Below are 72,089 nucleotides of genomic sequence, written 5' to 3' on the forward strand. Positions count from 1 at the left end.
ACAAAATTAGCTGGGTGTGGTGGTGGGAGCCTGTGATCTCAGCTACTTGGGAGGCTGAGGCAGGAGAATCGCCTGAACCCGTGAGGAGGACACACCTTTGCAATCCAGCCTGGGCAACAAGAGTGAAACTCCGTATCAAAGAAAAAAAAAAAAAGTCTTGATCACAGGAGTATTGAATGAAATAATGTCTGTGAAAATTAGACAGTAGAATTCAAATGTAAGGCATTGTTATAATTCAACTGAAGACAGTTTTGTAGGATAAAAGCTAAACTAGTGGATCCAGTGCGGTGGCTCACACCTCTAATCCTAGTACTTTAGGAGACCGAGCCCAGCAGATCACTTGAGCCCGGGAGTTTGAGACCAGCCTGGGCAACGTGGTGAAACCCTGGCTCCACAAAAAATACATACAAAAAAAAAACATACAAAAAAAAAATTAGCGGCCGGGCGCGGTGGCTCAAGCCTGTAATCCCAGCACTTTGGGAGGCCGAGATGGGTGGATCACGAGGTCAGGGGATCGAGACCATCCTGGCTAACACGGTGAAACCCCGTCTTTACTAAAAAATACAAAAAAAAAAACTAGCCGGGGGAGGTGGCGGGCGCCTGTAGTCCCAGCTACTCGGGAGGCTGAGGCAGGAGAATGGTGTAAACCCGGGAGGCGGAGCTTGCAGTGAGCTGAGATCCGGCCACTGCACTCCAGCCTGGGCCACAGAACGAGACTCCGTCTCAAAAAAAAAAAAAAAAAAAAAAAAAATTAGCCGGGCATGGTGGCACATGCCTGTAGTCCCAGCTACTCCGGAGGGTGAGGTGGGAGGATCACCTGAGACAGGGAGTTCAAGGCTGCAGTGAGCCAGGATTGTGCCACTGCACTCCAGCCTGGGTGACAGAGTGAGACCCTGTTTCAGGAAACAAACAACAACAACAACAAAACTAAACTAATTAATAGTGTTATATGTTGAAAGAGGCAAAACAGAAAATCCTTGCAAATATTTCTCAACTAAGAAGAGAACTTCGAATCATTTTCTTCTAAATAGTACCTTATGCCATGAAAAGAGCCTGCCAATGCCTTCCAAACAATCCTATTTATCACTTGAAAACTCAGGCGATGTGGCTGGAATTGATGAGCCTCTTTACTCTATGATTTCCATCCCTACCTTCCCTCCCTAATACTGTACACAGAAGTGGGTGAGTGTAACTCCTGGCAAATGAACAGACAGGAGTGTCAAATCCCAGGACCGGCTACTATCCCCTCACCTCCATTCCCCTGTCCCAGAATCATAGAGACTTTGAAACTTATGTGTTTTCCTATAATCTTTACCATGTGCACTCATTTCTACCCGTCCTTTCATAATTGAGTAGTGAAGAAGATAATTTATAAACACTCATGCCTCCATGGCTCCAAAAAAAAAATTCAAAGTTCCAAAGAGACATGGAGGCAGAAAGTATTTAAGCATAACCAGGGGGTGGGAGTAGAAAGCTGCAGGCCTCAGAAGGAATTTACTTGAGACTACGTGGGCTCTGCCTCTACAAAGTCCAGCTGCTGTGAACTATTCATTTGTTGGCAGAATTTGCACTGAGTCCATGGGACAAACATTTACTTTCTAGAAGTTTCCCTGGATTATCTCTTCAGGCTTTATCATCCATTTATAAGATTAAAAATCATATCACATAAAACTTGGCTCTAGAAATGTGAAACTAACCAATGTTGTTTTTCAAAAGTTCTCTGAAAAATAAAATGGATTATGCAGGAAAATTTTATAAATGGAAAATATTGCATATACAGAGTTTGAGGCAATCTAGGACATTTTAAGCCAGAAAGCAGATGGAATAACAGCAATATAAATTACTGTAACTGTATTTTGCCAACTGCAAAGTGACTCTAACGCCAAACAGAACTTCTTCTCCCCAACTTGTTGACTGCATACATATTTGTTTTTAATTTACACTTGATAGAGTTTGGTGAGATGTTTGGAGTTTGAATGATAGAATCTACAGGTCTAGGGAACACCAAATCTAGCCAAACCACCCACAAAGTATCCAATTAAGGAAACAAGCACATAATGTACAAAAAGTGTTTTAAGTGAAAAATAATATTCACGCACGTTATGTAAGTCAATTAAAACAAAACTTCATCAGCAGTCCTTCCTGGCCTTGGTGCTCTCAACATGATCTCCAGCCTGTCCCTTAGATGTCTTGGCAGCTTCCTAAAGGAAGAGTCTTGGCCTGTGGTCTTCAGACTCAGAGAAAGTTTTAATCCTGACTCAGTTCACTCTAGGCCATCAATTCGGGGCTCAGTAATTTTTGTCCAAATTACCCTGACTGGAGTCAATCAATGCAGTCCTAGGAGAAGCTAACCAGCTAATTTTCAAAGGAGGAGGGAGAGGTTGCCACAGATTTTTCACTGCAGTGCAAACTGTAGTAAAGGGACAACCTGATGACTTCTTGGTGACTCTTTCTCTGCTCCATACTCCAGTAAGGTGCTGGGGCCTCGAGCCATTTCCTTGGGCTAGATTTGAGCTAGGATGCGATTTCATCAGCAGGCTATTTTTAACCAAGGCAGTCTAGAAACCAGCCTCAGGGGCCTTGTGCTGAGATAAATTCACACAAATCACTCCCCGACCCACTGACCAGCAAGACTCCTGTTTGGGCAAGAAATCTTGCTCCATAGCCTAAATTATGACAGCCTTGAATTTTCAAAGCCCAGATTTTCAATGACAAGCCACTTTAGAGTCTGGATGATAAGAATGGAATGAAGATTTCCTCTGCATCTGCAGTCTCTCCTCCCAACCACATAAATATAGGGTAGCACAGAACTGCATATTCATGATAAAACAAACAGGCACTACAAGGTATTTGCTGCATTCTTACATTTTTTTAAATAGGCAAGACCTCTTTACTCTTTACTCTTTTACCTCTGCCCCTTGCCCAGTTTCAGACCTCATGCACTGCCACTATCAGGTAGAAAGGCTCAGGAATCAGCATCTGGAAATATGTTAATTTTGCATGAAAATGGAGGATGATAGCAGAAATTACAAAGAGACTACACACTAGAAGCATCTGTTCATTACAGCATTTTAACGTGCAATTATGGAAGAGCATGAAGCAGGGTGGATGAGGAGGAGGGTGCCCAGGGAAGGCGCCCTCCACCCCAGATGTGAAGAGGGCAGGCAACTTTGGAGGGATCTGGGAGAGACAAACCAGGGAAATGAAACTGGCTTAACTCACTCAGATGTGGAAGAGCACATGCCCTGATATCACAGGCAAGGTGAGAGGAATTAGAACTCCCCGTCTCTAGGAAGCACAGCTTCAGCCTTCATTCCGATCTCTACAGCAGTGAGAAAAGATGCAAGGACTATTCTTCTGGAATCCCAGGAAGACTGGAAAGACAGCACATCTGACCCAGTACCCATGTGCAAAAACTCGGTCTGTGCCAAGCAAATGCAAAGATGCAGACTTTCATACAATCATACACTGTGATCATTTATCCAACACAATGGCATAGTTTGCCATAGGCCTCTGCCCTTCAGAACTCAACCAGTCTCTTGGCAGCTGCTTCTAGAATAGGGATTGGGGGTGCAGTCCACCATGAGAGCTTTTAGGCTACTGGGCAACTTCAGGCACCTCATGGCTTCTCCTTCTGAGACAATTCCCACCACAACAAACCTGTATGCCTACGGGAGTGGCGAAGGTAACCACCATCCCAGAAATAAATGGTGCATACCATTGGGGTTAAACCCAGTGCTGAAGATTTGTAAATTCCATTTCCTGCAAAGTTTCTGGGGGAGAAAAGTGGGTGGGGCTGTAGAGTGCAAACATGACAACATTCATGTACCTCAGAGGACAGTGGAAAGAAATGGCTAATAAAAATTATTACAAATCACTTCACACACATAAAGTGCTTTATAATAAACATTAATACTTTAATTCCACACTGCTCGTTTCTAGATTTTAAGAGTCAAGCTGAAAGAGTAAAAGTAGTAAGCTTCATATTCTGTCGTTTTCTAGTTTTAAGCAAAGGAAGAAAGGAAGGAAAGAGAAAGAAAGCCTGAGAAGTCAACTTTTCAGTTGCTTCTTATGTAACAGGAGCCTGTGAACTGCACCAGAAATTAATTGAAGAAAAAGTAACTGTAGGGGAATTGCTTGGAGAACTGCCAGAAGGGTTTTAACAGCTGGAAGTTGAAAAGTGATTAATTTTGACAGCAATAAAAGCCTCATGTTCATACATAATTATGCTTAGATTTGTGGGCTGCTGGAATTTTTTTCTATGCACTATTAACCTTTTGCTGTCCAAATTGGAATTTAGATACTTTAAATGAGTCTTGATTTTTAAACTGAATAATAATTTGCTTTCCAAGGCATTGACTCATCTCAAGACATGGAAGGCTTCAGGGGAAACACAGGAGAATAACATGCAGGTAGGAAATAGCTTCACATATCCTTCTGAGTATTTTTGAAACTTAATAGAAATAAAGGCATCTCATTTTGCCCTATGCAGGAACAACAACAACAGCAACAACAATAAAGCATTGAGGAAAAAGCATTCAGAACAAACAGGACAAGATACTGAAGCAGTGGTATGTTGTCAACTCTACAGTTCAGCTGAATTCATAGCACTAGGAAATAGAGACAAAACTGTAAGAAGATATTCATTATGGTTTAAAGGTCCCCTCTAAAATTCATGTTGAAAACTTAATCCCGAATGTGGCAGTATTGAGAGGTGACGCCTTTAAAAGGTGATCAGACCATGAGGGTAGAGCCATTCGTGGATTAATGGATTTTCAGGTTAATGGAATAATGGGTTATTACAGGAGTGGGACTGGTGGTTTTATAAAAAGAGAAAGAGAGACATGAGCCAGTGTGCCCAGCTCCTTCACCATGTGATGCCCTATGCCACCTTGGAACTCTGCAGGGTCTCAGCAAGAAGGCTGTCATAAGATATGACCCTTCAACCTTGGACTTCCCCACCTTCGGAACTATAAAAAATTAATTGTGTTTCTTATAAATTATCCAGTCTCAGGTATTCTCTTATGAGCAAAAGAAAGTGGACTAAGACAATATTATAATGCTACATTCAAAAATATTGACTAGCATAGGATTAAACTGAGTTATAGAACTGCAATATGGCTAATTAGCTATAAAAGCTTAGACATATCGCTTAATTTCTCTGTGACTTCTCTGTTTCCTACATAGGAAGAGAGGCTGGAGGAGATAATTTAGAATATCACGCTCACTCTAATATCCAATTATTTTAAATCATCTGTTTTGGGATTAGCCATATTCTGACTTTTTTTCTCTTAGACACCTTTACTATTCTTGTATCAACCAGTTTGACCAGATAGAGTGAAATCTTGGTAATATAAAATATTTTCAAAATAATTAGAAATAGTTAATATTTAGTAACAATAATAGCAGTTTGCAAAGCACTATTCTAGGAACTTTATAAATATTTGACATATATACCTATATAGCTATAATATTGTATGTCAATCCTCACAACCATCATATTAGACAGGATTGTCATCCTATTATTACAATTATTATTATTTTTCCCACTTTACAGAAACTGAAACAGTAGAGTGGTTACATGACTTCCCAAAGTCAATTGATACCAAGTGGGAGTGCAAAGATTTTGGGAGTTTCCTATTATTCCTAAGAAAATATATGTTATTGTAGACATAGTAAATTTATGTCACGAATGGTGGAACAGAAATAAGAACAATGAACCTGAACTCAAAAGAACTAGATTTAGCCTTGGCTCTTTCATTTTCTGCACTGTTACCTTGAACAGTTCATCAACTTTTCCATTCCAGCTTCCTTACTGGTAAAGTACAGGAGTCCTCTAATTCAGAGGCTCTCAAGATGAGGTAGCCAAACCAGTGGCATCACTATGCCCTATGGTTAGCAATGCAAATTCTTGGATCCAACCCAATTAAGTTATTAATTCTCGGATAGGCCCAAGACCTACCAAATTATAGTTTGTAGGCATAGGGTCCAGCAGTCTCTATTTTGACAAGCCCACCAGGTGATCACAATGCATGCTAATGTTTGGGAACCGGTGGTCTAGGTGATCACTAAATTACCTTCCGATTCTCACATTCTCTGATTCCATCTCTGACTGCCTGGTTTCAGGTCGTCGAATTTCAAACTAACGTGGTTCTGCTCTATTTAAATACCTCTTTCCTGATTATTTGTGCCAGAGGATGGGATACCTAATGTTGGCTCACTGGAATGATTTTTTCTTTAGTCATCATCAGAGCATTACAGAAGAATGAGGTTACTGTGAATGTTTTGTTACCTCAAGCAAAAGTGTAAGATTGAATTCCAAAGCTGGAACCTCAACAGAATCTGAGTTCTTAATCCAACACCATGCCCCACATGGGGGCTTAATAAATCCTTGTGGCTGCCTGAGGCAAACGACATCCAAGCTAAGATTAGCAGCCTGGAGGAGTTGGCATGTGTTTGCTCCCATATTCCCAAATGTGCCAAAATCAGACCTGCCTGTCTCCTCCAAGTCAAGAGGGCAGCACCCACAGATAGAATGTCCTATTTACCTCTTAATTTAACGCTCCCATTGCCATAGTGTTACCTGACAAACACATACAACTCACTTGAAATCAGAAGCCCGGACAAACAAACAATTCCAAAGGTATTCAAATTTATTTGAGACCCGATTTTAAATGGGCCTTCCTCTTGTTCTCTTTCAGTAACCACCTGCTCTTCAGCAGTGGCAGAGGAATACCTCCAAGTTTCAGGGCCAACCATGATATGAATGCCCAATGCCTCATACTTAATAAACCCTCCTGTAAAAGCAAAACACCAGGTGACTTCATACCCTGATATACAATACTATAAACAGTAGAAGAGCAAAGACTGGTGTCTGCTTCCTTTGTATTTCTCTCGACACCTCATTAACATAAACCATTGTTTGTTGGTTTTCTTAAAAAGATACAACTAGAAGAAAGAGGCAGAAATGCAAACTCCATCAGATTTCAAAACTTACTGAGAAAAAAATAGAAACTTAGGAAGGAATAATATAATTATTATTCCTTTTATATAAAGGAATAATATAAAGGAATAATATAGAGGAAAGATGGGCACATAAAGAAATACAAACTTGGTAGGAGTTATAGTTATGAAGGTGGAGTTTCACTCCTTAGAGCCAAGTAAGTCTAAGACACATGTGGAATAGCTCTACTCTTTTGTTTTATGTGAGTGGAAAACCATAAATATTTATTCTAGGCCATCCCAGAGACTAACAATTTTACATTTGGCCACGATAAATATGAGAAGGGCTAAAAAAGTTTACAAACCATTTTCCAATCCGAGTTTACTTCAAATGATGTGTTAAAAAAATGCATTACATTCTTTTATTAAAAATAGGTGTAATTTTCCAACTTGATACCTGTATATTGTGATAGCTGCAAAAAGAAGTCAAGCTGACATTTTGGGATTTATTCTGGACTATCATGCACAGTCTATTAAGTAGGTGCTATTATTGTCTCTATCTTACAGATGGAGAAACTGAGGCACAGAGAGGCTAACACAGCCAACGTCTCAAAATTAACTAGCAAATAAAATAACTTAGATTCAAAACAGCAACTCTGTCTCCAGAGTTTATGCTCCTTGATAGTCACATCACTCTTGTTTTATTTATTCTAGATATCACTTAGGAATGCTTTGGTGGCAAGTAACAGAAAACCCAACTGAGAGTGACTCTTAAAAATAGAAATTCATGTGGTCAGGTGTGGTAGTTCACACCTGTTATCCAGCACTTTGGAAGGCCAAGATTGGCAGATCACCTGAGGTCAGGAGCTGGGGAGCAGCCTGACCAACATGGGGAAACCCTGTCTTTACTAAAAATAGAAAAATTAGCCAGGCATAGTGGTGCATGCCTGTAATCCCAGCAACTTCAGAGGCTGAGGCAGGAGAATTGTTTGAAGCCAGAAGGTGGAGGTTAAAGTGAGCTGAGATTGTACCACTGCACTCCAGCCTGGATGACAGAGGGAGACTCCATCTCAAACCAAAAAAAAAAAAAAGTAGGAATTCATTTTTCTCACTGAGCAGCAAGTATGGAGAAAAGCAACTGCTGGGGGGTTCAGTTGCTCTCTATGCCCTCAGGGACCCAGGTACTCTCAATTCCACTGATTCATCATCTTAGAATCCTCATGCCTACCATGTCATGGTCCTTGCTGTTTTAGATAGTACCTCCCCATTCCAGGGAGGTAGAAGGTGTAGGAGAAAAATGCGTTCTTGGGGGATTTTGTCTTTTTCCATTTGGGAAACTACACTCACCTCACTGGACTGTCCTTTACATCTCACTGGCAGCCAAAACAGGATCACACCCTCATCCTTCACCCAACGAAAGGCCAAGCAAAGTGAGATGATGGTTACTGGTTTTAACTAATCATGCTTTATATTGGGGACCTGGAAAGAAGGCTGAAAGTAATGAGCCTATACCCAGCTCCTGAATAAATTAGACTTTTTTTTAGTGAGAAAGGAGAGTGGGCAGGAAGGGGAATGAGTGTTGGATGACAATAGACAGTGTCTGCCACACTCCCCTACTTTGGATTTTTGGTTGCTCTTCATTGTTCAATACCCGATTCCCTTGAACTGTGGGAAGGCACTGTGCTAGGAAGTGGGAATAAAGACAAAACCATAATCTCTATATGGTTATAAATTACTGAAAGGCTTCATTTGAGAGAACCTATTGCATACCCAATTTTAAACAAAGAGGTGAAAGAACTTAAGTGACATATGGCTGAGTTGGCAAATGGCTGTCAAGAGAATCCAAGAGGCCTGACTTTGGCTATGAGTACACAACAGGTGAGACAAAACAAGCCCCAAGGTACTAAGACTGTAAAATGACAGAAAGGATAAGCCTTGTGTATGTGCTTAAAAATAGAGTGTACATTCAGTATTCTCATAGCATTAAGCACACAGAGTTGGTTTATACCCACAAGTAACCATAGTATAAACTGAATTTCTCCAGGCCTTCCCTGCTGCTGCATATAGATAGAATCATGCAAAAGTAATGACTCAAACTTCCCTGGCACATGTCTCTACCAGCCTCTGCTTTGTGTTTCTGGGAGTCCCCAAGAAGTCCAGAAAAGTGCATACAAACAATCCCCATCCCACTGGGGTTGCCCCTGCTCTGGCTTGACCCAGTGCTACATAATGGCTTGGATCAGAGCTGGAGGAGCAACCCTCTCTCCTTCATGCACCCACTGTCTCAAGGGTCTGAAAACACTGCAGCTAGCACCTCCTCTCCGTAGGACCCAAACATGTGGCCACAGGGCTGGGCTGGGCACAGATTCAAGTGGTAGTGACTGTGATCAACTCAGTATCTCTTCTCTTCCTCAAATATCATAGTTTACCATTGCATCAAATCATCTTGTCTGGCTCTTTCTTCCCTTAGGACAACTGACTAATCATCTCTGTCCTAGGAACTTATTCTTAGGAAACAGCCAAACACATGGCCAAAAATATGCATAAAGAGTCAATTACAGAGCTCTTGATAATGGTTAAGAAAAAAAAAAAACACCTAAATTTTATCGGTAGGAGACTGGTTAAATTAATTACAGCATATTCATTTTGAAAAATAATAAGCATTCATTTAAAATGATGAGGTACATCTACATTTACTGACGAGGGAAGATATGATATAAGGTTGAACTGGGAAGAAAGTATGATCTCATTTTTATAAAAATATAAGTAAACACATGCTCACATGAATGTATGTGCATTAATGTGTGCACACACAAAAAAATAGAAGTTATCTTTGGACAACAAGAGAAGGGTATTTTTGCTGTTTTCTTTATATCTTTCTGAAAAACAGGAATATTTTTACAAGAAGTGTGAATTGCTTTCATAATCATAAACAGATAAAGCCATACCTACTTTGAAATATGATTATTTTAATAAAATAGGCTTTAGTAATTGATCCATTCTTTAGGGTGAAATTGTGGAGGGGTATAAAATCTCCATTTAGCGATATCATTTAATAGAAGGACGGTCTAGTCATTTACTGGAAATTCCTGGGTAATGTGTAGGAAAACCAGCCTTGACAGAAAGATGATTGGTACTGGACAGCTCCTGAAAAATACAGTGAGTCTGGGGAGCAGTGCAGTGCCCCAACAGTGCTGTTCCTGGAAGCCCGAGAAATCACAATTTCTGGGGGAAAAGAAAAGTATGCAGAGCTAAGCAAACACATGGGCTGCTGTATTTTGTGGTTGCCTCTTTTTAGCTTTGGCTCATTTTTTCAATTGGTTATTTTTTTCTAACTGATTAGTAAAAGCTCAAAGCTTAACAACACCTGGCATTTATGTCACATTTTTTCCCCTCTATTTGTTTGCCTTTCAAGATTTTTGTGAAATTTTATGACACATAGAAGTTCTCATTGTTTGTGAGATCAACTATAACAGTCATGTTTTCTTTAATGATTCTTGGCTTTGGTATCTTGCTTGGAAATGATTTTTCTACCCCCAAAAACATCAAAATTATTCATTCATATTTTATTTAACCTATACATTTTTATCTTTTATAATTGTTAAAAGGAAAATTATAGACAAATTAAATTTAACAGAGTTTAATTGAGCAAAGAACGGTTTGCAAATAGGCACCTCCCCCACCACCAGAATAGACTCAGAGACACTCCAGCACTGCATGTGATCAAAGAGAATTTACAGACAGAATTAAAAAGTGATGCCAGAAACAGCCTGATTGGTTACAGCTCTGTGTTTGCCTTATTTGAACCTGGTATGAACTATCAGCTGCCTTTCGTTGGCTAAAGCTTGGTGATTTGTACAAGAGTAGGTTGCAGTCTGTTTACACATCCAGCTGGGTTTCAGTTCACTACGTATGGAGGAAACTTTAGGCCAAAAGTCTCATAGGTAAGGAGACAGCTTTGAGCTAAACTTAATTTAACATAATTATTAATTGATTGAATGTGTGTGTGTGTGTGTCATGTATGAGGTAGTGATATAAATGGTTTGTACCAATTGGTTGATCATTCTTCCCAACACCATTTATAGATTTATCCAGTCTTTTTTTTAACTGATTAGAAATAATATTCTTATTGTATACCAAAACAACACAAATACACAAGTGTACGTACATAGCCTTGGGTATGTTCTGGCTTATATTGTTGAGTTCCATTAGCCCGCCTTCCTATTCCTGAGCTGATACTATATACATTATAATCATCATGAATTTAAGACGGGTTTAATTTTATGATAAGGCAAAAAGACACCCTCATTATTATTCTTTTCAAAAATATATTAGCTATTCTTAAGGGATTATTCTTCTGAATAATTTAGAATTATTTGGTCAAATTCCAAATAAAATGCCATTAAGATTTTTATTGGGATGGCATTAAATTATAGATTAATCTATAGAAAAAGAACTTAATATTTTCAATAGGAAGGCTTCTCTTTAGTCTCACATTAGGATTTTGTAAGTTTCTTTTCCTATTGTTCCTGGATATTTCTTGGTAAGTTTGTGAAAAGTTGATTTTCTCTGGCCCTTCTCACCCCTTGTTTGGTCACATGCAGGGTGTTGGAATCTCTTTATCAGATTTACAGTTGTAAGACAGGTTTGTATATCTATAGCTCTCAGGCAAAGTTTCACTTCCCACAGACTCCTTCAGTCTTCTTGAGGTGGCACCTTCCCCTGACCTCCACTATCTGGTTTCTGCTTCCAGAGAAACCATTTAATCATTCTCATTTCCAGCATGCTCTGCTTCCTGGGAGTTTATTTCCTGCCACAATGCTTACATCATGAAGACTATAACTCATTGTACCGGTTTGTTTGTTTATTTTTTTCTGCATAACAAATGACCACAGGCTTAGCAAATTAAAACAACACACATTTATTATCTCACAATCTCTGGAGGGCAGGAGTCTGAAGATGGCCTAGCTGGGTCCTCTGCTCAGAGTCTCACAAGGGTGCTATCAAGGTGTTGGCTGGCTGCATTTCTTTCTGGGTCTTGAGATCCTCTTCGAAGCTCATGGGGCTGCTGGCAGAATTCAGTTCTTGCAGCTGTGGAATGGAGGTTCCTGCTTTCCTGCTGGCTGTCAGCCAGGGCTGCTCTCAGCATCTAGAGGACCCCTCTGTTCCTTGCATGTGGCCCTCTCCCAGGTCCACTCATGATATGGCAGCCTACTTCTTCAAGGCCAGCAAAAGAATCTCTCGTTACAGCCCACTAGGACAATTCTTAGATAATGTAACATAATCACAGGAGTGACATCCATCACCTTCACCTTACTCAACTGGCTAGAAGCCAGTCACAGTTTCCATTCACTCTCAAGGGGAGGGGATTATTCAAGGGTGTATCCATCCCACTCACAGGCCTTGGACCATTGTCAGCCCACCACTACTTCCTGATCACCTTTTTTCTGAGATTTGGGGTCTTGGTCTAAATATGACAGGATGGCAGCCTGAGTGGGGACAAGAGGCAGAGGGGCAGGTGGCTGTGGGAGCAACGTAAAGAGAGGCACTCTGCTCTCCTCACAAAACTGGAAACGTTTCTGTTTGATATAGGCACCAGGTCTTCAAATCGGGGAGGCAAAGTGGAGGTATGACATATGAGGAAAGCTACACCAGTTATTCTTGGTTCTCTCCATCTGGCTTAGAATTAATGTCAGTTTCTTCAAAATGCTGGAATTTGGTTGTTAGTCATTTTTCATTTTTCAGTGTTGTACATGTTATCTTTTTTAAAAATCACTTTGTATATATGTTAGTGAGAAGTTAGGGAAAATGGCGAGCTTCCTGATGCTTTGAACCAGAGTTTCAACCAAGCCAGTTTCTGGCAGGCTTCTGCTTCTGTCTTCTCGAGATGGCACCACACCTCGGTTTCTGGTTCTTTCAAAGCAAGTGCAAAATTGAGAACAACACATTTTATAAGAACTTTATTGGGTCCATTGTGCTACCTCAGGGAAACCAAAGATATAGCTAATCTATACCCTGCCCAGGAAGCTGTGGGTATCAGAAACGTATCTGCAGTACGGGTGGTCATTTCTCCTCCCAATAACCTAGTGAAGTACATATTATTATCCCACTTGATGGAAGTGGAAACAGAGGCTTTGACTAAACAAGTAACTTTCCCATTATCGCACAACTCAAATCACACGTTGCCTAACTCCATAGCTCTTTCTATCACATTATACTTTCAGGGTGGGGGAACGTCTTCTGAAATATCGAGAGGCATTTAATAATAATCAGCGAGTTTCTTCCAATCTTAATTCAGCCTACAACCTCACAACCCTAATGTACACCTTTCTGAAATAGGGAGTTTTTTCACAGTAAAAATGGACAGCATTCGTGTTCCTATCATTACTCTATACCACCTTTGCCCCACGAATTTTACAACCTGAAAAGCAAAGTAAGCAAAGTCAGTTACTGAGAGATCTGGTAAGCACACAGAGCGACCACACTCGAATACCTTGTCTCATGTCTCCCTGAAGCGAGTCACACTCAATGGGGGTAAAAGCCAGTCAGAGGGAAACTCCCTTCTCTCTTTTGGGAAGCTCTCACAAAAGTCTCCAGGGGGCACTGCAGCCAGCCGGGGGAAGTCTTAGTCTGTTTGGGCTACTGCAACAAAGTACCATAGACCGGGTGGCTTAGAAACAACAAACATCTATTTCTCAGTCATGGAGGCTGCAAAGTCCAAGATCAAGGCATGGGCAGATTTGGTGTCTGGTGAGGGCCTGTTTACTGGCTCATACATGGCCCCTTCCAACTGTGTCCTAATATGATGCAAGGAACAAAGATGCTCCCTTGGGCCTACTTCATAAGGCTGGGCCCTGGTGACCTAATCACCTCCCACAAGGCCCCACCTCCTCACCGGGAGTTAGGATTTCAACATGTGAATTTTGAAAGGACACAAACGTTCAGACCATAGCAGGGGAGGACACAGGTGCGAGAGTCAGAGTTCCTGGGTGCTAGAGTCAGAGATCCTGGGGCCGGGTGCCTGCCAGCTGCCTCCAGGGAAAGATCATGTGACAGGTGGTGGGACTCTAACAGACACACACCAGGAGTAAATTCCTAAACAGCAGGTGATACAGAAACTGAGGGAGATGTCTTACAAAACAGGAGACCACACAGCATGCCAGCAGGTGGAGGTATAGACCCCCCAGGTCTCCCAGTCCCCACGAAAATATACAGCTGCTGCTGACCACAAACCCATCCCTCCAGTTGCCCAAGCTACATACCTGCCTGCTAACTAGGTGCAAGTAACTACTGAAACCAACCTCAGCACATTCCTAAGTGTTTATAGGTCATAAAAGGTCTATTTCTCATGCTTAGTACCCTCATTAGGCCCAAGTTTTAGGCCTGCCTTGGGTCCATTCCCACAGCAATCTTGGGCAAGTCATAAAATCTTGCCCATTATCAGTTTCCTGTAATACAGTAGTTCTCAAAATGTGGTCCCCCAGCCAGCAACATCAGTACCTTATGAGAACTTCTTAGAAGTGCAAGTTCTTGGGCTCCACCCCAGACCTACTGAATCAGAAACTCTGGGTATAGAACAGCAGGATCTGTTTTGACAAGTCCTCCAGGTCATTCTGATGCATGTTAATGTGGAAACCACCGCTCCCTCCAATACCTCATAGAATTGTGAGAATTAAATAAGATAATACATTCTGTTCTGCTACCATTTCCATAGTACGAATTAGCCCATCAGAGATTGATCACAGAGAAATGACATCAGTATAATGTGAAAACTGCACTGGTTTCCATAATTTCGTAGGTAATTTTTGCTAACCAAGAAGTCCTGAGATAGCAGGAGTAGAACCATAACCTTCAATGGGAAGGAAAAGGCTTGAGGTTTGGCTGCTGCAACAGCAGCTGAAATCTTTTTGCTGTATTCCAGGAAATGTTTAAATGAGTACCTGCCACCAGGGCTACCTTCTCAGGTAGGTGCACCTCCAGCCTCGTGAGCTCTCAGCTTGTGGAAGGTTGTCTGGCTTCCTGCGTGCTCCTTAACAACAGCCCTGTGACTCCAAGCTACATTTCCATTGCCCTGTCCCAGACCCTGCCAGTGCCAGTCTAATTAAAGGGTTACCAGCTTTTCATCTTTATTGCTTTTGTGCATTTTAATACCCATGTGGCAGCTTCTAGCCTCTCAGCTGCTGCCAAGGTGGTCCAAATGATCTCCCCGGGTAGCAGTGATTGCTTTCCTTAATCACAGTTGCATGAGATTTGAATGGTCTACCTTGGCCCTATTTTTCCCAGAGGTCCTATTATTTTTTATGCCAAGTTTTGCAGACAGCAACATTTTCTAGAAAGTGTAATTTTATGTTATAGAAGAAATGCCTGTATATGTAAAGTACCTGGCAAATAGTAAGGGCTCAGTCATTATTATTATTAGTTCATGTCTACCATACCTTGTCCTTGAAATGCTGACCAAAAAAAAAAAATGAGCCAAGAAAACCCTGCAGTGACAATTCTAATACAAGAGCAAAGGAACACAGCTTCATATAGCAGGTTTTGATAATGAATGGCAGAAGTTCTTATTCTCTTTTGCCAATATTTTTAATGACAGTCATTTGAAGCAATTTCTCCTGTTTTTTGCTGTTGTTGTTGTTTTGTTTTTTCCCAGTTTGAGTAGCCTTTTCTGAGACATGGGGATATTTTATCTACTCCTGTGTACTTAAATATTTAATTACATTCCATCTCTTTCTTTTTGACTTTAGAAAATCAGACACTTACTCTTAGAAATAGCCAAGTGGAGAGTAATTATCTTGGCCATAATTCTCTGATGTTTACAGAATATGGCACTCAGACTTGAAATCTCCGATGGCCTCTGCTGGAAGGGAGTTCAGCCTCCTCGTCTGACATGAATGGGAATTGAGGTCTGGCTCGAGGTCTAACAGCAAGATAGTCTAGCCATGAAAGCCAGCCAGGTGTCCTGGCTTCTAATTCAGTATTCCAGCTCTTAATGTTTACTCTCTAGTTACGTCCTGCTTCATGAGGTCACTTAAATTGTTTCCTCAAACCTGGGGTCACAGACTAGTGGTCTGTGGGCCAACTTCAGCCCACAGACATGTTTTATTTGCCCATGTCATATATCTTAACAATTGAGAAATTTCACATTTAAAAAAATGTCTTGCCTCACTTGAAAATTCAGAACATCTGGCACCTCTGAGCCAATATTCCCAGATGGCAACAATCAGCCCAGCTGAAGAGCACCTTCCCCTTTCAACCGGGATGAGCTCACTCAGAACTGCCGGGGTCCCCCCAACTCCCCATTCCTTGACATGCATACACACCTTTCTGTGTTAGTTTGTTAGGGCGGCTGTAGCCAAGCACCACAGATTATGTGGCTTCAACAGCTGAAATTTATTTCCTCACAGTTCTGGCAGCTAGAAGTCCAAGATCAAGGTGTCGCCAGGGTTGGTTTCATTCTGAGGCCTCTCTCCTTGGCTTGTAGATGGCTCTCTTCTTCCCGTGTCTTCACATGATCTTCCCTCTGTGCGTGCCTGCATCCAAATTCCCTCTTCTCATAAGGATATCAGTTATACAGATTGCGGCCTATCCAAAGAATCTGCATTAACTTAATCACGTCTTTCAAGACCCTATCTCCAAATGCAGTCGTATTCTGAGGTACTAGGGTTAGCACTTTAACAAGTGAATTTGGGGGAGACACACTCAGTCCATGACACAGTCCTTCCTCCTTTAGATTACCTGCTTGATCCCAAAGGCATTTGAATCTGCAACTGTGACAAACAGAAAACCTTGGTTTGTTCTTGAACAACTCAAAGCTTCGTGTCTTCTTTCATGAATTAAACAGCTTCTCTATGAAGTACCTTAATTATGAAATGCATGAAGTATACTTAGAAGAGACATAAAATTTTAAAGACAGGAAGAACCTCAGAGACTATCTCCTCCAGGGGTTTCCAAATCATTTTAAGTCATGGAAACTTCTAACAAAAGTCAACAAGGAATTGATACATAAAATAGCCAAACTCCATTCCTGTTTGCCAAAATAGCTACTAAGGGAGCTCCAGAAGACATTGCACCTCCCTATATGAAAATCATTTGAAAACCACTGATCTAATCAAATTATTTGGGTTATATCTGAGGAACCTAAGGGCCTTCCACACAGCCAAGGTCACACAGAGCTGGAAGCAGAACCAAATCTGTCTCCCGCCTCCCATGGCTCCGGGTCTCTATATGGTTCCAACCAGGATCTGGACAAGGTTGATTGAATAATACTTGTAGGTTGGTGTAAAAGTAATTATAGTTTTTGACACTACTTTTAACAGCTAAAAGCGCAATTACTTTTGCACCAACCAATATCCTCAAGACAGGAAAATCCTGACATTTTGTTGGTGAGAGGAGCAAGCTGGAGCTGAAGCCTAGGAGTCAGGAGGCCCAGATTCTAACTGTGTGTTGTCCATTCTAGCTGTATAACCCTGAGGACAAAGAATTTGGCCCCTCTGTTCCTCTTCATATTCAGCACACAAAGGGTTCGACTCTATGAATTCTAATATATCTTCCAATGTTAAAATACTAGGATCCTGGAATGTTACCCTTATGGTAATTATGCTCTCCTTTACTTATGCTCTATTGATGTGAAAGGACCATGATAACTTTTGTCCCCAGAGGCATGTATACCAGCAATGAGCAGGCTCACCCTCCCCACACACAGAGCTCCTCTGGGCCCTGCCTGCTGACCACCAAGGCCACCTAAACATTCATACTCCAGCTTGTAATCATAGAAAAGAAAAAAGAGAAAAATTAAAAAGACCTTCCCCAGAAGAGGTAAAACCATGTGGCCCACTCTTTGGTCAGTAATATAAACCAAACATTTTGCACCACAGGGAAAGTGGAAGCAAAAGAGTAGGAAGAATTGCTATGCTGTTTGGGAACTGTAATTACATGACTCCAAAGTGGAAATGGCAGGAATTTGTTCTGCAACCAACATTCTAGTAACAACAAGCATATTACTTCATGAGGTTACCTGCCATTGAGCATAATAATTTTCACAAGTAATTAGCATCTCATTTTGAGCCAAAATCTATGATCCTCAAACATCCAAACTTTGGCTACCACCAACACCCACATCCTCTTCCTCTTCATGGACACACAGCTGGACTACCTTTTCCAGGCTCCTTTGCAGTTGGCTGGAGCCAGAGAACTGCCTCTGACCAGTGGAATGTAGGCCAGGTGTTACACATCTCACCAAGCCTGGTCCATAAAATCCTCCCACATGTGATCCTTGCTCTTTTCTCATATGCCAGTTGAATGCAAGGGACTTTGGAGGCAGGGAGAGGGCAAGGCCAAGATGAGGAAACCTAGATCCCTGAATGACTGTGTGGAAGAGAGACACACCCCCACCCCCATCCTCCCTGTGATATGCACAAGAAATAAATGTTTATTTTGTTTAGTGACTGAAATTTGAGAGGAATCAGTTTCAGCAACTAGTATTTTAACTTTAACACATGTATCTTTTGAAGTATGACAAGCCTACTACTTCTTGTCTCACTTACTAGACCTTGATATATTTTAAGATAGCTGTCATCTAAAGGTAATAAGAAGACAATCTCTTGACCCTCTTCTCCCTTAGTATTTCTCCTCTTTGGTCCTTCCCCAATTCAAACAATTCCCCAATGTATAATCCTGAGCCCATCGCATCAGGGCAGGAGTTTGCATGGGAGGAACACTGACAGTCTCTTTCTCCCTAACATTTATAAAAACCTAAGCCCTTGGTATTAATAGATGAGAGAGAATTCCCAACAAAATCAGAATATTTGAGACAAATGTCATTAGTGACAGAAGTGGGACTGAGGGGACTAGCGTTTCTCCACTCCCAGGGTGGAAAAATATTCCATAGTCTCAACAGTTTTTCTCAACCAAACTGCCATGGTAGAATTAAGCCTTAATGCCCATTGTATCAAATGAATTAACTTCTATAAACTAGAGTGACACTTATCATCCTTGGGAGAATTAAAAAAAAAAAAATTTTCTGAGTTACATGGTTTGTATGAGAAAGGCCGGCTGGAGGAAAGGAGAAAGGAAAAAAGAAAGTGAAGGCATCAAAGAATCCTGGACAGCAAAGAGAAAAGTGCCAGGGAACCAGCAGAATGCCAAGGCCATGTGGCGAAGGAACTTGGCCTTGTTGAGCTGGTAGAGGCCAGGGAGGTAGCAAGACCCAGGGGAGGGACCTTCTTCTGACCCAGGAGGTGCTTCCTGGGCACCTTCTTCTGGTCCAGGAGGCTTTGAGTCAGTGACAGCACCATTCTGGAAGGAGCAAGGCTGGCTGAAAGGAGATCCCTCCAAGCTGTAACCTGCGGGACCAACTATTAAGAATTCTCTGGGTCGGGGAACATCTTCATTAATATCTTTGAATGAAACTCAGGACTTCCTAAAATTTCCATGTCTTTTTCTTTCACCTGTCAGGCAGGGTATTCAGAAGGCCTAAAATGATTAGGCCAGATACTGTTCAGTCAATGCTTTCCAACTGTAACATCATTAAGAGTGTGTGCTGTTTTCTCTCTGTGTTGACAAAGAACTCCAAGATACCAGCACAGTCCTTCTTCCAGTGCAAACTCAGTCTTTGGACCTCCTAGAAGACTTCCCCAGACCACCACTGTACTGACAGGCTGTGTTTGTTCCTTCATTTGATGTTTGGCCAGGGGGATATCCTTCCTTAATGAAATCAGAGTCTGGAACTTTACCCAAATTTAGGTTGGTGCAAAAGTAATGGCAGTTTTTGCCATTGCTTTCAATGTCAATGTAGCAATTCTGTAATAACAGGTCATGAGAAGAGGAAGCTCACCACAGGGGCTCCTGAGAAGACATTGATTACCAAGGGGAGGGCTGGTAAGCATATTGTTGGGATGAAATAGTTAGTGAGCAGGTGAAAAACAATAAATTAAAAATTTTAAATTTTTCATAGCAAAAGAAGATATTTAATAAGTATAAAGTGTTAAAGCTGGGAATTAAAGTAATATTCACTTAGGAGTACACAACAAACATAAAAAATATAATTACATCTATAACTTGAGAAATATTCATGTGTTATCTTACCCTGGGGCTTTGCATTTTAAGTGAGAGGAATAATACAGATCAACCCAAATTACTGAAGGCCCTGGAAGGAAGATTAAAGGAATTGAGATGGCTTTATTCTAGTGATAAGAAAGCCAAGGGAGGGCTAAATCGCTGCTTTCAAATATTTTAAAGGTTAGTCCCAAGACACAGGCCTGCTGAACTCAGCCCCTGGCCTTTCCCAACTCAGAGCCCTTGAACTCAATAGCTGACAAAGAACTGCTGTCTTAAGTGGAAAGTAGAGTCGGAAGCTCTCCCATCCTCCCCAGCAGCTTCCTCCTGGGCTTGGGCTCCCCGGATGGGTTACTCACACTCCTATCCCTCCACCTCATCCATTAAGTTAGAACATTTGTGACTCCCAAACCATTCTCCCCAACCAGTTGGGGCCTTACTGTGTCTAACACCCCACTAAGCTGCTCCTCCTCAGTCCTCCTGACTCTGCCTTACTGTGGCTTCTCATAGCCTCTTTCTTATAGCTTTTCAACAGCCATCTAATGGACCTCCCTGACTCAGCTTCTCCATCCTCCCTCAACAGTACATTTCCACACTGCCCCAGAGCTCCCATCCAAAACACAGATTTGATGATGTCACTAGCATAAATACCGGCAGTGGACTTTCCGCAGGCTTAGATTTTCATTATGAAAGGTATTTTTAAAATATCTGCCTTGGCTTCTTTTTTCATTCAATCCCATTAGCACTGCTCTCAAGCCCCTTTCCAAACTGACTCATTCAACCAGTCCCCTCTCATTTGCCCCGTCCACCCGCACTGAAGACTCTGCTTCGGCCACATTGGACACTCACAATTCCTCGAACATCCTCCTGGTTCCCTGCCTTTCTTCTTGCAAATTCCTGTGCCTGAAATGTCCATGCTTATCTCCTCCATGTGGAAGAATGTGAGTCATCTTTCACAACTCTGGCCAAAAAACACCTCTCTTATGCCTTCCCAGCATCTGGGCAGAGGTTGTGACTTCCTCCAGTGGTTCCCACAGTGCTTGGTCCTGAATTAGCACTTGTCACATATTATAATTATTTGTGTACATTTCTGTCTTTCCCATTCAACTGTCAACTTCTTAAAAGGAAGAACCATATCTTATTTATTTGGGTTTTCCTCTATTACTATTATATACTATTTCCTCTATTACTACTATATACTATTACACAGTATCTGGTGTTTAGTACATATTTGATCATTGTGGAATGAAAGAATAAGCTCCCAGTTCAGGTTCTCTTCTAGTTTACCTGCTATAGCCAGCCTGGCCAGGAGCTGGGAGTGTTCAGCTTGGAGCCAGAGGCAGGATCCCAGGAGCGGGTTAAGAGGAAGTGATTGACAACTGCCCACAGTGGCTCCCGCTGGGCACATTTTACATCCCAGGGTCTGGATCAAAGCTGGCAGTTTCTGCCCTGTCTATTCCTAAGTGTCATAACTGGAGCAAAACGCCTTCATCAGCCAGTCTGGCCACACCAAAACACGTGGGTTGGACAGCAGAGGCTGCCTGGCTCTTTTCAGGTTCCTATGGATACAGTGTCTCCCTTGACCCACTGAATTCATCTGTGTGGGCAGCTGCCTCTTCTGGACTGCAAATACACAGTAAGCAGGCGTGTAGGAAAGGAAGAATGGGGTAGAAAGCACGTAGGAGGAGGGGAAGAAATAACTGAGAGAGAGCCTTTGGGCAGAAGTGGGCAGGCAGGAAGGTTTGGTCTTTTTGTTCCTACAGAAGATGTTTTTGAAAAGCTTCTTGACAATCAAACAGACTTTTGAAAAGAGTTATTTTTGCTCAATATAAAATGTGAAAATCACCAGTGGAAGATTGCCTCCCTTTCTGCAGCCAGGGCAGAGCTCCTGGATGTATTTTGATCAGTAACTTCTAGACACATCCTTCACAACCACAACTGGGCAGCCAAGCATTCTGACACGTGCTTAACTAAGACACAAATTAGGCAGCCAATTTGTAAAAATGTAATATGGCGTCTTTTCTCCTTTCTGCTTATTTCATTGATAAACACACATTCATGCACATTGATGTACACAGTAATAATAAAAATAGTTTACATGGCTGACTCTACAGTTTCTGTAGAGCTTTTGCTTAGAGCTTCACAATAACTCAGTGAAGTAGGCAAACTGCACTGATGAGATAGTATGGTTTCCGAGTTACTCAGTGGAGGTGCAGTCTAGACTCAAGCCCCGGACTCCAGCTTCCAAGACAGGCACACTCATTCCCACATCCACACCCCCGACCCCCATTCCATGCCTGGCTGCCGGCTAAGCCACAGGCTGCTCCACAGTTGGAGTGTAAGAGATAAAGAAAGAGGAAATGAATGGTTTAAGTTGGGATGGGCATCTTGACAAAGTTGTTAGAGTCTACCGGTTTTTTAAAACCCCACATTAAAGTAAAGCAAATAAATGCATGTCTAATCATCACTCTACCAGCTTCTAACGTTTTTGCTCGTCACTTTCTCTGAATTTATACATGGAAGACTTTTGAATGTGGTTCCTACACTGAACCAATCTCCAAAATCGAGGTCGTGACTTCTGTCCCCATGGGGGCCTGTAAGTTGAGGTCCATATGGCAGCCCATGATGGCGATCCTTTCCCCATGAGCCACGGGATGTCTCTGGGCACAACACAACGCCTTCTTTTCAACAGCATTTTATCAGTTTCTCAAATATCTGTATTTGTAGGCCGAGTGATGACAATACACTACAGTTATAGAACATCACAGTCTCTGGAGAGCCTTCTATTTCATACACCCTACCCCCTACACCCTCCCACCATAGAATCCCCTCCCTGGCCATGAGGCTGATAAGACAGATATCACCACTTTAATTTTACAGATTCAGATATATATATATTTTTGAGACAGAGTCTTGCTCTGTCACCAGGCTAGAGTTCAGTGGTGCGATCTCAGCTCACTGCAACCTCTGCCTCCCGGGTTCAAGCAATTCTCCTGCCTCAGCCTCCCGAGTAGCTGGGACTATAGGCACATGCCATCATGCCCAGCTAATTTTTGTATTTTTAGTAGAGATGGGTTTTCACCATGTTGGCCAGGATGGTCTCAATCTCTTGACATCATGATCTGCCCACCTTGGCCTCCCAAAGTGCTGGGATTATAGGCATGAGCCACAGTGTCTGGCCACCTGGCTATATATTTTTTTTATCAAGCTCTAATTCCACAGTTGACTGAACTAAACGATATACTAAGCAGGACCCAAGTAACTAACCAAAATTTAAGAGAAATTATTTGAAATTGAGAAAAAATATTTGACTCTCAATGCTGTTAAACATGATATGACTAACTCCCACTCTACAATGTTCTTCCAGTTTTCCCATCCATGGACCCTGCCACCAAGCAAAGAAGAGGATTTACATATGACCAATTTCAGCAGAGCAAATGGAGAAATTATATGGCTGTGTTCCAGCCCTGGCTGGTTATATATTTTATATTTTATAGCTATTTCTCTGTCAGAATTATAAATCTGCCACACACACGAAAAGGTCTAATTTAAAATGGGGCATATCAGAAAATCACAACTCAGCAAAATATGGCATTTTCCTGACAAATACTGCATAACTAAGCTTTATATGCACATTGTGGTTTTAGAGACTGTCCAAACTACGGGGTGATTTGGGACTTCAGTTCCTCATCCCTGCAGGCTGGACTGATTTCAAGAAGATAATTAAAGTCAATAGTACCTGGTATATGAAATCAAACACCTATCCTCTACTCCCTGGGTTTGGAAGATCAAGGATAATAAGCCTGTCATAAACCAAGACAAAGGGCCACCAGGGAGTGACAAATCCCTATCAGGTTTAAATTTTGTCAGAACAGTCAGTGTAGAAATAGAGTTGGTGAACACGCCAACCCTCCCTGTAACCTAGTCTGAGCAGCATTGAAGGAAAACTGGCCAGGCCTTTCAGCATGTTGGTAAAAGCCACCCCCTGACAGCCTGGAAAGGAGCAGAAAATTGGAGAAATGTTCTGGAGAATAGAACTCATCTGTCCCGCCAGCACTCAACATAACTGTGGCCAGAACCTGCTATTGGATATTTCCATGCAGTTACTAATAAGCTGTACATAAAAACTACCTGGAGGCTGAATCTGACTCTGGGATTTGGTGTTAAATACCAGAGCGTATACAGTGTCCTGCCAAGGATAAACTTTTGTAACCCTACATTTACACACTCTACTCCTTGAGCCAGAAAACCTCCTCTTGAATTTTATTCCTATATCATCTTCATCATCCTTCAAAGTTCAGCTTTAATGTGGTGTCTTCTCAGAAGCTTTCCTTGACCATGTTTGAAGAAACTGAACTAAAGCTAATCTGAAAAGCTTGTAAATACAAGACTCGAGTTCTGTTACATTTCCCTTGACCCTTCAGAAATTCTAAGCCCCTCAGCTAAATTTAGTCATTAAAAGATCACCGTCCATTATTTAATGTTTTAAGAATAAGTCATACTATTTCCTAGTTGACTGTTAGTGGAGCCTACAGGGGGAAATCATGGCCATTCCTAAATTCCTCTAAGACTTGTGTCACTGCAGCATCTTGGTCTCTACTGGTGATTTATATTCTTTTCATTATCAGGTTAGAAAGAGGTGAGGGTACAATCAATGGATTCCATATCAAATCAGAAGTCCTAAGTTCTGGAATATGTGATTGAACTTGTGAATAAAAAACATCCTGGGATTTGGGATATCAATTCAACTTGTTTCTTGCACCATTATGATAAGAAAAAGGAGAATTCTTTGTAGTTTATTATCTCATGTCTACATTATCTTAATTTATCTTCCCAACTCTGCAAAGCAAGCAGAGCTGATATGCTGTTTGTTAGTGTGCAGATATGAAATTGAAGATCAGGGATTGAATAGTTTCCTCAGGTTCCTACAGCCATTTCCAGAGCTGTCTCATGTTTTCTGACCCCATGTCCAAGTTCTCTCCAACACAGTTTTTCCCAAGCAGATTATAAGGACTCTACCCACTTCCACAGCAGGTCCTCAAATAATGTTTCATTCAATATTATTTCATTATAACATTGATGAGAAGGGAAAAAATAGATTCCTGCCCAGGGCCGCTGTCTTTGTGGAGTTTGCATGCTCTCCCCATGTCTGTGTGAGTTCTTTCAGGGTCTTGCAGTTTCTTCCTACATCCCCAAAATGCGCACATTCAGTTCATTGGTGTGTCTAAATTGTCCCTGAGTGAGTGTGGGTGAGTGCACCCTGTAATGGGAAAGTGTCCCATTCAGGGTTGGTGTCTGCCCTGTGCCCCAAGCTGCTGGGATAGGCTCTGACCACTGTCGACCCTGAACTGGAATAAGCAGTTGAACAATGATCTTGCTTGTTTGTATTAATCTTTCTTAAATCTATGTATAACTCAAATTTATTTCAATGTTTAATATCCAAAGTATTTTGGTGTTTATTCAGAAGTTTGATGTTTTGAGATCAAAAATATGCTGTAGGAACTTAATTCTTGTTATATCATTTAGCCTATGGTAAAATTTCATGATACACTATTTTGCTTAAAGTTGCAGTTTCCAAGTACCTGTCAACAATGTTAGGTGAGGACTTACTGTACTGCTATCTGAATAGTCCCTTATATAAGCAATTTATCACACAGATTAAACTCCTTTATAAAGAGGTACTTTAACAATTTGACAGCTGAAATCCTTCAGGTGGACCCAAAAGGTACTCATCTGGTATTGCATTCTGTTCTCTCTATAATGGTCTAGAGTAATTTCATTTTAATAGTTTAACTATAAAAAATATTCACATTCATTATTAATACATTAGTTTATGCCTTTAAAACAATTAGTCTAAGGCCTTTGAACAAACTTTAAAACATTTTAAAAGCAGCATTTAAGGAACAGCTTGCATTGTTTATTCAGTTCAAAAAATATTCGTTGAGCACCTATCAAGCATTGTCTAGGGCAGTAAGAAGGCAGAAGTGGTGAAGACAAGGACCCTTCTCTAAAGAACTTAAAACAGAGAGAGGAAGTCAAATAAGAAAAAATAAATAAATGCATATATTTCTCTAAGAACTAAATTGGAGCAAGGGCAGAGGGTTCTAGAAGCAGAGAAAGGGCACTTGATCCAGGGTCAGATAAGCCTTTCCAGGGAAAATAACATCAGTGCCAATAATTTGGGAGAACAGAGTGTTATAACATGTTTCTAGCCTCATCTGTACCTCCAGGGCTACTGGGGAGCTCCGATGAATATTTAAGCCCACATGTCCCTTCCCACTTCTTTGCTTCACCCACTCTACTCCTTTAGCCAGAAAACCTCCTCTTGAATTTTATTCCTATGTCTTCATCATCCTTCAAAGCTCAGCTTCAATGTGGTGTCTTCTCAGAAGTTTTCCTTGACCATGTTTGAAGAAACTGAACTAAAGCTAATCTGAAAAGCTTGTAAATGCAAGACTCAAGTTCTATTACATTTCCCTTGACCCTTCAGAAATTCTAAGCCCCTTGGCTAAATTTAGTCATTAAAAGATCACTGTCCATTCTTTAATGTTTTAAGAATAAGTCATACTATTTCCTAGTTGACTGTTGGTGGAGCCTACAGGGGGAAATCACGGCCATTCCTAAATTCCTCCAAGGCTTGTGTTACTGCAGCATCTTGGCCTCCAGCTGATGCCCAAGGAGTGAGAGATAAAGTTGCCCCTTCTGTTTCACTGGATCCCAGCTGGAGTACGTGAGGCAGCTTAAACAGTGACCACTATCAGACTCCTTGGTCAACTGGTGGCAATTTGGGGTGAAAACATGTCAACATTACATTGCAATTTTTTTACTCTAAAATTACATAGTGGTTCCTTTGACCATCAGTAAATCTTTACAAATGGGATCAAAACAACTTTCTTTGGAGACACCACGGGACTAAAGAAAGAGACAATATTCCTATTATAGAATTTTGCAAACTCTCCGGATGTCCTAACAATAAGTTACAGATGTTTAATCCTAAATTAAGAAGCTAAATATAATGTGGACTTTACAAATGGCAATTTTCTATAATTTGAGGGAAATATTTGGTAGCTCAGTTCCCACTAGAAATGTTTGGCAATGATTCTGCTCTCTGTTAAACATCTCTGGCATGATTCCCTAAGGACAGAATCATAACAGAGAAGACAACAGATTTTTCTTTTAAGAAAAACAACATAGAATTGATCAAGAAACTATAATTTGAATTTTCCTCTGGGCATGTGGGTATTGTTCTATAACTGAGAGAAGCATTAAAATATCAAAGGAACTACATTCGTATTTGTATTAATTCTATTGAATCATTTATTGGCTTATCATATTTTGTGTTATTGCCTTGTTCTCCTTTGTTTTGAAAAGAAACTTTATCAGTTATCCTGTGTCATGCCATTTTATCTCTTCATTCTGCCTGCAATAAGATATCAGCCTAATATTGTCAGAGCAACTTCCTACAATGATTCTTTGTTCTGAGAAAAAAAAAATTGCATGAATAGTACATTATTAAAACAGAGAAGGAAGTGTGTTTCATTTATTATTTATTTAGTGAATATTGTCATGGTACCAGGTGCTTTACAAAAGACAAATAAAGTGAAGCAATAATATGGTGCACTTGGATCTTACATTTAATGTAAGGATCTCTGAGTACTTACCAAACATTGACTCATACATCAACTCACTTCAGATAGTATGTAAAGGTTGCTTTAAACCTACAGTCAACTTTACAGAACCTGCTGTAAAAAATGCTCCATGGCACCAAGCACTGTACAGCCTTGCTAGATTGTACACTATCTTGCTGGATTGCTGAGACCTCTGAGGACACAGGGAAAGATGAAATCACAATGGGAGTGGGGCTATGAGAGATGGTGGGTGAATTTTGAAGAAAGGAAGCTAGAAAAAAATGGTAACAAATAGAAGAGAATCTGGGGAGCTGAAAGCTAAAGCAGTGAATTTCACAGACAACTGACAGATAACTTCAGGTTCTAAACAAATGCAAACTTGACAGCTGTCAGAGTAAATATTTTATTGAGCTTAGATTTGGCTCTTATCTTTGTCTAACACGTTCATGACTTCTGAAGTTGGTTTCTTCTGCACAGGAGAAAATTTCTCAAGATTTTTCAAATATGAATAGCCTGGATTGTATTTTTCTAGTCGCAAAGCTGAAATCTGCTCTATCCTTAATAATTATCACATATAATTTGCTGCATACCATCTTGATGTGAAAGTTGAAATTAGGAAAATCTTATCAACTCAGATCACACTAAATTCTGAATCTGTCAAAAGATAACCAGGAATCGGTAGAAGACTATGCTTCTGAGATTTGTCCAGTAATGCCCAAGCAGGGTCATGGCTGTGACACAGCAGAGGCCAAAGGCAACAGACAGCAACCATTCAGGTATCCCTGATGTCCCCCTGCAGGCCTTCACAGAGAGTCAAAACTCAATATTTCAAAATGTATATTTTTTATCTCGGAAGAGTTTGGTGACCCCTATACTCAGAAAGAAAATGGACAACAGAGGGCCAACAGCCAGGTCTTCTATTACTATTTCAAAATTAGGAAGCAGAGACCATCCCTGTGCAGAGGATCTCAGCTTGAGCCTGGCTTTCTGCCATCCACTTGCAGAGTCCAGGCCTCTCTGGGCCTAAGCTGGTGGCTTGGGCCAGATGGAGGTCTAGTGCATTGGGAATGAGCAGCCTCTTGGGAACAAGCCAGCGTTGTACCCGATGCTGGAAAGTGTATGATCTGGGCACATTACCGTCTAGTGGAGTACCAGGCAAAATTCCACTCTCAGGGAGGACGCAGGTACCCCCAGGAGACACCTCATTCTAAGAGAGGAAGAAGCCAGGAATAGGGCTGAGTAACAAAATGTTAGAATTCAAAGAAGGTGTAGGAGGAATCTACATGGAGCGAGTGGTCACTACTCAATGCCCAGCCCAGTCCCTCAGGCCACATGTTAGGTCCTAGGGAGAGGCACCATAACAAAACTTGAGCAACTGTTTCAATAGCTGTTTTAGCCCACTGGGCTCATGTCCCACATCTAACACAGTGTGACACAAAAGGACGGGAGCCCTTCTTCCTGACTCTGCCAGAGGCCATGGCTAACATTGGCACTCAGTGATCACAACTGAGCCCGCCCTGCCGGACAAGCCTAATACGCTCAGCAAGAGTGACTCCTGGTTGGAGAACAGGAAAGAGGAGCTGTAGCCTCGGACAGCTCAGATCCCTAGGCAGGAGGGCCTGGGGACACTTGTAAACCTCTCCTTGAGGACACCTAGATTACTTGAGGGAGGAAAAAAAGAACATTATTAGAGAGCTTATGAGAGCTGTTTGAGAAAATAAGGTATTTGGGGTTGGGATCTGAATAACTTTATGTGTCTGAACTTTCATAACTTTCCCACATTTGCAATATCAGCTATTGTCTGTTTCAAAATCAATACATGACAAGAGATTGCACATTTGTCTTCAGAGAACATGAGGAATAGGTTAGATGAAAACCCACTCCACAGACCCTATTGGGAAGAACACAGCAAAGTCATGGAGTGGATTATTGGTGGAAGAAAGAGAAACAGGGTAATATTTTGTGTTCTGCAATAAGAAAGAAGGTGGAGTTTGAAGAAAATGACGATCCCCAAAAGGACTTAAGAAAAGTAATGTAAATATCTTAAACATTGGGGAAGAAGAGGGAATTTTCAAATTTCATGTAGGAGTGGACTGTGTCTAACTATGTAGCAGGATGTATTTTCCTCTTCAACCAGTATGCTTATTACAAACAAATTAATCTTATCTATATAGAATTTAGCCATGTAGTACATTTTTCTTTTAATCTTCTATATACAAACATCCATTAATGTTTTTTGATAAAAAGATAATTCCAAGTCCCTAGGGGCCCCCTGTTGGCAACATTTTATAGCCATTAGTTGAGTTACTACGTAGGCATTAAAGTAATAGAATTACATTTCTTTTGCTATTCAGGCCCTTTTGGGAATTCAAACAGCTCTTTACAAACATCAGGACCAATTAGGGAGGAGATACTGTGTTTTAATTCACAGACTGCAAGAGGTTTCTCTGACTGGTCAGGAAACCAGTAGGATCCAAACAAAATGAAATGTCCTAGAAGCAGAAGGATTTACAATTGTGTCTGTATTTAGCAAAGCATTCCATAAAGAGTGAAAAAATACAGGCTCTTCTTGCTCTGTTTGGTTTTCCTCAAACAATAATCATGCTAATGATAATACTGTCTGTGCACTATGCAAACACACTTTACTCTTCCTTCTTGCCTATGTCTCTGTAACTGGGGCTCTTCGGGTTGAATTATTTGCAGTGGCTAAGAAGTGACCTGTGATGGCTGCTGTTCTCTACTGTAGAATGGGGACCCCATAGCAAGAATCACAGTAGGATTACCTTAGTTAAATGCACTGTTAGAGAAACGAATCATCAACTACTTTATAATTTATTTGCCAAACAAGATTTCTCTCCTCTTTCCATTCTATGTTTCCTTCCACTTCATCTATTTGGGCCTCCTATCTCTTTACAATGCCCCTTTTAATTGGGCTGCCCAGGACCATAGTAGGCTGCTCACACATGAGCAGCCAGAGAATAGGGAGAAATAATGACTACACTCCACCTGCCTTTTACCTTGTTTACCTGTGTCTGCCTTTCTCCCTTTTGAATGTCTTTTGACTTCCTCCTTGGGAGTAGTCTTTTAGGCTTCCAAAGCACTTCTACATTTCCTATCTGTATCCAGTGATTTAGCCTATAGTGCCATAAGTTCAGGGATAAAAAATAACGTGTTCACATAGCAATGTTTCCATTTTGATTATGTTGCCTGATCCTAAACAGGTAATCAGATATATTCCGAAATGCACAAGGATTTATGGGTATTAAACCATCTTTTAAAATGTTTTTAATTGCAGTTTTTCCAGTTGTGTAAAGTATAACCTTTCCCAGCTTCTGTCTCCCCAAATGACTTTTCTGACTTTATTATAGAAATAGAACAAGAAGTAAAGCATAAGAGAACTACCATAAGCATGAGGAGATTGGGTCAGGATGCAAGGGTCCTCTGAGGATGGGATCTACAAAAGCTGAGCTATAGATTCTATCTATCCATCAATCCATCTCTCCGTCTACTTACTGCCTAACTATCTTTTTTACACGTATAGTGGGCATCATGCTATTGACAACTCCCTGGGGTCTACCCACTCTGCAAATTTGTCTGTCTGATGGTTGCCACTTAATGTTCTTAGGCTTCCTCTGGTTGTATCAGATTCCTTTTCTTCATGCTGCCATTGCAACCTCTGCATATCCTAACTGATCATATCACTTTGTATCATAATTGTAATTGTTACTCAGTAGCTATCTGTCACTGTAAATCTTGAAATTTTTAAAGGCAGACTCCTGCTTTTCCCCCTCACATACCTCCCCCCGAGGCCATCTGCTCCTTTGCAGCTTGGAAGGACACAATGATTAGCTGCCAATAGATACCTCACTGCCAGAGGGGAGAGCCTGTCTGAGAATGCAGGCAACTGTGAGGAAGGGAAACAAGAGGTAGAGAAGAAGAAAGACTTCAGGAAGGCAAGGGCAGTCTGATGTACTTGTGAATCTTTTGTTCAATATAAAGATGATTTCCAGGAAAAAAAGAAAAAAAATCTTAGCACCTACTTTAACCATCTAGTATCTATTTAAATTTTTAAGAAATAATAATGGAAATAGTCATTGAAAAACATCCTGGTTAACAAAATATGACACCTGACAACTTCATATCCATTTCTACCTGCCTATTTTCTGTTTACTTTTTTTTCTTTTGTTGATGTCAAGGATAAACCAAAATAGGAACACTTTTCAAATTAATGAATTAGGCTTTCTGACTATGAATATAGGCTTGAAATCTCAGGCACGTCTTGATCTCTGTTACATGAAATACAATCTTCTAGAAAACAAAGACATAGTTGACAATCTTCTAGAAAACAAAGACTATATTTTACTGGCAACCTCAAAGACAAGCTCATTACATTCATTACAATTTAATATGTTTCTTAATGACTCATCAGCAAGACATAAAATATTGCATTTTGAAAAGAAGTCTCATTTGGATGTTAATTTGCAAATAAAAGTCTGGAAGAAGTTTGTATAAATTATTTTTGTAAATATATGTACATAAAATATCTTCTAAAATTTTAACAAACCAGTGAATAAAATCTTCTTGTGAAGAATGATCCAAAGATAATCACCCTGACTTGGAATAATTTTATCACAGTCTATCTACAGTGAGCTCCTTTAGTAATCTGAAGGGTGAGATTAGACTCTCATTATGAACTACTTATAAACATCATTTAAGATGATGGGAAAGTAATTTGAAGAATTTGGGGCCTGGTAATGAGTTTCCTTTGAAGTTGAGGAGGGGTGGCAGTGGGAACAGAATTTGAGATAATTGCCGGTTGTCTCCAAGGAGTCCAAATGTTGATGAAACTTCTGTGTTTAATAATTAAAGATGCTAACCTCAGAGAAAGATGGAGCCACGTTGTCAGTTACCCCTGGATACTTCCAAAGCCTGCGTCTTGGTCTAACAATCCACTCTGACTTTGTCCTCCTCCTCCCACTTAACTCTCACTTCTGCACTTGCTGTGTCTCCATTAGGCACTGAGAGGAACAATTGAAAGCATGAAGAATGGAAGAAAACCTGCTTAGGAAACTGGACTCTGGCAGCATGGCACACTGAGTTCATGCAGTATCCACCTTCCTGCCTCACGTGCCTTTCTGGAGAACAAGGATAACAAGGATATCTCTCCCAGGCATGTTCAGGAAATCAACCAAGGTTTGCCATACTCTGAAGTTCATAAACTTTGCACATGGGTTAAGTCCAATTAATGCATCCATTAAAAAAAAAAAAAAAAAAAAAAGACTTTTCCTAGGAAAAAGGAGCAACTCTGAGCGCAGTTTTTTCTTCCCATTTATTTGAACCTATTGCTAGACTCATGAGAACTTCAGTTAATCATACTATGCCTGCAATATTCTCCCAGGATCAACTACCATGAGAACTCAAAGTTCATTTGCAGTGTTCTACATTTGTCCTGGGTGACCTTTAGTCTAATCAAAAGTGTCTCTTGGTACAGCTGTGAATTCTAACGACTAGTAGAGAGAGTTGTGCTCATTTTTGCTTGCCAATTCCCAGAGTATTCTTCTGGTCTAGAGACATTTTATAGCCAGGCAAGCAGAGCACCTAGAAGCAGCAATAAAAAATGGAAAGGATGGCCACCGATTGCCCAGAAAACAAGGTCAAAGGCATGACCGCACCTGTCTCAACTTGACTAATTACATCTGCAATGACTAGTCCCAAGTAAGGCCACATTCTGAAGTACTGAGTGTTAGGACTTCAATATATAATATTTCAGGGGATACAACTCAACCCATAGCAACTAAGTTGTATCTAAATCAGTCACTCCCCAGTTCTGGTTTAGGGCCAAAGCAGATGGGAACTGCAACCTCCCTCTTGGATCAATTTCTTCCAGATCAAGTCTTTTCTGCTCTGCTGTAGGCCACACTGTGTGACCCTGTCTCTTACAGACCTCCCTGATCCCTTCACCTCTCCCCACTGCCGAGACATGCTGTCTATTGCTTCCTGCTCCCCCCAACCCAGGGAGGGGGTAGAGGGAGTAGTGGGTGGGGGAAGCCGCTGTTTGTCACTTCTCTTGGCTCACAGACGATACGGGCCCCGGTAAAGAGTGGGTCAATAAAACACCTTTCCTTGGTGTCAACCTATGATAACACAGGAGCTCTTAAAATTGCTAAAACTGAAGTAACCAAGAAAACTGTATTTTCCCTCATAGGTGGGACTGCGCAGCCCTCTGAGAGCATGTTCAAATAACAACATATGTCTCTCTGTTGTCTTCATGGGAGAACAGATTCTGCTAACTAAAGGATTTTGGATTTCTAGAGTAGGGTTTTCAGGGCTGGGGGCAACATTTAATTGCTCAGATCAGTCAAAGCAAAACTGAGTTCTACCAGTTTTCCATCTCTGACCTTCCTCTATTCAGTGACTACCACCAGCACCCCCCACCACCCCACTTAACAAATGTGGAATCTAAGTATTACCAATGTGAAGGTAGTTCCAAATCATTTCATAGCCTCTGGCACCTGCAAGTATTGCCCTGCCCAGGATATTCCAAATGCAGTGAAGTAACACCAGAAATGATGTTTTCATCTGCATCAACGTAATTATGGGAGAATGGATTTTTAGCACTGAATGTGATTTTAAAATGTCACTCCCAGAAGCTGGACATTCGGGCTCTCCTTCATATTGTAGAGCAGAAATCTTTAAGCTGATAAACTTGCAATAAAACAAGTATCTAGAAGGTGGCATGATAAACTAAAATTTTACTTTATGATTTTTCTACATTTAAAAATTTTACATGTATCTTTCTAAACATACGTATGGGTTTAAAGTTGCTGAGCACTGTTTCCTGGGAAGGATGGTGCTGCTTCCCACTCTTTAGGGATATATTGTCCTTTCGTAGGACAAGCAATGAGAAGAGATGATCATCTTTTTTTTCAATATCCTTTCTTGGCACAAATGAAAACTGGCAACCCTAAAGCGATCTGCCCCCTCCCTTTACACACACAGAGATTTGCTTTTATGTATATTTTTAGCTTTTTTTAGAACTAAGTCTGTGATATCCAGAAGTCTCAAACCACTGGTCAAAATGACCAAAGACCAAAACAAAACAACCACAGAAATCCCTTTAGAGCTGGCTCAGATAATACGGTCTACTGTAAAGGACCTTAAGAAATAGCTGCAGAAGAGAGGAAAACAATAGGCTTCATCACAAACTCCTTCTGAAATGAAGCTAACACATGTCCCCAGTAGCCTTCCCACCATGATGCATGAGCTCATCTTCCAGCATGGATAGCAGTCTTGCCTAACTCCAAAGAACATTGCTTCTTAATCCCACCTAAAACAATCTCTCTGCAATACCAGCATCTTTATGTCTGCTCATTGTCCCTCCCTGCCTAGCACGGTCTTTGTGCACTTTACAATATTTATACCTCTCTGTCTGAACTGCTGGCTGGTGAGCAGACTGTCTCAGACTGTCTAGAGAGCAGGAAGCAGATGGAAAATAAATACAGATGAGGAGCTCTGGGGGCAAAGCTGCAGACAGGACAAGAGGGCCAGGAAATAAACAAACAGGAAAGAGACTGACTGGTCTTCCTGCCTTTCATCCCTGGCTCTAATAGATAAGACTTAAACAGTGAGACGCCAACTGGGCTCGCTTTCAAATTCTACCCAGCTTCTACTTCAGGGTAGTTTTTTCCTTTCAAAAGTCTATCTCTGCAGTTTTAAAAAAGGATGGTTAAAATAAGCTCTTAATAACTGATTACAGTTCTTTTCTAATACAACGATCATTATTACATCAGAGAGGTATAGGATGCAAGAATTTGAAACCGTCTTCAACACAGTTGAACATAGTGCATGTACGTTAAAAGTAGGAGCACTGACTTAGACAGATCTTATGCGTTTTAAAGCAGAGTATCAGGTGTCCAGGTCTAGGGAGAGCATGATGACACTGCCTTCATCATTCTGCTAATGTTCCCTCTTCTCTCTTCTTTTGACTGTCAAAGCCAGCTTTAATGAAAGAATCTCAAACCAATCATTTACACTTCATAATAAACTTAAGTCAAAGTATTATCTCTGACCGTAAGTCATTAATCTTATTGTAAATATTTTATACTCAAATCCTGTTTGATTTATACTCAAATTCTGTTTGATTTTCGTCACTAGGAATGCCTTCCTTAAAACTTCCCATTATTGTGTGATATGCTTTTAATACCTCACCCCAGGACCAAAGGCCTCCCTCTTGGCAGTTGCTTAGGTGATTGCTATGAACGGCTCTTGTGCTGGATTACCCAAGTTCAAATCCTGACTTCCCCATGTACTAGTCATATGGCTTTGTCAATACTTTTTAATCTGAGTCTCAGTTTTCTTGTCTGCAAAATGAGGATGATAATAACATTACCTTCTTTATAAGATTATCATGAAGATTAACTGTGGTAGAAATGTAAAGCTCTTAGAACGATGGCTGACCCTTGAGAATTAGACAATATTATTCCTGTCATTGTATGGTCAGAAATGATCAAAGTGAACATATTTTTCTTGATATTACAGGAGTTGAATTTTTAAAAGCAACCCACTCTGCAGAAAATAATAATTTAAGAAATCTTGTATTTACTAAGGTCAGGATCTTTTCACAGAATTCTGTCTCCAAGGTTGTTTTATATCACATAAGACTTTTTGTTGACATTTTTTAAAGTATAGCAATGTAAAGAGCCTTTGGGTAGAAATAGCTGTAGGACAAGAAAGTCTCTTAAATTTTCATGTTTTTCTCAATATAGAAAATAATCATCTCTTGTTACTAATCTAAAACCTTAATATATTTCCTATATCTTGATTCGATACATGCTTTGTTTCTACAAAATCTGTTTCAATCTATCTGTGTTATCAGTGTAAAATATCATTGAATAAGAAGTTTTTTGAGGGGAAGAAATGCCATAGAATGAGTTAGCCAAAGATAGAAATGGTTCCTTTTATCTTAAAATACTTTTTGCAACACCTCACATCTATAACATGGCATAATGGCCATCAGAGAAGGAAACTATGTCTATTAGACAATGTTTTCTGGCTGCAACAAGATGGGTCCCATTTTTCCAAGATCTTATTGTTACTCTAGGCCATCTAACAAGATGTTCTTTGGTACAAAGTCTTACCTCAGGCAAATACACTTTAATGTCAAAGGATCATAAGCGTCCTTGAGGGGAAGGAGCAGAGAAGTTCCTGTACCTCTGAAATCACCCAGTGTAAGTGGCAATCTGCTTGGTCTTCACGAATAAGGCTGGCAGCAGGCAAGGATTAATTCTGATGTAAATTAACTACATTTCTATTTTGATTAAATATAAACTTGTTAAAATTAAAATAGCTCTTCTTCTTGCTTGGATTTTAATTTGCAACTGTGAAAGAGAATTAAGTTTGAAGAGCAGTGCTCTCAACATTATCTTTCTGAAGGGACAAGGTTTTATTGAATGCCCAGTCCAACCCTGCCTTCCTGTCTTCCAATGCCCAGTCCAACCGCAGCTTCCCATCTTGCCTTCTGGTCAAGTCATGGAGCCACTTGGTGTATCTCCTCTGCAAAGCTCAGATCAGAATATTTAATTATCTACAAAGGATGTTCTATGAATTAACTGTCAAGAGTTTGGGGACTATTAACTACTTGATAAATGCTACTAAGATGTGTCAAGGAAACTGATATTATTTGTTTACCTAACATGTATTATTCCATCTGTCTGATTAATCACCTTAAGTTTTATTATTGTTTACAAAGACTAGTTTTTAAATAGTATTGCAACTCTATATTGTCCTCCCAATAATCATCATATTTAAATTATAAAGCCTTGCATTTTTCAACTGTTGTTGCTGAGTCGATCTTCAGGGACTGTATTAGGATCAGAGAAAAGGTATATGCCTAAGCCTTAGGTTTGAATGATAATCACCAAGACATAATAAGCCTGTGAGTTGAAACAGAGACAGTTTAATAGTTACTTTAAAGAAGGAAGATCAGCTTGAATCTGGGAAGAAAAGCTGGGCTGAATGGTAAAGTAGGGATGATGACTATATTCTAAGCTTCAAATTAAATCCAACAATTAAACCAAGGACCTTATGAGTGCTTTAGAAGAAATTTTAGAAAATATAGACTTTGCAGTTTCTTTGATTTCCATCTCTCTAACTCTAAACATATTTGAAACAAGCTACATAAGATTCATTGCAAATGTATCTCTCCTAAGGATTTTTTTTTTTAAGGCATACTGCATTTACCCAACTTTTCACTGGGAGAAAAAAAATAAGAAATATTTTATTGCTTATTTGGGCTACAAAATGTCCAGTTCCATTCCCACCCTGGCCCTGACTCATTCAGAGCCCTTAAGCAGGTCCTTGAACCTATATGTCCATCACATTCCCCACCTCCACCTGTAAAAATAAAATAAAAGCAACTTGCTAGTTCCTACCTCACAAGGAAGTCATAAAGATTAGAGTTAGAACATTGAACTTCAAAGATGAAAGACTCAATATAAATTCCAAGCATTATTGTCAAGATCTCAGTGTGAATTTACAGAAATGTACTGCTTAGGCAATTGCTACCTGTCAGCAGATCTAAACCAGACTGACCTTGATACGCCCGGGGAAGGGCAGGAGTGCCTGAGACCAAGAAGCACATTTTCTCAGAGCCAATGTAATTGTCTTAATTGTCCATACTTGGTAGCTCACCGTGATCTCTTTTCTTGCTTTTCTGAAAGACTCAATACTATAATTTAATGCATACCTGCTATATACTCTATCCCCACCCCAATAAAAGAAATAAACATTTATTCTGTACCTATAGTGTTCAAGGCTGCACTAAGGATTGAAAATATACAAATTAATATATAGTTCTTACATCTTCAGAGATCACAATTAAAACAAGAGAACTGTGCATTCTCTATTTAGTCTAGAGAGAGGTGAGTCTCCCAAGAGCTTAAAGCATCCCAAAGCAAGATTTTACACAAAAAAGTCCAATAATTTTGTAACTGGCTTTCATTAGCAATGACTGCTTCAGCCCATGACATGTACTATGACAAATCAAAATTTTGCACATTTTCTTCCCTGTATCTACAAGGGCTACAAATTATTACTAAAGATATTTTTAAAGGGCCTAAGGTATTAATACCATCATTCTATTCCCAGAATTACTAAGCTCAAAGGCATCCTTCACCCCAGTTGATGAATGCTTACACAAATGTTTGACGTCTCATTAGCCTCGAGATGATTTTTAACATGGCCAGAGGTGTAGAGAACAGAGTCCTCTGTGAGGACACGTGCCTAATTGCCTGACTCCTGTCTTGGGCCTCCTCACTTCCTCCTGACTGTTTGGTAGTGAAGGAATGAATGGCAAGTTTGGGTGCTGCCTGGGAAATATCATCAATCTTAGCCTAAGTCATTTTGAGCAGCTGTTCCTATCTGTTTTAAAGATATCCAGGCCCTGGCCTCCCTTGGAAGTATAATTCCAACATCTGACCCATTTAAAGTTGGAAAAACCTTTCCTATGTGGAAATGGAGAATAACAGTTTGGCCTGCTTCTCTAATAACTTAGAAGTAATTATTGTCACATCTTTTGTTTTTCAGCTTCTATCATTAGAGTTTGGTTTTTCTCAAAGGACATGTAATACTTGGGGTTTTTTTCCTCCAGATTCCCTCCAGTTTTTTCCTTGTGTCTTTTAAAAATACAAATTGAAGCTGGCAGGGAGAATGTGACTCTCCATTTCCTCATCTGTGAAGTGAGACAAGATGATTCCTAAGACTCCTTTTTGCTCAAAGATCTTAATTATCGAGAAACTTTGCACAATAACCTAAGCCAGGGATCAGCAGTCTTCTTCTGTAAAAGGCCAGGTAGTCAACATTTTAAGCTTTATGGCCACGTAGTCTTCGTTGTAACAACTCAACTCTGCCGACTTAGGGCAAAAGCAGCCACAGATAATACTTAAAGCAAATGATCATGACTGTGTTCCAATAAAGCTTTATTTACAACTACAGATGACACGCTGGATTTGGCCTATGGGCCTTAATCTGCCCCTGGTTTAAAAGAAAAAAACAAAAGAAAAAAACAAGCTCTATATCTCCATACCACCCTTCCTGTTCCTGTGTTCAGGCTCAGATTTTCTAAAATGATCCACTATCATTCAGCCATTAGTGAACCTGGAAATCCCTCAATTGCCTACGTTTATAATACACACACACACACACACACACACACACATATGCACACACACACACACACACACACACAGGGGAGGGTGGGAGTGGAGAGCCAAACTTGAACAGCAAAATGTCTTCTGCTTTTTGTTGTTTTTACAAAAAACTGTTCCTGACTCTCAGGATAAGGGAAAGCCTACATTTTACTTACAGTGTTTTGTAATGAGACTCAACTTTTACATTTCTTGGGCCATATTTACCAGCAATTCTGACCATACAGTGAGTAGCAAAGTAAAGTCCATAGACCAGTAGCCTCAGCATCACCTGGGTGCTTCTTGGAAATTCAGTGTCTTGGGCCCCATCCCAAACCTACTGAATCAGAGCCTCCATCTAATCAGATTCCCACACAACTCCTATGCACATTCCATTTGAGAAGCACACAAGGTCCTGGCAAAAAATAATAGATGTCAACCTCAGGTGGAGTGAATGGAGAGGTGACAATGAAGGGACGGCTTAGTGGGGTGCAGCAAGAGGTAGATGAACCATGGGATGGTAGGAACCTTTGGACCAGCAACAGCTGAAGCCATTACAAGACCTGAAGCTGAAGGGATATACAGGAGAAATTGTGATACCCGAGTCCATTTTGCACTGGAGTCCTGGAGGAGGGGCAGCCCGGTAGAGCTGTCTTTGAAGAGGAGACAGCAACTTCTGTAGACGCATCCCCAGAGCAGGGAGCAAATACAGAAGAAATAACCCAAGCTGTCTGCACGCCTGCCTGTCAGGCTCTTGCTGGTATCTTCCACTGGCCAAAACTAACCAGAAGATAGGGGGCCCAGGAGATGCAGTCCTCAAGGCCCAGCCTCCAGAGCACAGAGCAGAGAGTCAGGGAAGGAGCAGAGAACAATCGGCCCAGCCAGAGAGTGCTTCCCACTGGGGTCTGGGTCCCCTGGAGCCCTAAGGTGGCATCCCTTCAGCCGGTGATTCTCATCTGCCATTGTCACTGGCACTGGTAGCTCTGTGTCCTTGGTTAACACTAGACTGTTGGCTTCTCCTGTTATGCAGAATGCAAAATTGCTCAACCTGTATTATTGCCCAAACTAAAACACCATTAAAAGAAAAAAAAACTTTATATATCTCCATGTCACCTCAAGAAGCCCACACCTCAGAACGGTTTCTTTTTACTCTCACTCGCTCATGCCAGTTAAATTAGAACATGCCCGTTTTAAGCCATCAGCCAGGCTGTGGGAAGGACTGCCTACCTAAGCTGGCAATTAACTTGGCCCAGAGAAGACCACTTTTCTCTCTCTTCTACCTGCAGCAAATTCCCTGAGATGGTTTTCAAATAAGACTTCACTGTGTTTCCTGTCAGAGTTATTTCGAAGTAAAATCTAAGAATCAACAGCGTTGAAAGAGTAAAGAAAGGAGGTAGGAAGTACTGCCCCTTAGTCACCTTGTCTTTAAGCAAATAACTTCTTATGACAGTTTCAATATCTAAAATGAAGCATTAAAATAATTAATTGAGAAACCATTAGACTGAGGTAGCCCTAGTGCCAGGTTCCCATGTAAGCGAACCCAAACTCAACTCAATGTGAACCGCCACATCCCAGAAAGTGAAACCTATGTTTTCCCAATCAGAAACTGCCAACTAGCCTCTAACTGTGGATTTCACCAATTAGAAACCAACAACTATCTTCTAACTATGGACTTGGAGGTTATTGCTCCACTTTAACCAGTCAAATATTTTCTTTGCCTTGCTTCCTAGTTTCGCTTATAAAAGCCTCGCCCAACCCCTCTTTGTTGGAGCCCCAAACCGTCTGCAGTCTGGAGCTGCCTGATTCGAGAATCCCAGTCTGTTCAAATAAACTCTTCAAAATTGTAATATGCCTCAGTTTATCTTTTAACAGGGATAACAATAATATTACCTATCTCACATGTTTAAAACAACGGAAATAGCAGTGTATCAGAAGGTTGAAAAAGAAATGATATAATAAAAACACTTAGCTGGGCTAACAGATATAACTTAGTACCATGATTGATATTTAGCAATACTTCACATGCTACCAGAGGAGTTTTTCATTACTTCAAGCTAACCTACACTTCCAGGTTATCAGGAAAAGGCCCCGTCAAATACATCATCTTTGCTCAGGGACAGCATGTCTTCCCTTTATGCCATCAGGCCAATCTGAGTCATATGAACAACCTAGAAAGAAACTGCAGGGTCCTCTTCCTCCCAGTTCTGGGTCTAATAACAACAGCCCCAGGGAGGAAGCTCATGGGATCTCTACCTTCCAGCCTCATGCGACTGTCTGGCTCTTCAGAGACAAGGTGTCTCCAATAGAAAACTACAGGACCTCAGCACCACCCACACAGCCTGCCTGTCCCAAAGAGAAAGCATATGCATGACATCACTTCCTGTTCTCTTTTGGGTTCCCATCCATTTTCTCCTAGGACAAGTCAGAGTTCAGGCTTTGCGTGCAGGAGCTGGGGAGGGGTATTGGCAAGAAAGAAAAAGCTGGGGCTGGGGGTTGACCCCACACCCTCCCTGTCTTTTCCGTTTTCAGATAACTTTGACCAATCATTTATTGCCAACTCCCTACACCTCCCCCTACATCTCCCATTATATATTCTTGTAGCCACCTACAATCTTTGTCTGAAGACATTACAGTATGGTAGGACAGATAGAGTTTTATTTGGCTTTTTTTTTTTTTTTTGGCATCATTGGATTACACAAAAGGTGAAATAAACAGTACTGGGGTGCATGAATTGCAAAACAAAAGCAAAGAAAGACAAAGAAAAGAAGAAAGAAGGGGAAATAAGGAAGAAGGGAAGGAGGGAAGGAAGGGAGAGAGGGAAAAAAGGGAGGTAAGGAGGCAGAGGAGGAAGGGAGGGAAGGGGAGGGGAAGGGAGAGAAAAGGATAGGGGAAGCGAGGGGAAGGGAAGTGAAGGAAAGAAAAGGGAAAGGGAGAGGGGAAGAGGAAGGGAAGGGGAGGAGAAGGGAAGGGAAGGAAAGAGGAGGGAAGGGAAAGGGAAGAATAAGAAGGTCGGTACACTAGGCTGTTCTCTCATTGCTATAAAGAAATACCTGAGACTGGGTAATTTATAAGGAAAAGAAGTTTAATTGGCTCATGGTTCTGCAGCCGTACAGGAAGCCTGATGCTAGCATTACTTGACTTCTGGGGAGGCCTTAGGAATCTTACAATCATGGTGGAAGGTGAAGGGAAAGCAGAAATATCACTTGGCAAGAGCAAGACAGTGAGGGGGGAGATGCTTTAAACACACCTTTAAACAATCAGATTTCATGAGAACTCACTGTCGTGAGGACAGTACCAAGAGGGATGGTGCTAAACCATTCATGAGAAATCTGCCCCCACGATCAAATCACCTCCCACAAGGCCCCACCTCCAACACTGAGGATTAAAATTTAACATGAGATTTGGGTGGGGACACAGATCCAAACCCTATCAGTTAGACACTTTGAGACAATTTCAATTTGATATTTCAAAACTGTTCCCAATTAGTCATCAGAGCAAAAATACTAGAATCTCACTGAAGTTCCTCATACAGTTTTTATGGCTTAATATTGTTTTCATTTAAAATTATATTAGAGGAGGTGATTCCATTCTCAGCATGCCTGCACCCCAAATTAGAAAAAGGAATGTAACCTGGATTGACCTGGGAAGACCTGGAAGGTATCATGTGGACCACTTCAAACCCTTACTGCACCATTGTAGGCAGGCAAAATGACTCACTAGAAATCACCCTATAAGCCCGCCAAGTGCTCAGGGCACCTGGCCATCAAATCTGTATTCATTTCACCCATACTCTCATTCTCAGGACAAGCAGGTGGTGTTTGTTTTTCAAAAATTCAACACAATTATCAGCCACAAAAATTACCTGAATGAAGAGGAATCCAACCGCTTACTTTGTTTGAATCAAAGCTCTCTTTCAGAGTGCGTGGTACCTGGAGGTCACATACTTCCTATGTGAAGTAAAAGATCCCAGGACAAAAAGTGTTATTCAATGTGTATGGATGAATTGCAAAATCTGGGTTACCCAGCACAACTACAAATAGTTGCCACCATCAGCAAGGTTATTGGGTAACTTTTGCAAATACACATTTGATTCATTAAGCATGTTTTCTTTTGTATATTAGTGTGCAAAAGTCACAGGAAAAAATTACTTAGTAGGAGAATGTCCTTGAGGGCTGTTTAAATAAGATTTTCTCACCATTACTTGGAAAGAAGATACACAAATGAAAACTACATTAATAGACAATCTCCTCCAATAATTTCTGCACATCTTTTGATTTTTTTATGCAGATTCTTGACCAAAAAGTGAATATGAAGAGTGGAAAAACCACCAAACTGCAGTTTCCATGATATATTTATAATATATGTCTTATTGTGGTAAAATATACATAGCATAATTTTTACCACTTAAACGTGTTTTGTTTTTGTTTTTTTAAGACAGGGTCTCACTCTCTTGCCCAGGCTGGAGTACAGTGGCACAACCGCAGCTTATTGCAGCCTTGGCCTACTGGGCTGAAGTGCTCCTCCTGCCTCAGCCTCCTAACACAGAGGCCGCCACACAGCCAGCTAATTTTTTATTTTTTCTAGAGATGGGGTCTTGCTATGTTGCCCAGACTGGTCTCAAATTCCTGGGCTCAAGTGATCCTCTCACACTGGCTTCCCAAAGTGCTGGGATTACAGACATGAACCACCATGACCAGCCCTTTTTAGTCATTTTTAAGTGTACAACTAAGTGGCATTAAGTACCTTCACATCATTATGCAACTATCACCACCACTTATCTCTAGAACTTTTTAATCTTCCCAAACTAAAATTCTGCACCTATGAAATAATAACTTCACATTCTCCCCTCCTCCAGCCCCTGGTAACTACCATTCTAATTCTTGTCTCTAAGGATTTGACTATTCTGGGTGTCTCATATAAGTAAACTCACACAATATTTGTCTCTTCACGTCTGGCTAACTTTAGTTAGCATAATGTCTTCAAGGTTAATCCACAATGTAGTATGTATCAAAATTTCATTCATTTTTAAGGATGAGTAATATGTTATTGTATTACATTTTGTTTATCCAATTAAACATTGTTATCCATGTCTGTTGATGGACATTTGGATTGTTTCCACCTTTGGCTGTTGTGAATAATCCTGCTATGAACCTGGGTGTACAGATATCTGCCAAGTCCCTGCTTTCAATTTGTGGGGGTAAATGCCCCCATGTTATTCTAATTTTCTTTATTGAAATGCCTTCCTCTATCCAAAGATGACCATTCTTTCAACCTAGAATGCATTTTTGAGGGTTGTCGTTAGTCTGGTGACAGAGAGAGTAGGCAGCTCCCCATCTCCATTCGCTAAGCCAACTCTGGCAAATCAGTAGAGTTGCAAGACAAGAGTTGCAGCCTGAACACACTCGTGTTCTTTCTTTAATACTTCTTTATTTTATAAATTTTTAAATGTCTGGGGCTTCTTTGAAAAAAGATGGAGGCTATCTTCACCGTGAGAATGTATGGGATGAAATAGTAGTTCAGTACCAGGAGAAAAGATGACCAGGTTAGGTGGAAAAAGAAGTCTCAGGACCACCCCTGGCTGCTGGGAGGGACTGAAGGGAGCTCCTTTGATAAACAAAGATATCCAGGATGGACAGTAAGATAAAAATTGAAATAGAGGTTCCCAGATAAAGGACAGACAGGATTTGTGTAGGAGTGAGGACCAGGCCTTCTTTAGGATCCTGAGGCACAGGAACCCAAGAGTTGCTGATATAAAGTAGCCAAAATTACGGAATTTACAGCAGCTTCTAGGGAAACTTGGCCAAGGCCAGACAGGAAAGATAGGAAGCAGATCCCTAGTGAGAACCCAGTTTCTGTTAAAATGTCTCCCATGGAGATGACAAGTCTCACAAGAACTTGGCCACAAACTGCAGCGGTGCAACCAGCATCCAGACAGAAAAGACTCTCCTTGCCCCAGAGATCAATGAGCATCTGAAGGCTGGATCAAAGCCCAGGCCTAGAGAGCAGATGTTAAATGGAGTCTCCAGAAGGCCTGTAGTCCCAAGAGACCCAGCACAGAGCATTAAAGGTGGATTGGTACACGTGGGGATCATTCCAGCAAATAGGCTGTATGAACTCAACGAGACTTGGCAAAGACTTTGCCTAAGCTGGTCATCTCAGAGGGCCTCACAGCCCATTCAGGTTCAGTCAACCACAGGAGCCAACTGTTCATGCCAGATTTCAGTGTAAGGGAAGAAAAGGAGAAAAGAAAATGGCTGGAACCAAGGAGTTCTAAGATAAAAGGACACTTCCTAACATTCTCTCATAAGCCATTTTCACCTTCAGTTGGTATCTTCAAAGAGTGACACCCAGATCTTACCAAGCCTGAGCAGCAGACATGATTCCCTTGATCCATGTGATCCTTTTCATCCATTTGAAAATCCTTCATCTGGCATTGATTTGATTAGTTCACATTATTAATCCATGATTGTGTTCTTACTTCACACTCAGTTCTGCAACTGAAACTGAGACACAAAAAGGGCCAATTCCCTGCCCTCAGGGAGCTTACATCTAGTGAGGAAACAAAAAATTAAAGGGACAGTTACACAAAGAATGGCCAGCGCTACAAGAGAAAGAAGTTTGACATGAATTAAAGGCACAGAGAAGTTTGTAACGTAAGAGCAATATGTAACCCAGAGGATCAGGACCACTCAATATGTTTGTGTTAGTTTCCTCTTGCTGCTTAAATGACTTAATACAACTTTATTATCTTAGACTTCTGGGGGTCAGAAGTCCAAAAACAGATCTTAGGGACTAAAATCCAGGTGTCCAGTGCCAACAGGACTGCATTCCTTCAGAAGGACCTGCAGAGATTTCATGCCTTTTGTCAGTTTCTGGAGGCCATCCGCTGCTTTGGTCTAGGGCCTCCGTCCAGTGATGGCATCACTCTGACCTCTGCTTCTACCATCACACCTCCTTCTCTCCCCTGCTCTCATCATCTTCTGATTCTAACACTCCTACCTTCCTTTTAGAAGGATCCTTATAAGATGCTTACATTTAGCCCACCCAAATAATCTGTGATCAATCTCCAATCTCCCATCTCAAGATCTTTAACTTGATCACATCTGTAAAGTCCCTTTGACCTGTAAGGTAAAATATTCACAGGTTCCAGGGATCAGGACATGGCCATCTTGGCAGGGGCAGTGAGGTAGGGGGAGTAAGGGACTGGAAGGTGGCATTATTCTCTCTACTATGTAGTTAATTCCTTTAAAATGAAATCCTTTGTGTAAATAGGTTGTATCATTGTATCATTATCCCTGTGAAAAGGGTTTTTTATCTTCATCTCCCCCTTTTATTTTTATCAAAGAAAGAACTCATAAATCTTTATCTTCTGAAAGCTAGCCACAAATCATCTAAATTACAAGTTAAAATTATGTGGATAACATCAAACATCAGAGGTCTTCTATACCGCCTCTGCTTCTTTTACCATTTCTACTTTCTCCAAAATGTTCTCATGGCAAATGACTCTGATTCTGACATGCTGATCTTCTCATATTCTAGTCCCTTTTCTCTTATGGTGGAATCCCATGAGCAGACTCAACTTTTCACAAACTGATAAAACACACAGTAGTCAATTTCACTTTGTAAGTTAGGTATAGAAATAGAATTCAGAATTATTTCCTGAAATTATTTCTTGGTATCTATAAAATCATGTGTTGAAAGTCTACAGTCTCCTATCATAATTGTATTTATATCACTGTGGTGTGTGAGGGGAAAAAAGGAAAAATGTAATCTAAACTGGAACCAAGAAGAAGTTGCACCCAAGCTTACACAGATTATTAATGGTATGACCTGGTCAAAAACCACAGCCTCTGGACTCCAGAACCAGTGCTCTTTACCCTAGCTACACTATTCTGCCTTTCTTCTCTTTCAGATTAAAAAAATTTTGGTAGAAATTTACACATTAATGATACACGTTAATGAGTTCAAATACTTGTCCTAATTTTCCTCTTTATTAAAAAGCTCCCACCAGTAGTCCTGATTGGTGTTTCATAAAGAGTCCTTCCTGATGGTTGATGCCTGACTCTGTGAAATATAAACAAGTTTCAACAAGAGGACAGAGAATATGTAATCAATACACCTTGGCTCCTGTTCAGAACAACCATGCCTGGCACTTGATATCTTTGCAGAAAATGGATATTGGAAAGAAATATCACACTTCATTTAAAAGCAGAACAACAGATGTAGGGGCAATGGTGTCAATGAGAATCAGTTACATATCTAATGAAAGTCTTTGTGAATCTCAAATAATGACAATATGGCAATCCTTTTACTTCTCTTTAGAATTCCCCAGGACCCTATCCAAACCCCCTCCCAATTTCATCTCTTCCTCACAGCCAGATGGCCTCAACAGCTACTGTGCAGAGGACACCAACGCTGACCCTCACCAACTCCCTTCACATTCCTCCTTCCCGCCTCGAAAACACTTTTACCCTCATTCAGCTCCTCTCCCTTCCCCTCAGTGACATTCCCTCTTGTTTGGATATTCTGCCTTTGCTCAACTGGCTGCTTCCCCTTGATCTACTGGTATGTTGAAATCCAAACTACTCAGCATAGTGTGCAATGCAACTCATGAGTGCCTCCCGTGTCATTGCTACACTTATAGTGTTCTCTACTTCAGCCGTGAAGCTCACTGAGATCCCCCCCATTCCTTTGCACCCACTGTTTTCTCTGCCTGGAAGCCCATTCCTCCATTTTTTGCCAGAAAACTCCTAATCATCCCTCAATGCCTAGCTCAGCATTGACCTCTGTGATGCTGTTCCCAACCACTGGCCATCTTCAGTGAAAGTTAATGATAGAGGCAGACAAGGGTGGGTCCCTGGTGAAACCCCACCATCAAGCCAAAAAGCCTGAAACCCACAGCCCAAAGTGGAAACTTCTATCCCTGTTTGCCCACTCTCTCCTGATTGGTTCTTTCTGGTGATCCACCCACCTCAGCCTTCCAGAGTGCTGAGATTATAGGTGGGAGCCACTGCACCCAGCTGGTTCTTTCTGAATAATGTATTTTTACCAATCAAATTTTGCCTTTTCCAAAACTACCTATGGCCTGCCCCACCTCCTATCCTGTGCCTATAAAGACCCCAGACTCAGTAGTAGAGAGGGAGAAGTATCTTGACTGGAGAAAGGCAACTTGACTTCAGAGGGATGGCTGGACTTCAGAGGAGAGACAGCTTAACTTCAGGGAAGAGCCATGTGGAGACAACCAGACTTCAGGGAAGATTACCTGCCCATCCTGTCCCCTCTCCAGCTCCTCTCTCCACTGAGAGCCACTTCCATCACTAAAAAAAAATTCTCTGCCTCCACCATCCTTCAAATGTCCATGCAACCTAATTCTTCTTGGTCACTGGACAAGAGCTCAGGACCCACCAAGTGTGGGTACTCAAAAAAGGTTGTCACACTGGCCCTTTGCCCTTGCTAGCAGAGGACAGCCACCCCACATGATGAGGCAAGGGGCCCACTGAGCTGATAACACACTGCTGTCCACAGACGGCAGAGCTAAGAGAGCATTGTAACACGCCCTCTGGGGCTTCAGGGATCACAGGCACCCCCACCTGGGCACCACCATGTGGCCACATGGTACCTGCTCCTGCCAGCACCCAAAGCATCCAGCCAGATCCTGCACTCGCTTGCTCATGCACTCCCTCCTGCAAAAGGTTAAGCACAGTGGACCTGGTAAATGGAGCACCCCTATTGCAAGTCCGATGAAGGGGTCAAAAAAATTCCTGCATCATTAATACTCTCTGCCCTGCATGGCGAGAGACCCAGGTTTTCCTCTCCCAGAGCTTTTAACACATGAAATTAGCCTTGTCTGTTCACCTCTCAGACTTCCTCGAAAAGTTCCCAGACTGAGAGCTCTTTAAGAGCAGAGGTTGTTCCTTTTACGTCTAAATCCTCAGCACTTAGCACAGTCCTTACTAGTAGACACCCAATAAATGTTTGTTGAGTGATTGAAAGAATGTCCAAATCTTTCTATTAAAAAAAGAAATTAAAAAGAAAAAATGATCATTCTGCTGTCTTCTGGAACAGCTATCTAATCAAACTTCCCGTAACCCAGTCTGCACCATATGCAAGCTGATTTCTGTTGCCAGCCTACCCCTGGATCTGCTTTATTGACTTCAATTATTTCCTCATCACATAGCTTACTGACTGCTCCTCATTCCCCACTCTCCTTTTCCCACTCTGCAGCATCTAATGGCCTTATTTTTAAGTTTTGAGCTGATCCATTTTCCTCTTCCAGCATCTCATCCACCCTCTTTGTCTCAGCAATAATTTGTTTTCTCAACTCCTCAATTGTTAATTTTCTAAAAGTGCTAGTCACAGCCACTCTCCAAAAGCTCTCTGTAGCTGGCCTACGGACCATGTGCCAATGGAAACTAGAATCCTCAGGCCGGTTTCTGGAAACTAGACAGCAATTAAATGAAGCAATGTGCATAAAGTACTTAGCAGTGCCTTAGGCACTTACTGAGTGTTGTCATACCTCCATCCTGGGCAAACTGGCCTTCAAACTGGCCATCCCTGTTCCCATTTATCTTCACTTGAATTCTGAGCACCACTGCTATAATGACATTTCTAATGCAGAGTGCCAATAAAAAGGAGGGGTTCCCAAATGTCCATCCACGGCAAAATGAGAAAGATAAAAGCAGTGCAGTGACCTTTCATCACATTACATATCTTCAACTCAAGGCTTTGCTCTTTATCGAGACTATGTACTTCTGCTTTCCGTGTTAAAATGCCCTTTTTATAATGAAACAATGGCAATTTTGTTTTGTTTCTTATTTCCGTATCTTTATTTGGGAAAATAGTTCAGAACCGTAAATGGCCTACATTTTGTATTTTGGAAACTATATAATCTAGTCTGTTACTCTGGATTTCCACAAGGGACCAAGTAATCCCATTCCTACATTCTTATCACATTGATGAGAATGAAGAGGTTACTAATACATATAGCATTTTAAAAGTAAGATACAGAGACCCCCCCAAAAAAATGTTTATTATAGTAAAGACCTATTTGAGATGTTCACAGCCCTATTTCTTTTATATTTGCTTATTCACGCATTTCAATGTCTTAATGGTTATTTGCCTTTAGTTTGCCTTTAGTTTTATAGACACATGCATACTAATAGTGACTGTCATCAAACACATACACATATGCATACACACACACACACACACACACACTTTAAAGCAGGCAATTAATCATTTTCTCCCTCAAGACCATATTTTACAGTCAGAAGCCAATTGTCAGCACACATGCTCCTAAATGAACTGACACACATACCAGCTAATAGATTAATTCGCGTGAAGAAGGTGTCGTGGGAAGAAAACCTGTGTTCCCAGATTTCTCAGGCAGGTGCTCTGCCTGTTAACATAAAGATCAGTCCTCCTGGCTCCAACCCCTTGGGCACTGTGCCCAAAATTACTTACAGTTTCTAACACAGTTGATGCCAATGCAGTTCTGCAATCAAGAGCCTGGTTTACACAATGTAACCTAAGAACAGCTCAGCTCAGGAGCAGCCAGTGTAGACTTTTTGTATTTTGTGGAGGTTGGGGAGGAATTCTTTGTTTGTTTCGTCTCACATGTGGCTTTTCTAACAGAAGATAATCATGAAGTAATAATTTATGCCTTAATATTTCTTTGCAGCTATCACCCACTGTTCTTCAAAGCCCTCCCATAAGTGGGTGATGTTATGGGTCCTGAGGAAATGGAGACCTATTGGGATGAATTTGTTCAGAAGAGAGAAGGCTTGCACACACGTGTGCATTCTCACAGGCACACACTGGCTCGCACCAACCTCAGCACTCAGAGCTCTGCTAGTATCCCTTTCCCCTTCCTGACTTTGTATCTCTTAAGCCAGTCTTTTATCCCATGCACTCTGCCTTAGTGGAAAGTTCAGCTTCTCTATAAAACAACTTATTGAGGGAAAGATCACTATAGAGCTTCCTCAGAGCTCCAGAAAAGAAAAGCTGACTGTCTGCTATTCTATTTCACCAAATCACCCTTCTCAGAATATTAACGCAAAGGATAGCATGGAGGAGTGGGGAAGGAGGTAGGAGAACATATACATGACACAATTATTAGACTTCCAAAATCCTGTATTAAAAAAATCTATCAATAGTATTCTGTATTTAGTTTTAGCTTTCCTAAATAAGCATCATCCATGCTCTTTTCCAAACAGGATTCACAAAAATGCTAAATGCAGTTGCTGCAGACCAGTTCTGGGTCCACAATGAAGAGGAGTCAGCAGTCAGGCTAGGGCTGCTCCTGGGAAACGCTGGAAGGGCCGGATACTCCCCTGAGGAGTCTGTTCCCCCACATCAGCCTAGAGGTCCAGTAGAATGGTTGCATCCCAGCAGGATGTGACTCTGTTCTACCTATTCCTCTATTGTGACCCTTCAAAAATTCCACCTGTTTTGAAAGACATCATCCTCATTGTTTGTAACTCCTACCACCACCAACAACAAAAAAGCCAGAATGAGGCTCCCGCTGACCCAGCAACTCTCTTGTTCTGGCACCTTAAGAAGGAAATGAGTTTACTTCCCTTCCGTAACTGAAGCAAAGCCCTTCCCTCCCCACTGTGGATATGGTACCACTCTGTAGCACGTTTCCTTCAGAGCGTCAGCTTTTCTGAACAATGACCCAACTGTTTGTACAGTATGGGAAACTATCTCTTGCTAGAGTTTGGTGCACACCCTCCTACAAACCCAGACATGCACAGAAGTTCCACATTTCACCGCAGGAAGTAAGACTGGTCAGGCTTCAGGCATCATTAATCATTTTGAAGTGATTATTCTTAAAAAGAAAAAAAAAAAAAAAAACACAGGGATGCAGCTTGAGTTAAGTCATGCCCAATAAAAATCAGCACTTCTCCTCAAAAATTACATTTCCCCACTTCCATGTGGAAAGTTAAGAGGTCTCTGTACTGACAAGAGCTGGGGTGAAATCAAGAATCTGCTTCTCTTTAATTAGAGCACAGACAAATGCTTGGGATCTGACATGGTCAGATGGGGAAGAGGTGGGTGGAGTTTTACTTCCTTTGCCTTTCGGCTCAGAAATACACACATTTAGGAGGAGGATAAAGCAAGAACAATTTGAGATTTTGTTCTGGGATCTTCATTTTCCCCCACTGAAATGCCATTAAACAAAGCTTGGGACAATCCTGCTATGCGCACTCATTTAGCCATAGGAACTAAGGAGTGCCCCACCCCCAATCCCCATCACTAAGGCCCTGCAACCCAGCAAGCAAGGGCCAGAGAACAATTTAACTCCCCAGATGGGCTGCCCCACACAGAGGTTCCTCATCAAGGGAGTAGCACCAGCCCACTCTGCAAATCTGTTCACCCTACAGGAAACACCTCCTTGGCTGCTCCTTTGAAGTAAAACTGTTTCTCTAGCATGGGAAAAGTGATAAGTAGAAAATGAAATCTCCAACTCTCTCTTTCCTGAAAGATTACATTTCCTGCTATCCTGGTTCAGGAGGAAATTCACTTACATCAAATTGGATTAATTTTCTTTCTGACGTCACCTGGTCTACCAGAAGCATCTTTTGTCCATTGCCTCTTTTTGAAACCTTGGCTATGTCCCCAGTCCTCATTCATTCTTTAATCAGAACATCTGGTTCTCAAGTCAAGATTATAAATCATAAAATAAGGGCAGAAAAGAGGCTGCCTCTTCTGTCCTTGTTCCACGTTGCCTCCTTCACCCTAGTCTTGCGTAATCATTATGTAGATGCCAGCCCAGAAGGCAGCATCATCTTCACTTCCTTCCCCATCAGCCAACTACTACATATCCCAGCTAAGCCTTAGCATTTGTTTTAATTTAAAGGGTTAAAGTGTAAGAGAAGAGAATCAACAAACTTTATTTTAGTATTCTAATCTACATATTTTAAAATGTAATACATGTTATTAAATAGGTTTGAGCTTGGGTTTTTTTTGTTTGTTTGTTTGTTTTTCAGAGTTTAGTTGCTTAAACTCATTTTGTATCTACCCAAGAGGAGTCTTTTAAAAATCTGCTCGGAGTCAGATTGAAAATGACTGACAGAAAGCCTGAGCAGGGTGAGAAACGGGTTCACGTGGGACGGCAGCCTGGCATGGGGTTTGGAGCCCAAGCCAGGTAAGTGGGATATCCACAGGGAGATAAAAGCCAGAGCACAAATACAGCAAGGAAGGAGCTGGGAGTATGAGGTGTCAGAGCCCAGGCAGCTACAATAGAAGAGGGATGCAAGGAGGAGGGGTAGCAACAGAGCTGGGAGACAGGTTACATATAGGAGGTTAAGCAGATATTTAAGGGATAACAGAAAGGGAGAAAACTAGAATGAACCCTGTGTATTGTTGGATTGGAATTGGATATTGATGTGCATGAATAGTTTTCAATATACATACATAAATATAGAAATAAATATAGTTCTGTCCATGGCTAGGACCTGGGGGCAATGACATCACAGTGGCAACGAGCACACCTAGTGCCCAGATATTCACAGTATTCTAAATACTCTTCTCCACTAAAGGAAATCAGCCTACTTAGAGAAACAGCTCATTTCAAACCTGGAAGAAAGTGTAAGATGAGTACAATTTCTCATCATGCCAAAAAGCAAGGAAGATGAGGTAGAAATAGACAAGAGTTTATGTGATGAATTACGTTTATTGATTTGCGTATGTTGAAGCAGCCTTGCATCCCAGGGATGAAGCCAACTTGATCGTGGTGAATAAGCTTTTTGACGTGCTGCTGGATTCGGTTTGCCAGTCTCTTATTGAGGATTTTTGCATCAATGTTCATCAGGGACATTGGCCTGAATTTTTCTTTTTTTGTTGTGTCTCTGCCAGGTTTTGGTATCAGGACAATGCTGGCCTCATAAAATGTGTTAGGGAGGAGTCCCTCTTTTTCTATTATTCGGAATCATTTTTGAAGGAATGCTACCAGCCCCTCTTTGTATCTCTGGTAGAATTTGGCTATGAATCCATCTGGTCCTGAGCTATATTTTGGTTGGTAGGCTATTGTTTACTGCCTCAATTTCAGAACTGTTACTGGTCTATTCAGAGATTTGACTTCTTCCTGGTTTAGTATTGGGAGGGTGCAAACAGAACCAATGACAAAAAACACATGATTTTCTCAATAGATGCAGAAAAGGCCTTTGATAAAATTCAACACCCCTTTATGCTAAAAACTCTCAATAAACTAGGTATTGATGGAACATATCTCAAAATAACAAGAGCTATTTATGATAAATCCACAGCCAATATCATACTAAATGGGCAAAAGCTGGAAGCATTTCCTTTGAAAACCAGCACAAGACAAGGATGCCCTCTCTCACCACTCATATTCAACATAGTATTGGAGGTTCTGGCCAGGGCAGTCAGGCAAGAGAAAGAAATCAAGGGTATTCAAATAGGAAGAGAAGAAGTCAAATTGTCTCTGTTTGCAGATGACATGATTGTATATTTAGAAAACCCCATTGTCTCAACCCCAAGTCTCCTTAAGCTGATAAGCAACTTCAGCAAAGTCTCAGGATACAAAATCAATATGCAAAAATCACAAGCATTCCTATACAACAATAATAGACGAACTGAGGGCCAAATCATGAGTGAACTCCCATTCACGATTGCTACGAAGAGGATAAAATACCTAGGAATACAACTTAGAAGGGATGTGGAAGGCCTCTTCAAGGAGATCTACAAACCACTGCTCAAGGAAACAAGAAAGGACACAAACAAATGGAAAAACATTCATGCTCACGGATAGAAAGAATCAATATAGTGAAAATGGCCATACCACCCAAACTAATTTATAGATTCAATGCTATCCCCAACAAGCTACCACTGACTTTCTTCACAGAATTAGAAAAAACTACTTTAAATTTCATATGGAACCAAAAAAGAACCCGTATAGTCAAGACAATCCTAAGCAAAAAGAACAAAGTTGGAGGCATCACGCTACCTGACTTTAAAGTATACTACAAGGCTACAGTAACCAAAACAGCATGGTGTTGGTACCAAAACAGATATATAGACCAATGGAACAGAACAGAGGCCTCAGAAATAGTGCCATACATCTACAACCATCTGATCTTCAACAAACCTGACAAAAACAAGCAATGGGGAAAGGATTCCCTACTTAATAAATGGTATTGAGAAAACTGGCTAGCCATATGCAGAAAACTGAAACTGGACCCCTTCCTTACACCTTATACAAAAATTAACTCAAGATAGATTGAAGACTTAAACGTAAAACCTAAAACCATGAAAACCCTAGGAGAAAATCTGGGCAATACCATTCAGGACATAGGCATGGGCAAAGACTCCATTACTAAAACACCAAAAACAACGGCAACAAAAGCCAAAATTGACAAATGGGATCTAATTAAACTAAAGAGCTTCTGCATAGCAAAAGAAACTATCATCAGAGTGAATAGGCAACCTACAGGATGGGAGAAAAATTTTACAATCTATTCATCTGACAAAGGACTAATATCCAGAATCTACAAAGAACTTAAACAAATTTACAAGAAAAAACAGCCCCATCAAAAAGTGGGTGAAGGATATGAACAGACACTTCTCAAAAGAAGACATTTATGCAGCCCACAAACATGAAAAAAAGCTCATAATCACTCTTCATTAGAGAAATGCAAATCAAAACCACAATGAGATACCATCCCATACCAGTTAGAATGGTGATCACTAAAAAATCAGGAAACAACAGATGCTGAAGAAGATGTGAAGAAATAGGAAGGCTTTTACACTGTTGGTGGGAGTGTAAATTAGTTCAACCATTGTGGAAGACAGTGTGGCAATTCCTTAAGAATCTATAACCATAAATACCATTTGACCCAGCAATCCCATTACTGGGTATATATAAAGGATTATAAATCATTCTACTATAAAGACACATGTACATGTATGTTTATTGTAGCACTATTAACAATAGCAAAGACTTGGAACAAACCCAAATGCCCATCGATGATAGACTGGATGAAGAAAATGTGGCACATATGCATCATGGAATACTATGCAGCCATAAAAAAAGGATGAGTTCTTGTCCTTTGCAGGGACATGGATGAAGCTGGAAGCCATCATTCTCAGCAAACTAACACAGGAACAGAAAACCAAACACCACATATTCTCACTCATAAGTGGGAGCTGAACAATGAAAGCACATGGACACAGGGAGGGGAACATCACACACCAGGACCTATCGGGGGTAGGGAGGTAGGGGATGGATAGAATTAGGAGAAATACCTAATGTAGATGACAGGTTGATGGGTACAGCAAATCACCATGGCACACATATACCTATGTAACAAACCTGCACGTTCTGCACATGTTTCTCAGAACTTAAAGTGTAATTTTTAAGAAAAAAGAAATAAATAAACAAGAGTGAGGTAGAAATGCCAAAGGGACACAGAGACCCACTTCACTAGTCTCCACTGGCCAAATCAGGGATAATTTGAGCATCAAAAAATTATAATAGCAACAGATTATAACCCATTGAATAAAATAGTCTATTCTGAAATGAATAAACAAACAAATTGAAAGCTTGATGAGGAACAGAGTATTTACATAGTTTCAAAATACCTCCCCAACAAAATGCTTATAAATTACAAAGAGAAAAGAATAGCTTTGCAGTGGGAAAGCCTGGCAGACACTACCCTAATCAAGTGATCACAATGACCATCATCAACCGAGAACAATGTAAAATCTTGTGCTATCTGATAAGACACAATGAATAGAACACAGAATCACTCCTCTCTTATTTCTGCCAAAAAAAAAAAAAGGCACAATCTGAATCTAATCATGAAAGAACATCAGACAAACCCAAACTGAAGCACATTCTACAAAATATCTGGCCAGTATTTCAAACGTGTGAAGGTCATAAAAATGAAGGGAAGACTGAGGATGTGGTAGTCTAGACTCAACGAGACTAAAGAGATATCACAACATAATTCAACATGTAATCTCAACCTGGACCCTTTCGCTATAGAAAACGTTGCAAGGACAAGTGTTGAAACTTGAATGGAGTTGGAAGATTAGATGGTAATCATGTGCCCCTGTGACTGTCATGATTTTAGAGATTGTACTGTGGTTATGGAGGAGAATATTTTTATTTGTAGGAAGGACACTCTAAAGCACTCTGGAACGATGGGCGTTCTATGACAACTTACTCCCACATGTGTCAAGAAACAAACTTTATTTATATTGCACTTCATACTTTTTCATATGTTTATCACTGTTGCAAAGTATTTTTAAAATCTAATTAACAAAAGAAAAGGCTGTGAGCTAGCTCATGAGCACCCAGAAGGGTAGAGACCACGAAAATTCATTCTGACCAGTACCTGGCACATGTCCAGTCCAGGTGAGTGCTCAGTACATACTTGTTGAATTTAAATGTTTGGAAAACTCTCTGAGATACAGAAGGAGCATAATAAAAGGGCTTCCATCAAGGTTTTTGTATTGTATTCTACAAGTACTTGTAGGGTTTACTATGTGACAGACGTTGTTAAATATTTTACAAATAGCTCTATGATATCTCCACCTTATGGAGAAGGAAACAGAAGGACAAAGAGGTTATGGAGCTGCAGAGCCACTTTCCCAGGCTGCCTTTCCAAGATTCCACTGGCAGAAAGTTAAAATTTTTAACATTTTTCCGTTCAAAATATTTGATTCTTGATTATAAAATTGCATTCTGTATATTCTAAATTTACAAAATAATGCCATATATTTTATTTCATAATGGATAGAACCTGCCTGAAAGAAGCCATTCAGAGCTAAGCACTCATCTTTGTGAGCAGTGCTGGTCACCAGCTTTGGTCTTTACATAAGTCTTAGTCACCCAAGCATACCTTTAGTTCTTATTATATCAACAATAGTTTATGTGGCCCCAATTTTTTCAGATTTTTATCTCCTATGCATTTCCTTTTCTCCTATTTGCATCCGTATTTTTAAATGGATTAATATATTTGTGACACAGCTAATCTTCCTTGTAGCAAGGAAAATCTCACTGGCCACTGACCGGGGCCCTGCACTACGACATGGCACCATCGTATTTCTGTCCCTCACAGAAGGGAAAAGAGGCATTGACTCAAACACACCTCCTAATGGAATGAATATTTCCATATCCCCAATAAAACAATTGAAGATACTCTGCTCCATGCAGCCCTCTCTGCCTCACTTTCTCCCTCCTGTGAGATTGGAAAATACATTGTTTTATGCTCATTTATGTTGCGGGGAAAAGAAGAACACAATCAACACCAAGGGAAGATGCTCGTTAGACTCTCCTTTATAGCAAATGGCTCATAAAGTAAACCCAATAAATAAATATTGTTCTTTATAATTCAGTGTAGCAAGTTGCCTAATAAAACTATAATAGGCATGACACAATGAGCTCTAGTTCGTGAGCATGGTTTCATGATTTTTGTGGCCTATGATGTTATCACAAAATGTATCACAAGCTTCAGTTAGGCTTAGAGCAAGTTCCACGTTGCCAAATAATTCCTGTTAGCATTTTTATCTTCAAATAATATTTAGTCATAAGAACAACATCTTCCATTTGCTACATCCCATTTCCAAAAGGGTGAAAGCAGTACAGATGAAACAGGAAGAAGGAAACTTATTTCATCTTAAGTACTACTTATTTTTTTCTTAAACAGAACCATAACCTTTTCCTATTCTTCTCTGTGCCAATTTCCAACCATTCAGGTATCATTTCCACAACAAATACATGCAAATATACTTTTTATATAGATAAATATATGGGTGTATGTCCTCTGCTGTCCTATCCCCACTATAAATTCCTTTCAGTTGCAAAATCACAGTTGCTAACGCTCTCAGCACACCACCCGTATCCACTCGCCCTGACCACATCTACCCAAATTTCTGAGAACATCTACCAAAATTTCAACTGCCAGCATGAGTCTTTCTTTACTTGAGTGTTTTCTTGTTGCCTAAGCCCACTTTGCTGCTTTGGAGACAAGCAAAGTATTGTGGAATTAATGTCCTCATGAATAGTCCTCAACTCATGACTAAAAAGAGTTGGTGCTCCCTTGCCCCTCAGGTGGGATGACTTTGAGTGAGTGTTTTCCACACTGGCTGCCAGATCTTCCCGAGAGGGACTGACTCCCAGTCCCTCAGGGTGGTAGCTGGCTTGATGACACTCTCCTTCATGCCTACCTTCTCACTTTCATGTCTCACTTCCCCACTCTCCGACCGCTGTTCCCTAAATTCACTCTTCGCACTTTGATCTTTGACTTAGCATCTTCTCCTGGGGAAGCCCCAACTAAGCCAATCACTCTCCAAAGAATACGGAAGTTGACCGAAAGCCACAAGACAAGTAGCTGTTCTGTCTTCTATGAGGGAATTGACAACAATTGCCAACAATTCTCCCATAGAAGAATTTCGAAGCACAATTCATATCCAGTCCTTGATACCGCCTCTTATATCCCTCCTTTCCCCCCACCTTCTACCAACATGCAGCATCCCAATGATAGGCTTTTTCCTCCCCAGTTATCGATAGCCCTTACTCCAAAGTTTTACTTTCCTGTTAATCTATTGTCAGAGATGTCCACTGTTTGTGGCACTGACTCCTGTTTAATTGGCTCTTACAAATAGTGTACTTATTCTTCCTCTGTGAGCGACAGATAGAGGCTACCATATGTTTATTTCCACCGGGGTCACCCTGCCATCTGGACGATGGAAGCTTATGCCCGAGGGAGACGGAGCCATAAGCCAATTTACATTAAGACACAGATTCTAGACATACAGTCTGAGTTTGGACACAGAGCTGACTCCAGCTGACAATGCCACCAGACTCTGATTGATTTCACCCACAATACACAGAGGTTTCTGTGTCTCATAGTCAGAGGCAAAGACTGTATCTAGGTTGCTTGACTAATCTGATTGTTTATTCCCTTGCTGTACTCATCTTTATTTGATGTGAAGACACCAAGTTCAGGATAATAGTTATTTTAAGTATATTAAGATGCCATTCCCCCAACCCTCTTCAGTGCCCTCAGGTTTGGCCTGGAAGGGACCGAAAGACATTGTGCCTAGTGATCAGCATTTTCTTTAGGGCTGTTCTTGGCATTTCCATAATCATTACTATTTTTTAAAGATTAAAGGGCTGGTTACAATCTTAAAAATAGCTTAGCACCAATTTTTCACAATGTCTCTCACCACACCTTGCCCCGAAAAACACAATAAAGTATGTGCAGGCTTGATTTTAGTAACCTTCTGTCTATTGTCCAAAGCAAAATTTATTCTACTTTCTCTTATTTTTTTTTTTTGTGACATTGGGTATAGAATGAATTTGTCAGTATTTTCAGCAGTCATCTCTCTTCCCTACCCTGGATCTTCACATGATATTATGGAAAATGTTCTTTTGGAGCCCAGAAGAAGGAAGGAGTACCCTGCCCTATCTACAGCCACCATCTGCTAGCTGCACTTTTAGAATCCTTTCTGCTTTGGAGTCTTGTGGTGAGGAATGCCAGTATTCCTTGTGCCTTGGTACGGATAAGATACAACTCTTACTAGCATCTCATTCTTACCGCCCCATAGTCCTTGGCAGCAAAACTCTTAGGTAAAGAAAGCCTGAGGCTGGCAGGCTGGAATTTGGGCAGATGTGCACAGAAGTGGTCAGAGTGAAGGGATCCGAGTGGTGTGCTGATAGCATTAGCAACTGTGATTTTGCAACTGAAAGGAATTCGTAGTGGGGATAAGATAGTAGAAGACACACAGAGCCCAAAGGCAGCTTTGTTGATAGGTTTTCACACACACACACACACACACACACACACACACACACACTTCATTTTTTAAAATTAGCTGGAAACTTTCACAAGCTTTTTCCAAATCGAATCTTAACAAGGACCCTCCAGGGGGTCTTCTGTAGCATTAAATACGTCCTTGGTATCCAGTATAGTACCTGATGTATAGTAAGTGCTCACTAAGTATGTATTTCTTTGTCTACTGATCTACCAATATACCTATTTAAATTAGACATTAGGGCAATTCAGAAATATCCAGCAGAAAAATTCCACTCTTCAAAAAAATCAAAAAGAAAAGATTACTTTATGAGAATTGCTATACTAAACAAAATATAGAATTAATATCTTCCTTTTTTCCCCAAAGCTTGATTTTCTTTTTTTCTTTTTCTCACTCTGTCACCAAGGCTGGAGTGCAGTGGCACAATCTTGTCTCACTGCAACCTCCACCTCCTGGGTTCAAGTGATTCTCCCGCCTCAGCCTCCCGAGTAGCTGGGACTACAGGCGTGTGCCACAATGCCTGGATGATTTTTGTATTTTTAGTAGAGATGGGATTTCACCATGTTGCCCAGGCTGGTCTCAAACTCCTGACCTCAAGTGATCTGCCTACCTCACCCTCCCAAAGTGCTGGGATTACAGATGTGAGCCATCATGCCCAGCCAAAGCTTGATTTTTTTAGAGAACTTGTCCTTCAGGTCTGAGGTTAATTTAAGTATATTAAGATGGCTAAGAAAATCCACTCTATGTTATTTAAAATACAGTCTAGAAAAGAGACAATTCAGTTCTCTGATGATTTTGTGTGACAATTTAATCAGTGGGCAAGAAAGCTGCACTTCTATAATAAGAACGGAATCTCGCTCTCACAACTCCATGATTGTAAGAATTTGGGATTTCTTTGACTACTCAGGTACTTGGAAAAGAGACAATATTGATTTGTTTTTCTATCACCTGTGCCTGGCACAATTCTCATGCATAGCAGGCACTCCATGGAAGTTTGTTGAATGAATGAATGAATTGGCCAGTCATAGGAAATAACCATGTAACCCGTGTCAACAAGTTTTAAGGGCCAAAGCACTTACTTGGACAAAGTGGCTTTTTCATAGACAGTCCTCTCTGATTCTACAGTGGAGTTAAAAACAAGCTAGAGGCTGGGCGCAGTGGCTCACGTCTGTAATCCCAACACTTTGGGAGGCCGAAGCAGGTGGATCACAAGGTCAGGAGTTCAAGACCAGTCTGGCCAATATGGTGAAACTCCATCTCTACCAAAAATATAAAAATTAGCAGGGTGTGGTGGTGTGCAACTATAGTCCCAGACACTCAGGGGACTGAGGCAGAAGAATCACTTGAACCCAGGAGGTGAAAGTTGCAGCAAGCCAAGATCATGCCACTGTATTCCAGCCTGGGCAACAGAGCAAGACTCTGTCAAAAAAAAACCCAAAAAACTAGAACTTTATGAGGAAAGCCCTTAGCCAATGAGGGAGGAGTTAGGAGTATGGATGCCTGAATTCCTGGCCTTGGGTTGGGCACACTCTAGGCCCAACACTCTAGGTCAATTTGGGCCGAACAAACTGACCTGCAAGTTCCTTTCATGATCAGGTTGAAGCCACTCTCCAGGGAACTTTTCCTGAAATTGCACTCTTTCCTGTCCTCCTCTTCCCTATCACGCTTCTCCCACTCCCATACCAGTTCCTCCAGAGAACACTCCCTTAATAAATTCATAACACAGAGAAGGAAAACCAAGTTAAAAGGGTGGATTCTGCATTAGGAGATTATACGCAGCCTATACATTCCCTAGAAGCACCCTGCTCTAGGTCCGGGACCCTTCCCTGGTCAGGGAACACCTGTTCTATCTAATTTTTGTCTTCTAAATCTCCTCCTTGAGTCCACTCAGTCTGTGTTTCCATTTATTCTCCCCAAAACTGCACCACTGCTGCTTCCTACACACGTTGCCATGCTTGAACTCTAACTTCTCCCCCTGACCAGTGACATTCTTTCCTACCACCATCAAACTTCTGTCACTCAGCTGGATGGATCTGGCCTCTCTGGATGGGCTGATTCTTAACCCCATTCTGTCTCTAGAGAAAGGTGGGAGAATAAAATGTACCTCCTTGGTGACACAGCAACCTATGTGAGCAGATAGACAGACAAATAAGGACACCTGTTAAGGAAAGGCAGCCCCTATTCTGTGAAATGCATGATACAGATTCAAAACAGGGAAAAGGTGCAAATGGAAAAGAAAACATATGAATGAAGAGGCTAATGTTTTGAAATGAAAAGAAACAATGAGGCTATTTCAACAAATTTATTGAAAGAGGCAAGTTCACTCGGACAGATTCTAAGTTGTAAAACAGCTTTCTTAAGTCTGCCTCCATTCCCTTTCTGTACAAGGAGACTCTCCTTGTTAGTTTACGGAAGGTCCGTGCTAGCTTAAAAGCAGCACATTGGCTGCCATTTAGTCACCTGAACTTAGGTGATAATAATTTCCCAAGCACTACAGACCCTGATCATCAGGAATACCATGGCCATACTAAACTGGTTTAGCTTATTTGATGAATTCAGCTTTGTGAGTGACTGCAGAGTCAATGATGATAGACACAGACTCCGGGGTCCCTTCTTTCTGGGGTCACCTGATGCAGTCATGCAGATCCCTCCTGATTCACTCAGTCTGTTTCGGCTGCTGGGGTAGAAAGCAAAGCTGTATTAGAATCTAGTTTTCTTTCTGAACAGTGTTTAATATTCTTTTCATTTAGTACTTTATATTGGTAACTGTAATATTTACAGGGAAGTGTAGCGAGTTTGCTGGTGGTCAATTTGCCTGCCGACCATGTCTCTTTTAGACAGTGTGATCACCCTACCCCTCTGATTGAACAGCAGGCCCTGGGACTCTGGTCTCAAGTCATGTCATTTAAATCAGAAGTGAGCAATCAAGTCAAGCCTAGGCCCAAAAAAAAAAAACTGCATTTGGAAATAGAGGGTGTCTTAGGGGGCTTTAGGGGTCTTGCCGGTCTCTCTTGCATGCTGAAACTGGGAAGTGATATAAAGTTGCAGTTGGGGCAACTATGTGAGTTCAAAAGAAAATAAAGGGGAGTTTTCTGGTAAGAGGCAGAAGGAATAGGCCAGCAGAGAGAGTCAGAGATGAGAGAAAACGTGGCCCCAGTGAGACAGAGTAATTATCCAACTGTACATGTCCTTCCAGATGCTTGCCCCCAGCTTCCATGACATACACCATATCTTTCTAATAAATTCCTATCTTTTTAAAAGTAACTTGAATTCCAGAAAAGAAAAAAAAAGAAACAAATTCATATCTATCATAATGGCCAGGCGCGGTGGCTCACGCCTGTAATCTCAGCACTTTGGGAGGCCAAGGCAGGAGGTCAGGAGTTCAACACCAGCCCAGGTAACATGGTGAAACCCCATCTCAACGAAAAATATAAAAATTAGCCGGGCATGATGGTGTATGCTTATAAACCCAGCTACTCAGGAGGCTGAGGCAGAAGAATCGCTTGAACCTGGGAGGCAGAGGTTGCAGTGAGCCCAGATCGCGCCACTGCACTCCAGCCTGAGCAACAGTGAGGGAGACTCCATCTCAGAAAAAAAAAAAAAGATAGGGACAGAAAGGTATGGGGTCTTGGTTAGAGTTTGTTTGAATACCACCTCAAAGACAGAGAAACATTCAATTAACCGTTTCTGTCTGATTTCTCAACTTTACACTATTATCCTTTCTTGATAGATCAGGAAAATGGCCACCTACATTTAAAATAGATTGTGTAGCCTCTTGTCATCTTTGGAAATATTCTTAGATAATAGAATTACTGAATTTCCAGACAACTCAACAGGATCACACAGACTCTCAAATCAACATACCTAGTAATCATGACTATACCGTGTCATGAGCTGATAAATTCATAGAGCCTAAAGCATTACAGAAGAAGGAGGGGGTGGAGAAGTGTGCTTATCTTCCTTGTGAGTTAGCCTCGATTTCAGAACAAACTCAGCAGTGCCAAGAATAACTGATGATTCTCCCTGTGATGAAATGTACTTTCCAACAATATTGAGTCCTTCCCACCAGTACTAGGTTACGATGTCAACATGGGTTAGTTATTCTCACGCCAACATGAGGATTGGCCTCATTATTCAGGTGCCAGCATGGGAGCTGAGACCTCACTGTCTCTCCCAGAAATGAGAGCATGACCACCCCGATAAACACGATACCCCCTCCTGCCACACATCCCTCCACAGGAGGCTGTGAACCAATTCCGTGTGAGCTGCAGTGCCGTCTCTTCCGGAACTCAATGTCGCATTTCACACATCTAAGCTGGTCGCCAGCCTTTGGCAATTTCCAAGTTTCCCACAGATGAATGAAAAATCCAGCTGTTTCCAACTATTTGGAACAAAACAATACGTGATAAAATGAGGAGAGAAGGGAATCGTTATCCAATTTCTCCAGCAGTCAGAGAGATTTGGAACATATTGGGAAGAAAAATTACAAGCTCGATTGTTCAAAGATTTAAAAAAAGAAAGAAAGCTTTGTATTAAATTTCTGAGAATGCTTTTTATTTACCATAGAGCGAGAGCTAAAAAGCTCTTCTTTGATTAATCAGGTATGAGCTCATTCTGCCTTCCTAATGCAGCCTGGGAGTCCTTTTAGTGAAAGGTGAGTAGTGATGGCTCCCACGAAGGACATTGGGACATCTTGGCTATAAATCTAAGTGGGAATGGAACTCGGGGCAGCAGTTAAAGGAAACTGTTGTGTAGGCCAGTCCTCCTCAAGCTTTCCGAGGGTCTGCCCGTGCAAGAATGACAGATACATGGAATCATCCATTATGTAGCCTTGGCTTCTTCGACTTGGCATAATAGATCTGAGATTCATCAATGGCTACAGAGTGGCTGTGGCAGCCAGGCCTCCCTTTTCTGTATCCAAAGAAGGATAGAAAAAAAAAAAAAAGAAGTTTCTGCTCATGAGACTCTCTTTTCACCAGGAAGGACCTATTTCACAAAAGCTCTCAGCAATGTGTCCTTAGGTCACTTTGGTCTGAACTGACTGTCCTGCCCATGTCAAGCTACGAAGGAGGCTGGGAAAGTGAGCAGTGGACATTATTTACCTTGGAAGGTGCCACCGACAGGAAGGAACCCAGGAGATGCACTAAATCCCTGTATTCCAGGCTGTCCCCTTCATCTCCCTCCCAGGCTAACAAAACTCACACTCAACTTTAAAAGAAGAAAGGCTATGAGTGAAGGAGGAGAAACAGAATACTAAGGAGAAATGGATCAGGAGGTATTCCAAATATATGTCTTTGTTAGAAAATCATCACTCACTCTTAACCTCTCTGGACCTTAATTCCCTCATCTGTGAAATGTAAATGGGTATGCCAATGCCACAGTTGTGTGTTTCCATGATGAATTGTTCTGGGTCTAGAGAAATTTATTTGAATAGGACGTTTTGAAACAGGAAGAGGGCTTAGAATAGTGAGTGCCTGTGTGTCTTCCACAGTTATCATGATGCCTTGCCATAGAAATGCTTAATGTATACTTCAGAGGTGGATGGATGGATGGAATAAAATATCATCACTCTGAGTAATTACAGGTACAAAAAACAACTTAATTCTAGTATTTCTTCACATCTGGCTTGGCTTTATGGTTAGGTTGTTCAAAACAGCAACCAATAGTCACATATGCCTGTTTAACTAGTTAAAATTAAATAAATAAAAATTCCATTGCACTAGGTACAAATTGCACTAGGTACATTTCAGATACTCAGTAGCCACATGTGGTTAGTGGCTGCATATTGAACAGCACAGATACAGAACACTCCATCATCATATTAAATTCTATTAGACAGTGTTATCCAGGGAGACTATGCTTGTCTTCCCATCGTAGAACCTCTCATGCATGTCTCTGTGAGCATATTTCTTGTGCCTCGGTGATGAATTATGAGGAAACATGTAACTATGAACCCAACCAATCTCCTATTGGCCAAGGCCTTTCTTGCACACTGTGAATCCGTGAGGAGCTGGCCCTTTGGTGCCTGTTCCTACCTCACAGAGGCAGAGTAACTGCCTGCTCCACTGGGTCTCTCCATAGACCAAAGGTGCCATTGACATTTGGCTCCATTCAAACTATAAACATCTAACAAGCTCCAGATGCACACGTAGTAGATTTAAAGTCCTGTCAATATGGACACTAGAGCCTGAAATGAAACACTTGGCATTCAATTTGACTAAAATGTTAAACTCACAATTTATTGGTTCAATAAAATGTGAATGCTAACAGCCAGTTTTTACGTCGGAGCCTCCACATGTGTGTATGTGTGTGTGAATGTGTAAATGCAAGTTTTCAAGGCAAACCTAATAGCAGAGTTAAAAAACGGTCTTCAAAATAGAGCTTTGGCGATAATAATCATTTTTAATGGACCTGAAATGTTATTCATGATAAACGTGTTGCCAAGCAAAATCCTTTCCTGTGTTGGGAGATAAAACAAAATTGCTGATAAACTACAATGTCTATGAAGAGTGAAGACACAGACGGCAGAAGAAATGGGAGCTGTCAGAAAATATGAGCCTTCCCAAAGGCTGTGACATTATCTTCCAGTGTTTTCCTCCGCTAGCGCTGGCTGAAATGTGCAAAGCTACAAATGACCAACCTTGGTAAAAAATAAAACATGCAAGCTTTTGTAGCTGTAGAGGGAGTTTGGAAGGCAATAACAGTTTTATTAAATGTTTGACTCAATAATGACAGTTAAAAACAAACAAAACTTGTGTTTCCCAATCAATAGGAAGAAAAACATACTTTTTTCCCTGACATCAATTTCATCTCTCCCTTTCTGTTTAAAATGTAAACATGAGAAGGTGGAGTAGATATACTTTTCCCTATTCCTCCCACTAAGTACAACAAAAAAGCCTGGCCGTTACATATAAAGCAAACAGAAGACTCTAAAAGGTGAAAAGAAGACAGAACTGTTAGGAACTGTTGGGAGACTGAAAAAACAAGATGGTGGGAAGTTTCCTTGGATGTCTTTTTGCCTCATATATCCAAGACTTGGAGATAAAGAAGCTGACAACCATAAATGCCATTGATCACAGGCAAAAAACAAAAGCAAAAACAAAACCCCAACAAAAGCTTGCTCACTTTAGCCAAAAGACTAGGAATCAGACAGCCTTGCAAGACAGAAGACTTTTAGACAATAACTGCCCTGATACAACCACAGAAAAAGTATGTCCCCCGCTTCAGCCATGCCAACAAAGGCTTAGGGAAAGCCTAGATTTTTACCCTCTGGAGGCTGTTATGTGGTGCTGCTATAGCTTGAATCCACACATCCCAGGTGGTGTGGGAAACTTAATCCCCAATCCAACAGTGTTGGGAGTTGGGGTCCAATGGGAGGTGTTTAGGTCATGAGAGCTCCAACCTCACAAATGGATTGATGCTGATTATCAATGAGCTTGAAGCTGCAAGTTCCTGGTCTTGCTTTTCTTTGCTCTCTCTTTGCCCTCCCACCATGGGATGGCTTAATAAGGAAACCCTCACCAGATGCTGGCCACTCAAGGTCCCCTATGAGGATTTCCCAGCCCCTAAAATTGTGAAAAATAAATGTATTTTCTTTATAAATTACCCAGTCTGTATATTCTGTTATAGCAACACAAAGCAGACTAAGAAAAGCATGCACTAAGAAGGGAGCCAGGACTTTCTTCCCTGCTGATTTTTTACATGTCCCTCCCTTACTCCAAAATAGAGAGACCACATGGGGAACTTGAACTACTATCCTCACTCGGCAACAGTAAGGCATTCCTCTTTCCCCGATAGACTACTGTCATAGACCTGGTAGAGAGGCAGGATGCTCATCATTACCATTGTCACAAGTGGTAACAAGGCTACCTCCCCTCCTGTGCTGTCAGTGGAAGGCACATAGGGAGGAATAACAAAGCATGCCTACTACCCCTCCCAGCCAGGCAGTGTCAGAGAAGCCAGGTGGAGTGCTGGAGCTCCCAGGCCTGCCCAGCAGTTATGAGGAGGGATATGGTTTAGATGTTTGCCCCTTCTAAATCTCATGTTGAAACGTGATCCCCAGTGTTGGAGGCGGAGCCTAGTTGGAGGTATTGGATCATGGGGGTGGATCCTTCATGAATGGCTTGGTGCCACCCCCGTGGATATGAGTGAGTTGTTACCTCTATGAGTTCATTCGAGAGCTGGTTGTTAAAAGGAGCCTGGCATCTCCTCCCCTCTCTCTCTGACTCTCTCTCGCCATGTGACATGTCTGCTCCCCCTTCAGCTTCCGTCATGAGTGAAAGCTTCCTGAAGCCTCACTAGAAGCTGAGCAGATACCAGCACCATGCTTGTATAGCCCGCAGAACCATGAGCCAAATAAACTCTTTTTCTTAATAAATTACCCAGCCTCAGGTATTCCTTTATAGCAATGCAAAATGGACTAACACAAGGAGACCCCCCACAAGTGTTAATAGACGCCTGTGAGGAACCCAGACTTCTGTCTTAGTGTGTTTGTGTTGCTATAAAAAAAATACCTGAAGCTGGGTAATTTATACAGAAAAGAGGTTTATTTGGCTCATGATTATGCAGGCTGTACAAGAAGTATGATGCCAGCATCCGTTTCTGCTGAGAGCCTCAGGCTGCTTCCACTCATGGTGGGAGGCAAAGTAGAGCCAACATGTGCAGAGATCCCATGGTAAGAGAGGAAGTGAAAGAGAGGAGAGAAGTGTCAGGCTATTTTTAACAAACAGCTCTCTCGGGACTAACAGAGGGAGAACTCACTCACCTCCCCATCCTGGGGAGAGCATCAGTCTGTTCATGAGGGATCCGCCCCCATGACCGAAACGCTTCCCAGTAGGGAAACCACCTCCAGCATTCAGGTCAAATTTCAACATGAAGTTTGGGGAAACAAACATCCAAACTATAGCAACTTCTCTCCCCATCGACTAGTAATGAGGTGCTTCCTCCCCTGTCCCTGTTTGAGTGGTGGCAGAGGAAGCCAGACAAAACACAAGGTTTAAAATTCACAGTCTCATAGCATAAGACCCAAAATGTCCAGGTTTCCATCAAAAATCACTCATGATACCAAGAATCAGGAAGTTCTTAAACTGAATTTAAAAAGACAATAAAAAGATGCCAACATTGGGTAGACAGATATCTAACACCTCTGTCAAAGAGCTTTATCTGACAAAGATTTTTTTTTGTTTGTTTTTGGTTTTTTTGAGATGGAGTCTCACGCTGTTGCCCAGGCTGGAGTGCAGTGGCGCGATCTCGGCTCACTGCAAGCTCCGCCTCCCGGGTTCCCGCCATTCTCCTGCCTCAGCCTCCTGAGTAGCTGGGACTACAGGCGCCCGCCACCGCGCCCGGCTAATTTTTTGTATTTTTAGTAGAGACGGGGTTTCACTGTGGTCTCGATCTCCTGACCTTGTGATCCGCCCGCCTCGGCCTCCCAAAGTGCTGGGATTACAGGCTTGAGCCACCGCGCCCGGCCTATCTGAAGGCAGCCACCATAAAATGCCTCAATGAGCAATTACAAACACAGTTGAAGCAAATGAAACATAAAAGTTTTGTGAAGAAAACAGAAAGACACAGTAAAGAAATAGATGATATTAAGAGCCACAGGGAGGGTGTTTGTCACTTCATTGCTGAATTCCACTGTTCTCCCCTAGACACTCTATTTGATACACAGTTATCTATGTGTTGTTTTGCCTTTGGAGGAGATGAGTGCTGGGTGCCTCTGGTCAGCCATCTTGATAATGCCCTTTCTTTCTGTTATTATTTATTACAACTGCATGTAAATCTATTATTATCTCAAAATAGAAGGTTTAATTAAAAAATAAAAACAGGTTGGATGCAGTGGCTCACACCTGTAATCCCAGCACTTTATGAGGCCAAGGGGGAGGATCTGCTAAAGCTAGGAGTTCAAGACCAGCCTGAACAATATGGCGAGACCCTGTCTCTATCAAAAGAAAAATAAAAAAGTAAACAGTGCACCTTCTAAGGCAAACAACTTCATAAATTATGACCAACTATCTAATGATTTTGGATCCCTTTTCCACCCTCTAATCTTATGCTCATTAAAGTACAATATTTACATTTAAAATTGTATTAACTGAGATAAAGTACAAAATTAATTCTCAGTTCAAGGAGACACAGTTCTGTTCTGTGGACAAAGGGCAGGAGAGAAAAACCTAAGAATAAACAACTGTACTATTTTTCTGGCTATTTAATTCAATTTAATGTTTATAATTCTTTAGGCATAAAAATGCTTAATCTTTAAGATTAAATTTATTAATTCAAATTCATTTACATATCTACCATATGGCCAGGTTTATATTTGTTTCATTTATTATTTTAGACCTTCTGGTAATAAAGGTCTCTCTGCCCAGAACTGGACAATCACTAAACCTCCTTCCTCTCCCACCCCCACCTCTAATATTAGTAACTCCAGGTCCAACTCCAGCTGTCATCTAAGAACAAACTGTTATGAATAGAATAGTACCTTGTGACCATAACAAAA

At 41.1% G+C, this 72,089-nt stretch overlaps 1 long non-coding RNA gene across 1 annotated transcript; it reads left to right on the forward strand.

Annotated features, from left to right (window-relative positions):
* Nucleotides 1-10,789: 10,789 nt before the first annotated feature.
* LOC135971114 (uncharacterized) lies at nucleotides 10,790-32,901 on the forward strand. The gene is made up of 2 exons (XR_010587195.1): nucleotides 10,790-10,886; nucleotides 32,639-32,901. It is a non-coding gene; the product is annotated as an uncharacterized lncRNA (long non-coding RNA).
* Nucleotides 32,902-72,089: the final 39,188 nt, after the last annotated feature.

Source organism: Macaca fascicularis, chromosome 6 (assembly GCF_037993035.2).
Source record: "Macaca fascicularis isolate 582-1 chromosome 6, T2T-MFA8v1.1".
NCBI classification, from domain to species: Eukaryota; Metazoa; Chordata; class Mammalia; order Primates; family Cercopithecidae; genus Macaca; species Macaca fascicularis.